This window comes from Salarias fasciatus, unplaced genomic scaffold (assembly GCF_902148845.1).
Source record: "Salarias fasciatus unplaced genomic scaffold, fSalaFa1.1, whole genome shotgun sequence".
NCBI classification, from domain to species: domain Eukaryota; kingdom Metazoa; phylum Chordata; class Actinopteri; order Blenniiformes; family Blenniidae; genus Salarias; species Salarias fasciatus.
In genome coordinates, this window is record NW_021941402.1 from 267,714 (window position 1) to 331,898 (window position 64,185).

The following is a 64,185-nucleotide window of genomic DNA, read 5'->3' on the forward strand; positions in this document are numbered from 1 at the left end:
TTGCTGTCAAAAGGGGCGATACGTCCTCTGGTTCCGCAGGAGGTGCAGGGTGGGTTTTACTCTCCCTACTTCCTTGTCCCGAAGCGCACCGGGGGCTTCCGGCCCATTCTGGATCTGAGGCGATTGAACAAGTATCTGAAGGTGCTTCCCTTCAAAATGCTAAAACTGCGAACCCTGTTTCAGGTCGCTCGCCGGGGAGATTGGTTCACTCCCGTGGATCTTCGAGATGCTTATTTCCACGTGCCCATTCATCCCGATCATCGGCGATACCTGCGGTTCGCATTCCAAGGTGTGGCCTACGAGTACAATGTGCTGCCGTTTGGCCTGTCCCTGTCGCCTCGGACTTTCACAAAGTGCGTCGACGCTGCACTTTCGCCACTCAGGACACAGGGAATACGCATCCTCAACTATCTGGACGATTGGTTGGTGTGTGCTCCTTCCCTAGGGCTCGCTCACAGGCACACTTCTGTCGTTCTGGCCCATATGGCCTCCCTGGGTCTCCAGCTCAATGTGGACAAGAGCAACCTGGTGCCCGGCAGGTCCGTGGTGTATCTGGGGCTGGTCCTGGACTCTGTCTCAATGACGGCGTCTCTGACGCCCAAGCGGGTGTCTGCCATCAGGGACTGCGCAAAGAGCTGTCTGGCCCGCCGTGCTGTTCCTGCTCGGCTGTGTCAGAGGCTGCTGGGCCTCATGGCAGCTGGTGCTCCAGCGGTGCCTTTAGGGCTGTTGCACACGCGGCCACTTCAGCGTTGGTTTGTGAGCCGGAACCTGTCCATGCCGAGAGACCGATTCAAAATGCTAATCTTGCCCATGAAAGGTCGGCGGGTTCTTGCCTGGTGGATGACCTCTCCAGCTGTCATGGCGGGGGTCCCCTTGGGCCTCAGGCCACTCAGGGTGACTGTGACCACGGACGCCTCCCTGACAGGATGGGGCGCTGTGTGGGAAGGACGGTATGCCAGGGGGACCTGGGATCCTGTGTGTTCGACTTGGCATATCAATCTGCTGGAGATGGAGGCAGTCCGTTTGGCCTTGCAGCATTTCCTGCCAGTTGTGAGAGGCAGGGAGGTGATGGTGAGAACGGACAATACGGCAGTGGTGTCCTACATCAATCGCCAGGGCGGCCTGAGATCTCCGTCGATGCATGCCAGGGCACGTCATCTTCTTTTGTGGGCCCAGTCGGAGGGGATGTCCTTGAGGGCTTTCTACCTTCCGGGAACTCTAAATGTCGCCGCAGATCTTCTGTCGCGGGGTGCCCCTCATCCCGGAGAGTGGCGCCTGCATCCGCAGGTGGTCGACCAGATCTGGCGCCGCTTTGGTCAGGCCGACGTGGATCTCTTTGCCACAGCGGACAACACTCATTGTCCCCTCTGGTTTTCGATGATCGGCCCACCGGGGACGTTGGGGGCGGATGCACTGAGCAGTCTCTGGCCGCGGGTGCTTCTTTATGCGTTCCCTCCCTTGCCTCTTCTCCCTGCTCTGCTCAGCAGAGTGAGGTTGTTGCAGGCCCAGGTGCTCTTGGTGGCCCCGAACTGGCCTCAGAGACCGTGGCTGTCCGAGGTTTACGAGATGTTGGAGGGGGACCCCTGGCAGATTCCAACCAGACCAGATCTGCTGTCTCAGGGGCAGGGCAGGATTTGGCATCCGAGACCCGAGGTGCTCAGCCTTCATGTGTGGCCCCTGAAAGGCAACGCTGGAGCTCTCTTGGTCTGAGTGGGCCTGTCATTGACACTTTGGAGGCCTCGCGGGCTCCCTCCACCAGACGCCTTTATGCGTGCCGGTGGACGGTGTTTCGTGAGTGGTGCCGCGGTTCTGCTGTAGACCCTGTGACCTGTGACATGACAGTGGTGCTGTCCTTTCTTCAGCACCTCTTGGACAAAGGTCGGTCTGAATCTACACTGAGAGGTTATCTCGCTGCCATTTCTGCCGCTCATGTGCATCATGAGGGGTGGTCGCCCGGGGCTCATCCTCTTGCAACTAGGTTTTTGAAGGGAGTTAGGCGGCAGCGTCCCCCCAAGAGTCGCTTGCTTCCGTCATGGGATCTGCAAGTGGTACTCTGTGCTCTGTGTCTTCCCCCGTTCGAGCCTCTGTCTGTTTTGGACCTGCGGCTCCTCACAATGAAGATGGTTTTTCTGCTTGCCATCTCGTCTGCCAAACGAGTGGGTGAGCTTGCAGCTCTCTCTGTTGGAGCGGGTTGCCTTCGTTTTGGCAACGAGGACAGGGTGGTCCATCTCCTGCCGAACCCTGCTTTTCTGCCAAAGGTCTTGCCTAGAGGCTTTGTGGCCAGGCCATTGGTGATTGAGGCCTTCTTTCCCCCACCTCATTCTTCGGAGGAGGAGACGAGGCTTCACTGTTTGTGTCCTGTGAGGGCCCTGAGGACTTATGTGACCCGAACTAGCGCATTTCGCTCAGTGGACAATTTTTTTTTGTGTTACGGTGTGACTGCTCAGGGCAGGCCTGTTTCAAAACAGCGCCTGGCGCATTGGCTTGTCGACCTTATTGCGCTGGCATATGAACATTCGGGACATGCCCCCCCACATGGGGTTGTCGCTCACTCCACGCGGGGCATGGCGGCCTCCTGGGCACTATTCAGAGGTGCCCCATTGGAGGACGTGTGTAGTGCCGCTGGATGGGCATCTTCCTCAACATTTGCCAGATTCCACAGGTTGGATGTGCCTGCTTCCACCATCCCCTCCTCGGTGTTGGGGGCTGCGATGGATGGATGACACTTTGTGTTACGTTGCTTCTCATTGATTGATGCCCACTTTCTGTTACCGTTAAGCAATAAAGACTGTTTGACCATTGTCAACTGTGCTTTTGTGATCTGTTTTTGTCTCTGGTGTCCCTGTGGGGTTTATGCACGCCTTTTCTCGTGACTTCTTTGGCATACTGTTGTCACGTGGTTACAGGTTCACTGAAATGAAATAGAACGATGGTTTACGTATGTAAACTCGGTTCTATGAATGAAAGTGAACCTGTAACCTTAGTAGTCACTCGTTCGGCGTTGCCTGGTTACGTCCAGTCGTTCGAAAGAGGGTGAGTGTGTGCACGCGCGTCATTATATACTGTGTAGCGCGCACCCACAGGTGTTGTTAATTTGGCATAATGCTCCTGACCCGAGGGGATGTAAGTCACGTGGTTACAGGTTCACTTTCATTCATAGAACCGAGTTTACATACGTAAACCATCGATTTACGTTGGCTTACCCCGCCGTTCTCCGTTTCACGTGGGATGGTGAGAAGAAAAGCTTCGTGGATCCGAGTAAAGCTATGGCTCTGATTACTGGAAGGAGGCCAGAATAATGATTATTTGATCATCAGTGGGAACATGACTGATATGTTTGTGTTCTGCATTTGTGGAACCATGATCTAGCTATGAACTGTATGGAGTTTAGACCTGGAGTGACATTATTCAATAAAGAGAACAGATGGATCAACGGAGGACTTGAACTGGAACAGTGAGTGATATGCAGACTTAATTTACCCAAAAATTGATGGGACTGATGCCTAAATAATAGCCCTTTTTTTTCTCTCTCTCTCTCTTTCTATATATTTATCTCGGTTAAGTCATTTTTGCTACAAATTACAAGGTGGCGTTTATTAGTGCTGTCATTACCTTTGCTTAATTTTGTTGGATGAGGGTCAAGATTTAACTATACTGGAAGAAAGTTTAATTTCAAGAATGGGGATTTTGGGGAGGTCTGTGGAGGTTATCTTTGGTTGCGCCCCACGGACCATTAGAGAGGGGGAATGGATGAGATGGTTGGGTGTTCTTATTTTTTGGGGTGTGGGAGGGGGGTTGCCCATCTCAGATTATCTATGTTGTTTTATTTTCATTTTTGTTTATTCTTAGAGAGTTTATGTGGTATTATTTTGTTGTTTAGCACAGGCTTTTGTTGGATTACAGCCTACTATTATTGCTCCTTTTCTGACTTGTCACATTGTGACACTTGTCACCTCAATAGATTTACCCATGTATAATGGCCAATGTTAGGATAATTACGTGGAATGTAAACGGATTATCAAACCCAGTTAAAAGAAGGAAATGTCTCGGTTACCTCAATTCTCAAAAGGCAGATATAGCATACCTCCAGGAAGTGCATCTGATTGATAAAGAAGTGTCAAAACTCAAATGCATGTGGGTAGGACATGTGTTTCACAGCTGTTACAATAGCCAAAAACGGGGTGTAGTAATTTTAATACATAAGAAATTAAATTTACAATTACTTAGCCAACAAAAGGATGAAGAAGGGAGACTTATCTGTCTTGAAGCTAAGATAAACGGGAGCAAAATAAATTTATGCAATATATATGCACCTAATATTGAAGACGTGAAATTTTTTCATAACATCAATGATATTTTAGGTACATGGAGAGGGGGTAATACAGTATTAGGAGGGGACTTTAATCAAGTTCAAGATAGCGTTTTGGATAAATCTATTTATTATAAACGAGTTCCCAAGGATAGACAAGCCATCCATCAGCTAATGGAAGATCTTGGCTTGGTGAATATATGGAGGCTCATTAATCCGAGAGAAAGGGAATATACTTTCTTTTCCCACAAACATAAATCAGCATCTAGAATTGATTACTTTTTAATTTCCAACTCTATGAGCGGCTCCTGTGTTGATTGTAAAATAGGAGCCATTGCACTAACAGACCATGCAATGGTGTATCTAGATGCAATAATTGGAGAAGAGACAGCCAAAAGTTATAGATGGCGACTTAATATATCTTTATTTCAAAATCAAGAATTTACAGACATGTTAAACAAAAGCATTAAATCATTTTTTGATATTAACACTGGATCCACTGAAAAATTTAGTACTGTTTGGGATGCATCTAAGGCATTCATTCGGGGGAAAATAATTGCATATTCAAGCAAAAAGAAAAAGACCGACAGAGCGAAAATGGTACTTTTGGAATCTCAGTTGAAAGATAAAGAAACACAATTATCTGTTAAGTATACTGAAACACTACTACGGGAGGTCTGTAACCTAAAATTGGATTTAAATGAAATTTATTATAAAAAGGCAGAGTATGCCCTCTTTAGAACAAGAGCAAACTTTTTTGAAAATGGGGAGAAGGCAAATAAGCTTTTGGCTAGACAGCTGAGGCAGCAGGAGGCATCTTTTATAATTTCAGGGATCAGAAATGAAAAAGGACAAGTTGTAACCAAAACGCAAGAAATCAATCGTATATTTCAAAAGTTTTACTCAAATCTTTATTCTTCAGATACACAAGTTGAACATAAGAAGGTGGAAGACTTTTTGTCTCAGATTGACCTGCCCCAGCTCTCTTTACAACAAGCTGAAGCTATAGATGCACCTATAACAGAGGTTGAAGTAAGGTCTGCAGTGAGAGCCATGAAAACGGGAAAATCTCCAGGAATCGATGGATTCCCTATAGAATATTATAACCATAATTTGGAGCTTCTGGCACCTATCCTAACAAAGCTTTATAATGAGGCTGCAACTATCCGATGTCTGCCTGAAACTTTTCATGAAGCACTGATATCATTGATTCCTAAGAAGGATAAGGACCCATTGGATCCCGGCAGTTTTCGCCCTGTCAGCTTGGTGAATGTGGATTGTAAAATTCTTACAAAAATATTATCAATGCGATTGGAAAAAGTATTACCATGTCTAATTCATTCTGACCAGGTAGGTTTTGTTAAAGGGAGGTGTTCTTCTGATAATCTTCGAAGGTTACTTCATTTGATATGGCAAAATCATGATAAAGATGTCCCAGTGGCTGCCTTTTCGCTTGACGCAGAGAAGGCATTTGATTGAGTAGAGTGGAAGTTTTTATTGTATGTGTTGGAAAAATTTGGTTTTGGGAAGTAATTTTTGAGTTGGATAAAATGATTTATGCAAAACCAAGTGCAGCGGTGATTACAAATGGGCAAATCTCACAGTTTTTTAGGCTGTTTAGGGGTACAAAGCAGGGGGATCCAATGTCTCCTATCCTGTTTACTTTAGTTATAGAATCTTTAGCTGCTGCGATACGGAAAGAGACGAGTATTAAAGGGGTTCTCGCTGGAGGAAGAGAACATAAGCTTTTTTTGTATGCTGATGACATTTTGTGTTTGGTTTCAGATCCTGTATCCTCTACCCAGGCTCTTCTGGATAAGGTTGATTTATTTTCTCAAATTTCCGGATATAAGATCAATTGGCATAAATCAGAAGCTATGGCTGTGTCTAAAACCTGTCATCCAGCAATGGTGGCTGCGGGTAATTTTAAGTGGCTCTCCTCTGGCATGAAGTACTTGGGTGTAAAATTATGTGCAAACCTATCAGCTATCATGCATATTAATATGAGCCCGCTTCTTAATAAGATCAAGAATAGCCTGGAAAAGTGGAAAAGTCTGAATTTAACATTGTGGGGTAAGGTTACTACTATAAAAATGGTTATTGCACCCCAATTTAATTATTTGTCAATGATGCTTCCGATCTCAATTCCTCCAGAATACTTTAAACAGTATAATGAAATCGTGAAAGACTATCTGTGGAATGGGAAAAAGTCAAGGATTAAATTGCAGAAGCTTTATGTAACAAGAGGAGACGGCGGACTGTCACTCCCAAATGTTGAACTTTATAATATAGCCTTTGAGATGAGTAAACTTATAAAATACTGTAAAAACAAAGATATCAACTCAGGGTGGATGAGTATTGAAGAAGAGTATACTGCCCCCTTCAGTCCGTTGGATGTTTTATCACAAAAAATCTCACATGGAAGCCAGGAGACCAATCCAGTGCTACAACACTCTAAAAATATCTGGACGAAATTTCACAAATTCTTAAAAATCTCACCTTATAAACAGCTCTATTCTTCACTTTGGAATAATCCGACCATTAAGGTTGGGGGTAAAGTCATTGTTTGGGATTCATGGCTGTCTAAGGGCATTACTAAAATAACAGATTTAGTTGATGATACAATACTCAAATCGTATCAGGATCTTCAAAAACAGTTCAGCCTAAAAAAACCTGACTTCTGGAGATTTTTACAAATGCAAAGTAGCCTGAGAAATGTCCTTAAGCAACTGCCTAAGCAGGACAATGTTGTGCAGACTTATTTCAAATTACCTCAAAAGTGTCAGTCAGCTTCTATGTTTTATAAAATGGCATCTAGAGCTATGTCTGATAAAAGTGAGAGTTTGAGGCTTATTTGGCAAAAAGATCTAGAAGTGAACATAGAACAGGATTCTTGGGGGGGGCGCTCGAGAGCAGCAACATGTAAAGACGTGTATTCCCTGAGCTCCGCATGAAAACGACAATTTCAGTAAATTATATCCTCTAAAACAATACTAGACCTACTTTAAACAAACGATAAACTTCTTCGGATAATATAGCTGCATTTTTTTTTCTCTCCGAGCGGGTTTTTTTTTCTACTTAATGCCAAGCAACGTCCGTCGTCATGTCTCACAAGGCCAAGTCCAAACAAGCTACAGCAAAAGCCCCGGGCTCCCCTGAGACGGGTCCCCCGAAAGACACGCCGGATCTGGCCGTCGCTACCATCATGGAAGCCATCAAAGCCTCTGAGCAATCGGTCCTGACTAAGATCGAAGGCTCAGTTTCTGCACTGTCGTCGGACCTGCATGCTAAGATAGAAAACCTTTCCAAAGAGCTGCGCGGGGAAATAGCCAAAGTTAGCTCCGAGCTACATGATGCGCTGGATAATGCGAACCAGGAGCTAAAGCTACATGCTACATCGATACGGAGTCTGGAGGACGGGGCCAACCATTACTCCGACCGGGTTGTTGAGCTAGAAACACAGCTCACCTCATTAAGCTCCCAAGTCAAGCAACTGACAGCCAAGGCGGAAGACTTGGAGTCCAGGCAACGCAGAGATAACTGCCGTATTATCGGCGTGGATGAAAGCTTTGGAGATGTTCGTATGGAGCAGCCGGTGGCTAAACTGCTGCAGGACTCACTGGGTCTGGATTACACCCCGACACTCGACCGTGCCCACAGAAGCCTACAGCCGAAGCCGAAACAGGGGGATTCCCCACGGCCGATTGTCATTAAGTTTCACTACTTCCAGGAAAAGATGGATATCCTGAGGAAAGCGTCAAACCAGCGCCCCATCCAGCATAATAACAAACAGATCTTCATTTATCCGGACTACACTGCTGCCGTGAGAAAGCGTCGGGCTGCCTTCAGAGAAGCAAGAGAGCTGCTGAGCCGCTGCCCCAACACCAGGTTTGGCCTCCTGTTTCCTGCGACGTTGAAAATCACTGCTCCAAACGGTGAACAGAGATCATTCGATAACCCGGCCGAAGCAAAGGAGTACATTATCAATCACCTGCAGACCGGAGACTCAGGTAACTGAGAGGATGTAACTCTCACACCTACAGGAAAAGCTGCGATGCTGTCACAGACTTTATTTGCCTATGTAACTCAGACAATTGTGTGAAACTACAGCAGCGCGGAAAGCTGACATTAAAGATGTGAGAATAGTTCCTTTGTCACAGGTCTGTTTATGCCAATCAGTTCGTAAATAATTAATATATTGTCAATCAGCTTTCTCAATCACCATGCTACTCCATTACTCTTTTTCTTCCCCCCTTTTTTTTTTCTTTTTTGGGAACCTCTCAGTTATTTTAATTATCATGTCCTACTATATTCATTATGTTCAACAGTATATCGGACTCATTCAGAGTGGATTTGCAACTTGATCAGCATTTTATCCACCCTTGGCTTATTTGCAGCTCTCTGTATTTTTGTAATGTTTCTAAATTTCCACTGTTCAACCCCCTTGTTCCCCCCCCCTTTTTTTCCCCCTCTTTTTTTTCCCCCTCTATTTTTTTCTTTTCTTTCCTCCCTCCTGTTTTTGCTTAAATATTTATTTTCGATTTATGGCAGCTTTTAAAGCAATCACTTTTGGGAATTCTAGTTTTGAGGACAGTTACTTTTTTGCATTGTTCAGTTCATGCATAGCTCTCTTAGGGATTAGTTTAGTACGAAGTGTTCGTGTTGATGGTTTGCTCACCTGGAGATGGAGCAACCTACTTTGATGGGCTGATAGCCTGCTGGGATGGGTACCAAAAGTTTGTATTTATTTGCTATTGTTTTGTAGTTTTCTGTATTTGGTTTTTAAGTTGGCTTGAATTGTGCATTTGTATTGCTAGACCCAACTATCTTCTGCAAGGACTTGATGGCATAGCATATCTCTGTAAGCTTAAAAGGATATGACATCACAAAGACAGGTGAACAGAGCTCCGGGCTCTATCTCCTTCATTTCATGGAACATCAGAGGCATGGGCAATGCAATTAAACGGAATAACATTTTTAGTCATTTGAGATCATTTTACCCAGACGTTATTTTTCTACAGGAGACACATTTAAAGGTCAACCATCATTCAAGGCTGAGAAATAGCTGGATCGGTCAGGTTTACCATTCCAACTTTAACCATAACTCCAGGGGTGTTGCAATCCTCTTTAAGAAGGGAGCTCAATTTAACCATACCAAAACGATTACTGACTCCAATGGTAGATTCATTATATTAATAGGTAAACTCTGTAATTCCCCAACCATTCTTGTAAATGTCTATGGCCCCAACTGGGATGATCCGCAGTTCTTTACTAAGCTAATTGCCTCTTTACCTGATGTCAACACCCATCTGCTTATAATAGCTGGAGATCTAAATTGCGTACTACATCCACAACTAGATAGATCCAATCCGAAACCAAACAGTCAGTTATCTAAGTCTGGTGGCGTCCTTGAGTCTTTCATGCACTCTTACTGCCTCACAGACCCCTGGAGGAAACTAAACCCGGATAAGAAACAATTCTCATTCTACTCATCTGTCCACAAAAGTTATTCAAGAATAGACTATTTTTTAATTAACAGTAATCTTTATCCACATGTCACTAATTCACAGTATCACAGTATTGTGGTATCAGATCACTGTCCCGTACAACTGGATATTCATTTCCCAGAAAATGTTGAGCCCCAACGAACATGGCAACTTGACCCCTCTCTGTTATTATGCACTGAATTTAAGAAATTTGTTGCAGAGCAAATTGATTTTTTTTTTGAAACAAATGACTGTTCAGGCATCTCAAGACGTGTTCTATGGGAAACACATAAAGCCTACATTAGAGGCCAGATAATTTCATATACCGCCCATCAAAATAAACAACGCAATAAACGTCTTTCAGAAATTGAGCAGTCCATTTTGGACATTGACAAGAAACACTCAGTATCTGCCACATCAGAGTTACAAAAAGAACGTGCTTTGCTTCAGATGGAGTTCAATAACCTATGCACTGATCAAGCAGTAAGAAACTTACTCAAAACTAAGCAAAAATGTTACGAGCATGGCGAGAAAGCAGGTCGACTACTCTCTCATCAACTCCGTCAAACAAACGGTAATTTCCAAATTACAGAAATAAACGTTGGCCCAGATGTAACTACATGTGACCCAAAACTTATTAACAGTCAATTCAGAAAATATTACTCAGACCTATATGCTTCAAACACAGATGCAAGCATATGTTCAATACAATCGTTCTTAGATTCCTTAAATATTCCTACTCTTAATTCAGATGCTCAATTCTCACTTGATCAACCTCTCACCGCTAATGAGATACAAGTTGCAATTAATTCCATGCAGAGTGGACGAGCCCCGGGACCTGATGGGTTTCCCAGCGAATACTACAAGATATTTGCACCCAAATTAGTACCTATTCTGAAAGCAATGTACGAGGAGACTTTAGAAAATGGCTGCCTACCACCAACTCTCACTCAAGCAACTATATCTCTGATATTGAAAAAAGATAAAAATCCGCTTGACTGTTCATCTTACAGACCTATCAGTCTCCTTTGCTGCGATTACAAAATCCTGACTAAAACACTGGCAAATCGACTGAATGATGTGATACCAACACTAATTCATCAAGACCAAACTGGCTTCATTCCAGGTCGACAACCATTTTTTAATATGAGACGACTCTTTAACGTCATGTACTCCACTCACACATTACAGCTGCCTGAGGTAATCCTATCACTTGATGCCGAAAAGGCCTTTGATAGAATAGAGTGGGTATACCTACACGCAGTCATGAAGAGGTTTGGATTTGGTGAAACATTTTGTAATTGGATCAAAATTCTTTATAGCAACCCAACCTCGGCTGTTAAAACAAATGGTTTAATATCTTCATATTTTCCTATTCTTAAAGGGACACGTCAGGGCTGTTGCTTGTCACCTTTTTTGTTTGACTTAGCCATAGAACCTCTTGCAATAGCGATGAGAGGTGATGAGGGAATTAAGGGCATTCAGAGAGGAGACGTAATTCACAAAGTTGCGCTCTATGCGGATGATTTGCTTCTTTTTATCACCGATCCGTTTCAGTCTATTCCCCACCTTTTAGTTTTATTACAGAAATTTGGGAGTTTTTCAGGCTATAAATTAAATTTAACAAAAAGTTTATTATTCCCTATTAATGACATAAGTAAAACATTAAATTATAGTTTGTTCCCATTTAAAACTGAACGTCAGTCATTTAAATACCTAGGTGTGAATGTAACCAGCTCATTTAAAACACTTAGAGCAGTAAACTTTGACAGTTTATTAGAACATACAAAAAAAGAACTAGAAAGGTGGTCACGCCTTCCAATCTCACTAGCTGGCCGTATCAATGCCCTCAAGATGACAGTATTACCAAAATTCCTGTATTTTTTTATGACAATTCCTGTCTGGCTCCCAAAATGTTTCTTTGGTAAATTAGATAAATGTATTTCAGCTTTCATATGGAACCACTCAATACCCCGAATTAAGAAAACTTATCTTGAAAGACCCAAACCTGAAGGAGGGCTCGGTCTCCCAAATTTTCTTTACTATTACTGGGCATCGAATATTTCCAAATTGTCATACTGGATATCAACATTTTCTGACAATAATGGGCCCGCTTGGGCATCAATGGAACTTTCATCACATGCATCAATATCACCAATCTCTTTTGTGACGGCTCCACTCTCATTGTGCACCAATAATAGGATTTTTTCCAATCCTGTTGTTTCAAGTTCCATTAAAATCTGGATACAATTTTGCAAGCACTTTAACCTTGATCAGATGAGTGGCCTTTTTCCTATATCCCATAACCACCTCTTCGCTCCCTCACATACTGACTCAAATTTTGCTGGCTGGCGCAGACATGGTTTGGTCTTTTTTGATGATCTATTTGATGAAAATTCCTTCCTCTCCTTTGAATTCCTTGTAAAAGATCACAATATCCAAAAATCTAATTTCTTCAGATACCTCCAAGTCCGCAGTTTCGCTTCTAAATCTTTTCACTCTTACCCAAAGCCCCCGGACAAAAATGTCTCTTATAATTTGCTAAACCTAAATCCATGGAATAGGGGTCTAATTTCTAGGAGCTATAAAATAATACAAAGCATTGACCCTCCATTGCAAACTAAAACACGAGAAGCTTGGGAACGGGATCTCGGTACCGCAGTTACAGATGATGTTTGGGCTCAATGCATTACTAACATACACTCCTCTTCTATATGTGTTAGGCATGGGTTACTACAATTTAAGGTCCTTAATAGAATTCATTACTCTAACGACAGACTAGCAAAAATATATCCATCCATTCAGCCCATCTGTCCCAGGTGTGCCAACTTAGTATCACTAGGTCATATGTTTTGGTCCTGCCCCCGCCTCACAAATTTCTGGTGCTCTGTATTCCATTGTCTATCAGCTCTATGCAATACATCTCTCAATCCTAACCCATTAACGGCTATCTTTGGAGTCGTACCTATGGTAACACATACTACAAACTCTCAAAAGAGAGCAATAGCGTTTGGTAGCCTTATAGCACGCAGGTTGATCTTAATTAATTGGAAGTCCGACAAATGTCCACCCTTTAGGAGATGGATTCAGGAGGTGCTGTCTTTACTCCAACTAGAAAAAATCAGGCATACATTAAATGGGTCAGATGACAAATTTGTGAGAGTGTGGTCTCCATTTATTGAGTTTGTGAAGAAGTCACATTTTTCCTAGATTATGTCATCCGAACGACAGGCTTAGCTGACCTGTTTGAATAGTCCACCGAGATTATAGTTCGACACTGACAGCTTTAACAGTGATGCTAGTCACCCCTTCTCTTAAATTATGCCATGCTCTGCCCATGCCTTATTGATCGTCATTATCACTCTTCCAAGATCATTATGGCCTTGCACGTCTGAAATTTCACCAGATATCAATGGGTCTCTTCTTTTTTTCTTTTTTTTTCTCTTCTCTCTCTCTTCCTTTAGTGTACTTTTGGTCCCACGGGAGGGTATATGGGGAGGGTTATGGGATTATGTTCTTCTTTGCCATTTTGTATGTCTGTTTGCTTACTTGTTTATATAACTGAAAACCTGTTTAAATAAAGTTATTAAAAAAAAAAAAGAACAGGATTCTTGGTTTAAAATAATTTCCACTATGGGATGGTTTACTAGAGAAGCACGAGGAAAGCTCACACATTATAAAATACTTCATCGATTTTATTATACACCTTCACGTCTTTATAAAATGGGCATTCTTCAGAATAATCTTTGTTGGAAATGCAGTAGTCATGAAGGTACATTTCTTCATGCCATGTGGGCTTGTCCTGTAATTAAACCATTTTGGAAAAAAATAAAACAATGGAACAATGGCTGGGAACCAGGGGCGGACTGGGGGGTAAAAGTGGCCCGGGAGACATGGACAGACTGGCCCATTTCATGCGTAGTGTGGCAACCAACCAGCCAGCAACACAAGTTTCATGTTCCTGAGTTCCTCGCTGAAAAAAGAACCAATTTGGACCACAATCGTATAATAATAATTAACCTTAAGCTTTAAGTAGCTTACTGTAAAATAATTGCAGGTATATTATGATTTTATAGCATGTTGGTACAATAGAATTTAGCCTACCTATTTGCCAGTCTGTTAGTGACAGCACCTGTCTATACCATGAGTAAACCACTAGAGGGCAACTTAATTACAACAATAAGTTCATTTCACAAAGTTTGTTTTATTTAAAAATAGATGAACAATATAGATGTAAATATTATTTCTATATATATTATAGATAAATAAACTACACAGCAAGCAACTATACAAACAGCTATATACAATCATGTGATAACTTATCCTTTATATAAAATAAAAACTGTGCAGCTACTATACAAACAACTATACACAATAATACAATATAAAAACTTATAGTTAGTTATACCTTAACCTTTGTCAGTCAATTGTGTTAAAATGTTCACGACCATCCACAATGTGGATTACAGTCCTCTCCGGGTCCCCTCTGGAACACATGCTGGCCTATATGGGTGAGAGACAAAACATGACATTAGCTATAATAACACATCATCCCGTCCTGAAACCTGGGTTAAAACTAATAGGTCACATTGTAAATGTTAGTTCAAGAGTCTGTAACAATAAGTCATTCACTAATTTAAAGATTGGTAAGTAGCTAAGTCACACGCAATGTGAATAGAAATATTCCTGGATTTTGGTGGCGGTGGTGACCTTCATATAGTATTGGATAGCGGTGATGATGTAGTTGATGGTTGTTTGATAGGAAAGTGACAAGGGAACCTCTACCTCCTCTTGATCCAGAGTCAGACTGATGGATTTGTTTGGTTTTTTTTTCTATATTGAGAGTGAGGTGTTCCTTGAGACAGACATCATATTTTCCAAGTGAATGATCTCTAAAAAACAGCCATGATCAATAGTCTCATCATCTAATGTGTGTGCTGCTTCTGCCTGCTTTCCTCTGTGGCTCAAACCCCTTTTGCCGATGAGCTTGATCACATCCATGATGCGCTCCAAAACTTGTCGCTTCCTGTGGACTTTCTGTCTGTGAAGTGACATCTGAGGTCCCATGACAAGGTCCTTCATGGTCTTTTTAGGAGGACCTGAGAAAATATGCCTCGGCACAATTTCTGTGACTGTCACTTCTCTCATGCTCATCGACTCTCAGGTGTATGTGGGTGAAGGTGGTCACGTCAGTGATAAAGGAGCTGCTATCTCAACGTTAGCATAAGCCATGCAAAGAAAGCAGAAGAGTGTTTTGGTTTGTTCATTATATGTCCGCCATTTCCGGTTTGTTCCATCAAACAAAATGGCCTTTGCACTACAGAGCTGTCTGCCTTCTGCTTGTGGTGAAAATGGAGGGAGAGGTCTAAGTCTGGCTTTGGCCTTGTGAAATAATAAACTGATGGGGGGAACCTGACTTCTTGTCCTTGGCCTTCTGTGTCAGCAGCAGGGACATCAGACTACAAAAATGATTGGCAATGTGAATTGTTAGTGCAGTTTTAGTGGTTTACTATCAACAGCATTTGATATTAGTGCATGTGGGTTATGGTTGGGCAAACAAGCATTATTGTCATCAGCCTTACCTTAGCAAGTCTGGGATTCACTTCTCTGTCCACATGTGGGTTATATTTAATCTACATAAGAGATTAATATTATTAATTATGCTAGTTTACCAATCATCATCATCACGCATCATCATCGGTAGGTATTTTACAGAAAAAAGAAAAAAAAAATTCTGGGATGGTATCATGGAATTATTCTGATAGCGAACTTGTACAGACAAGTAAACAATTCATTAATTTATGGTCATTAATAAGTATTAGAGTCAATTAATTGATAAGAACAGGTTAATTTCAACCAGATGACAACGTGGCTACAAAGGTGAAAGACCCCATCCCATCATAATTAGCAACAGCACAGCCAGGTTCACATCTACAGGAAATGTCGCTGTGCTGAATTATCTCACTTTAACCAAATTGACATTTTCATCAAAGCATCAACAAGTACCAAACATAACTTACGTCATGAAGGGATTTTCTCTTTTTGTCCCTGAGCTTCTCAGCGCCACCTTTTCGTTTTGTTTTGCTCCATATTTTGCGCATTCCTGCATCCATCCAAAGTTGCCGTCAGATGTCCGTCTTGGCTGTGTGTGATTGACAGGTGACAGCAGCTGCAGAGTGAGGGAGTGGGTGGGCCTTAACCGCCGCAGAGATGAAATGTGATTGGCTATCAGCAGCAATCCCAGGTAAACCAGCCTATGGCATCAGGAGCTGTCCAGCTGACAGCCCAGCCTCCCTGTGGAGCGGACCATAGCGCTGTTGACGGTGTCGCGTCAGACTTTTTTTTTTCTTCTCGTGGTCCGACCGGCCCACTGAGGCAGCGGCCCACCGGGAAACCTCCCGGTGCTCCCGATGGCCAGTCCGCCCTTGCTGGGAACATCTGTGCCAGAATCTGCACAGCTTTGTCTTTTAGGAGATAGATCATGTTTACACAATGTTTCAAAGGGTGCAGTGGCTTTGGCTTTAACGGGTTTCACCTTGGCTGCTCGAGTTATTCTTCGTGGCTGGAGGAGTCAAGATGGACCGGAGTACCAAGAATGGGTAAAGTGCATGACTGATGAGACTTCATATGAGCTATTGGTGGCAAAACTACAAAACCGGAGAGAGCAATATCTGGAGGTCTGGGATTTGTTTCGGTGTTATTTAAGGGGTCAAATGCATTAAGTCTTGCCTTGTATTCTAATTTTTTTTTTTTTTTTTTTTTTTGTGACTGTCAGTGACTGCTACAATCTATAGTCGGTGGTTTGTTTGACCTGTGCTTTTCTTTTTCACTTTTTTTTTGTTTTTTTTTTTGTTTGTTTTTTTTTTGGGACAGGCACTTTCATGTAGTTTAGTTTAGTTTTGTGAAAAATCAAATAAAAATTTGAATAACAAAAAAAAAAAAAAGCTGCAACATCTTATTTTGACTCAAGCTTTGACCAGATTGTGAAGTTGATCACAGGAAATCAGTATTTAGCTTCTGCTTCTGTCCTTCCTTCTTCAGGTCATTTACATGCTGTTCAATGGAGACACGATCCTTTTCATCCTTCCTAATTGTGGGTGTGTGAAGGTAATATATCCCTCTCACTGTCAACTTTGACTTTCACACAACTGCACACACTTTCTCCGTGCATGTACGTGCACTTTCCATCATTAATTAAACATCTCTCACCTCGAGAGAGTGCATGAACTAACATTGTGTGCAGATAGTGTGGCACCCACTACTCCATGGGTCATTTACACCCTACATGCGATCAGGATTTAGGTAAAACTCCAGCAAAAACTCACCACACACACACACACACACACACACACACACACTTCCTCCTTCTGCACAGGTCCGGCTGGCTCCTCTGCAGGAGCCAGCAGGAGCAGTATTTCACATGCCCGACAGCAGAGGGCGCTCCACTACAGTGAGGGGGGCACTGGTTGTATTGCTCCGAATATATATTTTTGGCAAACTTTTTTTGGGTGAATGTATATATATGAAACAATGCTATCAGTTTTGTCATATTCTGTTGACATATAATGAAAATTAATGTATGGTATTTCAAACACCCCTTTGAAGAGAAAGAGAGAGAGAGAGAAAGAGAGAGAGAGATTTTTTGATTTTTAAAATACACTTTTATTCAATTTTCAGTATTACAGTGCATGTCAGACATTGAAAAAAAACAATCATCTCTTCAGATGAAAAATTGTGCAGAGTGAAGTTCGTCATTTTCCATACAGCACAGAATTTCCTCATCTTATGAAAATAGCTAAAGTTATCCCAGTCTATAAAAATGGAGACAGTCATCAGTTCACCAATTCCCGACCGATATCAATTATTTCTCAATTATCGAAAATTTTGGAGAAGTTATTTGTTACACGCCTCAGAGGCTTCATAAATAAGCATAATATACTCAGTGACAGCCAGTATGGCTTTAGAAACAACAGGTCAACAGCTGTTGCGCTGATTGATCTCATGGAAGAGGTAACGGATAAAATTGACAGCAAGATGTATTCTGTGGGTATTTTCATAGATTTAAAAAAAGCCTTTGACACAATAGACCATAACATACTTTTGAACAAACTACATCTAAATGGAGTTAGAGGAACTGCATATAATTGGTTGAAATCTTACTTAACAAACAGGCAGCAGTATGTGCAGATAGGTGAGCATAGTTCAAGTTGGAGAAGCATAACCTGTGGTGTCCCTCAGGGGTCAGTGTTAGGACCTTTACTGTTCTTGCTATATATAAATGACCTGTGTGATGTATCACCAAAACTAAAATTTATATTATTTGCAGATGATACTACAATAGTAGGCTCAGGCAAAAATCTGCAGCTCCTTGTGACTGTGATTACAGCAGAACTTTGCAAAATTAAAGAGTGGTTCAATAAAAATAAATTATCGTTAAATGTACTCAAAACAAAATTCATGTTATTTGGTAAATTCAAAGAAGACTCTAAAATCCAAGTTAAAATAGATAATGTTGAAATAGAAAGAGTGAAAGAATACAAGTTTCTGGGAGTGATTCTGAGTCACAACATGAGCTGGAAGCCGCAAATCAACAGTATTCGAACTAAGATGGCTAAAAACATTGCAATTATGAGCAGATGCAGACACCTTCTTGACCAAAAAGCTCTCCAAATCTTGTATTGCTCACTTGTTCTTCCTTACATCACATACTTTGTAGAGGTTTGGGGAAATACCTACAGAAGCCACTTGGAGATTTTGTTCAGACTTCAAAAAAAATCTATCAGGATCATACACAATGTGGGCTTCAAGGACCATACAAACTCATTGTTCCTCAGATCTAGCCTTCTAAAGCTTGAGGATTTAGTAAATTTGAAATCTTTGTTAATACTTTACAAGGCAAGAAACAATTTACTTCCTGGTAACATAAATTGTCTGTTTGCTAACAGAGAGGGCAATTATTCTTCCAGGCAAATGCTAAATTTAAAAGTTCAACGGGTTCGTACGACCCTCAAAAGCCAATGTATCACCCGGAGAGACATAAATCTATGGAACAGTTTAGATGGGAATCTATAAAGTGCCATAACTATACATCAATTCAAAAAACTGTATATGCGCCGTATTTTTGATAACTATGCCAGACAAACATAATACTGGACGTGAATAGTGTGCGACATATCACACACATGCTCATAAACGGACACATGCACGTGTTAGGGTGCATGGGCCTCGGTATGGATAATGAACACACAAAATATAATAATACTGTCAGACATAGTATGATTATGAGTATACTGTAATAAAATCAAAAATATTGTTTGCTTGGTTTGAATAATGATTATGTATGGAAAATGATGCAGCTCATGTCCAGGCATGCACACACACTTGTGTGGCATGCCAGGATATGAATCTTGCATGACATAACACACACATTCATAGGCAGGCACATGCACATGTTACTGTGTAATGGCCTGGGTATGGATGATAAAACATTTACAAATACAACGACATTGCCATGTGACCCCCAGTGATATAATTATGAGATATGGGAAGAGGTCGGCACTGATAAGCTTCTGCCTCAGCCTACTCCTTTTGGGCTTTCATTGAATGGTTGCATATTCTTGTTGATATGTTTATTATGTGATATGCCCAAATAAACGAAACGAAAAAAAAAAAAAGTTCTTAAAACACCACACCTCTTTAAAAGCATTTAAATAATTGTTCTGTTTAAAAGAAACGGCATTCAAGCCAGAGTCTGGATTTGACATTGACCTGCCACACTTCTCTGACGTCCTGTCCTTCTCTGCTCTCCACCTTGTTCCTCCTGCTGATGTAAATTGCCATCTTGGCTTCCCCAGAGATAAAATTTAGGAGCTGCCACTTGTTTTTTTTGTTTTTGTTTGTAGCCAGCTCCCATGATAAAAGTTCCCTCAGTAAAAGCAACACTAAAAAGACAAAAAAAAAAAACACTGTTAAAAGAGTGAAGAAGCCTGTGAGCCTCCTGCACTCAGTAAAAACGTGTCTTTTAGCCTCTGTGGTGGCAGAAGGGGCATGTGTTTAAAACAGCAGGGTTGAGGACAGAGATAAACATTGCTGCGGGAAGTAGGGGTGCGGAGGGTGCTGCAGCACCCCCTCGCGAATGTAGCAAAAACTTCCATAATTGAAAACTACATCGCTTACTTTTATTTTAAATAATAATTAATTTAGCTGTGTTTCCAAGGCAACCTAAATTCAGTCACGCCGCATGGTGCCTCATACTTACCTTTATTAAGCCAGATTGTGTGTTGAAGGAAAATGTACTTTATTTTGCGTGTTTTCAGCGCCTGAAAAACGCCCAGTTGGCCGAAACGTTGCACCGACAAAACACGCAAGTTTCACTTTCATTTTCTTCATATTTGCGCTCGTTATTTCAGTTTGTGCCTTATACCAGCCTTTTCCTCGTGATTTTTCTGATAATTCGTCCGAGTTCAATATGGCAAATAATGAGGAATGGACCGTGTTTCAGCGCTAAAAGCGCGCGTGTGTTTTTTTTTTTTACGCTCAGCTGGAGCGCGGTGTGACTCTCGGGGTGCAGGATAGGTTCGGCTTGTTCACGCCCCCCACAGCGTTTTTTCAGCCAGCTGGGTCAGGCAGACATCCACACTAAAATATATCAAAGTGAATTTTGCATGTGTAGACCCAGCTCCCAGACCCAACTTTGAAATGCATATCTCGCGCAAAAACACTCTCACGATAACGCAGCACGTTATCGCCGTTAATGGCCCAGCTATAGTTGCTGGCAGTGTTGTCACTAACGCGTTACTAATTAACGCATTATTTTAATCTGATTACTTTCTTTCAGTAACGAGCAATCTAACGCGTTCATTTTTCCAAACCAGTAATCTGATAGATAGATAGATAGATAGATAGATAAAACTTTATTAATCTCCCAAGGGAGAAATTCCGGTGTCCAGCAGCGCACAAATCATTCACACGCAAATGACAACAATAAATAAAAGTGCTCGTAGTGTACTTAGTTTGGCTCAGGCACATCTGTTATACAGCCTGATTGCTGAGGGGATGAACGACCTCTTGAAGCGCTCAGTTCTGCAGCGCAATGACAGGAGCCTGTTACTCCGCTCACTTTTTTGAGCTGCAACTGTGTCGTGCAGTGGATGTTTGGAGTTCCTCAAGATACTCTGCATTAGGGCCCTCATCCTCCTCTCCAAGACTGCTCCAACAGAGTCCACCTTCCTCCCCATCACAGACACACACCTCCTGATCAGTCTGTCCAGCCGATTGCTCTCTTTTTGTCATACTGCCGCCCCAACAGACAACCCCAAAGAAAACAGCACTTGCAACAACAGACTGGTCGAAAATGTACAGCATGTCACCACACACGTCAAAGGATTTAAGTCTCCTCAGGAAAAACAGCCTGCTCTGTCCTTTCTTATACAGGGCCCGAGCCTGCTCCGACCAGTCCAGTTTGTGGTCAAGGTGCACACCCAAGTATTTATAGGTGTGAACAACCTCAATACTCTCTCCGTCGATGATGACAGGTTGATGAGAGGGCTTCCTGCCAAAGTCAATGATCATCTCCTTCGTCTTAGAGGTGTTCAGAATGAGACCATTGTCCCTGCTCCAGGTGGTGAATCCCGCGATGAGCTCCCTGTACTCCTTTTCATCCCTACCCTTCACACATGCCACAATTGCAGTGTCATCTGAATACTTCTGCACATGACACGCAGCAGATCTGTGAGCAAAGTCAGCAGTGTACAGTGTGAAGAGAAAGGGGGATAGTACAGTCCCCTGCGGTGCACCAGTGTTGCTCAACAGGGTCCCAGATACACCCCCCCCGAGCCGGACGTATTGTGACCTCAGAGTCAGGTAGATGTGGATCCAGCGAACAAAGAGAGGATCCACTCCCATCCTCTCAAGCTTCCCCTTCAGTAACTGAGGCTGGATGGTATCAAAGGCGCTTGTAAAGTCGAAAAACATCAACCTCACATAGCCTCCAGCTCCCTCCAGAAAGGAGAGCGCCTGATGGACCATAAACAAGACTGCATCGTCCACTCCCATGCTGTCTTGATAGGCGAACTGAAGGGGGTCCAGCGCCCCCTCCACTTGAGGTTTGAGCAGCCGGAGCAGCAGCCTCTCAAAAGTCTTCATCACCACGGATGTTAGGGCCACTGGTCTGTAGTCCTTCATCCCTGCAGGCCTTGCCACCTTGGGCACTGGGACAAGGCATGAGGTCTTCCACAACGCAGGGACACGTCTAGTCTGAAGACTCCGATTGAAGATGGTTCGGAGAGGCACAGCCAGCTCTGACGCACACTCCTTCAGCAGCCGTGATTAAAGTTAGTTTCCTAAGTGACTGTGCGTTACTATTTTTTTATTGCCTCATAATACCGTATTGGCTCGAATATAAGATGATGTTTTTTTCCAGAAATTGCATCCTCAAAAGTGGGGTCGCGGACTTACGGTAGATGGTCAATACCCATCCGCGCCGCTAGATGGAGCCAAAGTATCACTGACCAGAGAGCGAGTGGAGCGATGAAATGAGATCAAATGATCTGATGAAAAATGGCGGATCATCTGGAACAAAGGGGGTCGAACGCTGGACAACTGAGCAACAACAGAGGCGAAGTTATGATACCAACTTTAAACTGATGGTGATCAACGCAGCAGAGTCATCAAACAACTGACAAGCCGCCAGGAGATCTGGTGTAGCAGAGTGCCTCGTTCTTATTGGAGAGCACAGAAAATACGCCTGCAGATGCTAACGCTATGAGAAAAGCTTTCCGTGGTCCAAGGGGCGGACGCTTCAGAGAGACTGATAGAAGGGTGAGTGAATATGTCTCTGGAAAACGGAAAGACGGAATGTCCACCACCAGAGCTGTGATTCAGCTGAAGGCACTGGAAAGTTATCTACATCATTTATGCAGTTTTGACCCCTTGAAGCTTCTTATTTGTTGCTTATTGTTTCTTATTTTGAGAATGAGAATACATTTTTTCATTTTATATCTCGTGAAATGTTATCTCAGTTGTGATTTTTTGAGTTAATAATAATTGTGTAATAAAAAGTTGTTTTATGAGCTACCTCACTGTCTTCAGCATTTTTTTTTTTTCACAAAATGATCTTTGAAAAATAGGGGTCTTGTTATAATCGGAGTCATCTTATATTCGGGCCAATACGGTATATCAGGGTTTGCGCCAGACCTTTTCAGTCCGGGTGTCCCACCCGCGCAAAATTCTGCAGCACCCGGATAACGGACAGGAAAAAAAAAAAAATAGCACCCGTTTGCGGCTAATTAGCAGTAGCGCTCAATCGATTGAGCTGGACGCTCCGCTACGAGTGAGCACCGCGGAGCAGCAGCGGCGCTACGAGCGAGCCCCCCCCCCAAAAAAAACCACTCGCTCCCCCCTGGCCAAACTTTTGTCCTGCAGGAAACACTGTATATTTTAACATTCTGCAATCCACGAAGCACCAGACGTCCCCAGGTCGTTACAAATGGCTTTTTTTATTTTATTTTACTTACCCCTCATGCACACTGGATGCGGTCCGACTCCGGAACGGCTCCGGTCGTTTTTTGTGCTTGATGATGCAAGTGTTTTGAATTGTGAATATTTAATTGGCTTCAATACAGCTGATTTTGCACAAGTCATCCAAGTTGACATTATAGACAGCAAATCTTTGATGCGCCGATTAGGAAAGTAAAAGGTGTATTTTTTGATGAATGGGGTATTTTGGCACAGTGTCAGCATAGAGTTGATGATTCACCCAACATTCATGCATGCTGCCAGTCAGCAAGAACGTTTTCATGCTGCGACTGTCAACTTTTGAAAGATCAAGCTTTCTGTGATATGTGTGTGAATTTCACTTTTCACCATCTTTTGATGACTGTGCCAACATGTGAGACATGAAAGGTGTTTAAACTTTAGTCAAATGTCCGTTTGAAAAGTCTGTGACACTGTGCTACAGTTCAACTTTTGAAGAATAGATTGGAATTACATTGTTGTGTAGCTCAACACTGGCATGCATGTTTTTTGTGAAATTTCCATGAGTGGGTGAGTTCAGTTGGCCAAGGGTCAAAAGAGGTGGGCTGAAGTTCATCAATGAGGGGGGCGATGGAGATCAGGGGAACAATACTGTAAGACTTTCCCTTGTTCTTTGGTTTCAAGATGAAAAAAGGGATATTAGATTTTCTTTTTCTTTTTTTTCCAGCGACTACATTGTGATAATTACATTGCCATTGCTTATATGAATTATTATGAGGATATTTAACAGAAACAGAGGGAATCACAGGGTTGGCAGAAGACTTTCAAAGCTACTTAAACATCAATAACTGCGTTATTGTTAGTATCTTGTACTTCAGTCATACTTGATCATTTAAGTGATGGGGAGACATGCAGTGCCCAGCAAAGCCCCTGTAGGATAGGGGTGGCCACGCAGATACAAACTATACAGCAGAGTGTTGAGGTATAGCTTTAAGGAACAATAAGGAACAATAGCTATTGTTTAAGGAACAATAGCTATTGTTTAAGGAACAATAGCCGGGTCCATCCCTACATTGTTTGACTATTCCGTATATCCTCAAATCTGCTCCTTAATGGGTCGCTGGCATTGACAGGCAGGAAAAAACAGAGCCTGTCGTGAAAGGAGTTGAGAGTACTGAGGGGAACGTGGGACTTCCTTAACGGAACCTTTGCTGTGAAATACTGTGTTTTAATTGGCTGGATGCAGGAGGCAGGAACTTCCTGCGGGGCTGTTGTTGGAAGTGACTACTCCCTGTGAAAAGTCAAACACTTGTTGAATTTGTGCATGAGGGTACGTTAGTTTGTAGCAGAAATATTGGCTCCTAAAGCCTTGGATCATAATGTAGTGTACAGAGGTTTTTTTTTTTTTGGTTTTCAGAGCAAAACCTGGAAGACAAGTCAGGCAAACCACCAGAGATGTGAGTCACAGTGAGCTGATTATTCTGCTCCTCGCTGAATCAGCTGTTCAGATCTTTTATTTGGACATTTAAGGTATACTTAGGCCATCCTTCATTTTATGAAACAGATCTCTCACTATAATAAATTAAACTCCCACACAGACATTTTATATTTGGGTTTTTAAAAAAGCTAACTAAAGATAGCCTGGTGTGTCCACCTTTTTTTGTTTTTGTTTTTGTTTTTTTGCCATTTTTTTTAACTCCTGAAATTTTTTTCTCAAAGGATTGATGACTCCTTTCTGATCCCTGGTTTGTCAAAAGCCAAACTGCCACTTTCACAAAAAGAAAAGCACAAGCCTACAAAATGAGAGCAGTGGGTAATTTACTTGGTCTGGTAAGTCCTAGGTGAGTGACTTAGTTCCCAGATTCCTTGTTTTCCTTCATTGATTCTTTCTCTAAAAATCCTCAACACGCTACATTCCTTCAATCACCTTCACTCAGTAATCCATTTCTGTTTTGCTTCCTATTTTTGTTTTGTGCAGTGCCATCTTATTGGCCTTGCTTTAGGGGAATGATTCTGCAGCACAGATTTTGAACTGCTTTTTTCGCGAAGTCATGTTTATGCCACCTCTTTCAAACTCTGATTCAGAAACAGATTGAAGTAAAACTCAATGCTTACGGCTTGCCGTGCATTGTGGGTAGTGACTTTTCCAGTCAGGCCGTTATTTCCCCGGGCCACATGATAGAAAGGCCTCATTCGACTGCACAGTTTCACGGTATTACTGTCTGCCTCAGCTACTGGTGCTTTTTGTCCTTTTTGGATAACAACTTTACAGAAACATAGACTGTATGTTCCAGAGACTCTGTGAAATTACGTGATATTATCCTCCATTTGTAAAATTTCATGAAATACATTTTGGTTGATGACAGCAGGCTCATGCAGCCCGACCTTTGACTGCTGGGTTTTGATAAACAAGTATAAGGGGTTGCTTGTAAATGTATCAGAACAACACTTTTTATCTCTTAAGAATACCCCCTCACCTTTTCAATATCTCACCCATCCTAGTTCGATCCCATTGGCAGCCTGCAGGCTCTGATTTTATAGTTTTCCTATGATGTAAATTTAATGTGGTCACCTCATAGGAAGAGAGCAGAGCACTGCACATCCAAAAGTCTGATCCACTCGAGCCTGATGACACTGTTGAACATAAAACAGAAACTTGACTTCTGTCTGCCTTCAGGTGTTCTGCTCCTGCAGACAGCATGACAGACAAGGAAATCTTGAGGGTAAACCACAGCTACATGACAGCATATAGTGGATGACAGATGCTAACAGCTCCATGTTAGTGGATGGGACATGCTAATAGCTCCATGTTAGTGAATAACAGATGCTAACAGCTCCATGTAGGTGGAAGACAGATGCTAACAGCTCCATGTTAGTGGATGGGACATGCTGACAACTCCATTATTACAGATGCTAACAGCTACATGTTAGTGGATGGGAGAAGCTAACAGCTGCATGTTCATGGATTGGGCATGCTAACAACTCCATGTTAGTGGATGACAGATGGATCACAGATGCTAACGGCTCCATGTTAGTGGATGAGACATGCTAACAACTCCATGTTAAAGGACGAAAGATGCTAACAACTCCATGTCAATCAAACTCGGACACTCAGTGCCTTCATTCAGTGACTGTCAAAAGCAGATCGGAGAAGCTAACAGCTCCGCGTTAGTGGATGACAAATGCTAACAGCTCCATGTTAGTGGATGGGACATGCTAATAGCTCCATGTTAGTGAATGACTGATGCTAACAGCTCCATGTTAGTTTCGTTTCGTTTTGTTTCATTTGGTTTATTTTGTTCTTATTTTTCATGGTAAGCATTAAAAGTAAATACATTTATCTTTTACAAATTATGAAAGAAAAAAAAAAAAAGCAAGTACATACCATGAAGTAAAGAACAGGAGTAGGTTGAAGAACAGTGTCTTATTTAAACCCTACCCCATTCTCATAACATAAATACAATATTGTAAAAACAATATCATATCATAGAATACATAGATGACCTTATGTGACTTAAATCATACACTGTGAAGAGAACACAAATATACATCTTAATTTTCACACTCTTTTTAGTATAATCGCATAATTGACTGTTTAAACTTAAAATTCAATTGATCAATATTTAAACATTTTTTCATTTCGTTGTCAGTTCTATTCCATGTTTTAACGCCAGCCACAGAAATACACATTTGTTTAAGTGTTGTTCTTGCATATGGTTGTTCAAAATCATACATCCTTCTGCTGGCAAAACTTTTTGTTGTAAAAAGGGTTTGGTACACTCCCCCCAACAGTACGACAGGCCATTATTACTTTAATTTTAAAAAAGGACAAAGATCCTCTCCAATGCAGCAACTATCGCCCCATTTCTCTGCTCGGTGCAGATATAAAGTTATTAGCTGAGGTACTAGCAAAGCGCTTAGAGAAGGTCCTAACCAAAATAATTTCCACAGATCAAACAGGGTTTATTAAGGATAGACACTCTTTCAACAATATCAGAAGGCTTTTTGACATATTATATTCATCCTCATCTTCTAACATGCCTGAGATGGTTATCTCAATGGATGCCGAAAAGGCCTTTGACCGAGTTGAGTGGTCCTATTTATTTTATACATTGAAGAAGTTTGGGTTTGGTAACCACTTTATATCATGGATTAAGCTGTTATATTCATCTCCTCTTGCTTGTGTACGTACAAAAAATGATTTTTCTAGCTACTTCCCCCCTAATCGTGGCACCCGGCAGGGTTGTCCTCTTTCTCCGCTTCTATTTGCAATTGCAATTGAACCTCTGGCGATAGCACTTAGAACCAGTCAAATATATGGGATTTCAAGAGGGGGTATTGAACATAGGCTGGCCCTGTATGCTGATGATCTTTTATTATTTATCTCTGACCCTGAGAATTCTATCCCCTTGCTGTTAGTTTTACTGAAGAGATTCGGAAAGATTTCAGGGTATAAATTAAATTTCCATAAAAGCGAACTTTTACCTGTTAATGATTTGGCTTTATCCTATCCCATTTCAAAACTACCATTTAAGGTGTCTCCAGAAAAAATTAAATACCTTGGTATCTGTGTTACAAAGAACTTCTCAGATATGTTTAAATGTAACTTTTCTCCTTTGCTGACTCAAGTCAATCAAGATCTCCAACGTTGGTCTCTTCTTCCTCTCTCTCTTGCTGGCAGGATAAACTGTGTCAAGATGAATGTTCTCCCCAAATTTCTATATCTCTTCCAGTGTATACCAGTTTTCATTCCAAAAACTTTCTTCCAATCACTAGATAGCCTGATTTCTCAGTTTATATGGAATAAACAAACCCCCAGAATTAAAAAGCATATTCTACAACAAAATAAAGATTCTGGAGGTTTAGCCCTGCCAAATTTCTTATTGTATTACTGGGCTACGAACATCCGAACATTATTATTCTGGGCTAATGGAAAGAACCGGCCCCCACCATGGTTTCAGATTGAACGATCTTCGTGTGATTCATCATCCCTGTTGTCACTCTTGTGTCTTCCCCTCTCAGCTCAGCCAATAGCCTACACCAACAATATGGTAGTAAAAAACAGTCTCAAGATCTGGACCCAGGCTAGGCGTCACCTTGGACTTCAAGCATTGCCCCTCCTAACCCCCCTACATGCCAACCCCTTGTTTTCTCCTTCCGTTTTGGATCAATCTTTCGCATCCTGGGTGGACCATGGGATCGTCTCTATTAAGCATCTCTACATTAATGGAACCTTTGCCTCATTTGACCAGTTAGCTTGCACATTTAACCTACCAAGAACTGACTTTTTTAAATATCTGCAAGCCCGAAACTTTGTCCGTAGTAATTTTCCTGGTTTTCCTGCTGCCCCTACAAATACTCTGATTGACATTCTTTTTGATATTAATCCTGTTCACAAGGGTACAATTTCCAAGTTGTATAATACTCTCTTTGAATACAAACCTTCAGCTTATGATAAACTACGCTCTCAGTGGTCCGAAGATCTGAGTATAGAAATAAGCATTGAAGTCTGGCAATTAGCGCTGAAACGTGTTCATACTTCCTCCATTTGTGCCCGTCACAGAGTCTTACAATGCAAAGTAGTTCATAGAGCCCACTGGTCTAAAAGTAAACTAGCTCATATATATCCCGGTACTGATCCTAACTGTAATAGATGCCATACAGGACCAGCTAGTCTTGCACATATGTTTTGGACCTGCCCAGCTTTACTCCATTATTGGGAATCTATATTTGCTTCACTCTCAGCCATCACATCTGTTATAATTCTTCCCTCTCCACTGGTTGGCCTGTTTGGGGTCTTACCTTTTGATCAGTTACTGCCCCCTCATTTTGCTGACTTCATAGCTTTTTTAACTTTGATTGCAAGACGTGCAATTTTGATGTGTTGGAAGAGCTCCCACCCGCCCTCCCACACCAAATGGATCAAGGATGTCTTAACCTTTCTGAAACTGGAAAAAATTAGATACTCCTTGCATCGTCCCACCACAAACTTTAATAAAATTTGGCTACCATTTATAGAGCATGTTAGATCCCTTCAACTGGATACTGACCCTGTAGACTGAGCAACCCTCTATATCTCATTCAGACATAATCACGTATTGACCGAGTTTTACTATTTGTTTTGATAGCACGTGGAACACATGGAATGATATCTTTTTTTTTTTTTTCTTCTTTGTGTAATTTACTGTATATGTTTTATTTTTTTTTGTTTTGTTTATTTTACTTCTTTTTTTCACCTTTTCTTTTTTTTATTATTACTATTTTTGTATTTTTTCTTTTATATATGTATGTATGTGTATATGTGTGTGCATGTGTATTGGCATATGTACATATGTGTGTATGTGTATGTATGTATGCGTGTATATGTGTGTATATGTATATATTTGTATTTTTTTTTTCTTCTTCTTCTTTTTCTCTCTTTTTTGGGTTCTTGTATTTTTGTACCTTTCTTGGGACTGATGCATTACAATCTGCTCTCAGATTAGGCGCTGCGTAGTTGAAGCTCGCATCATGATCATGGTGTTTGTTTGTGTTTGTATGTGTTATTACTTGAAAATTTGTAAATAAATCATATATAAAAAAAAGGGTTTGGAGCCCGCTCTGCAACAAATTCTGCCTGGCTTTAAACATAACCAACAATGTTTGCAACGTAATTAAATCTTTCAATTTTAATAATCCCGACTTCAGAAACAGTTCATGTGTGTGCTCCTTTGGAGTAACTCCGTGAAGAAGTCTGATTGCCCTCTTTTGTAAAGAAACTAATGACAAGAAATTTGATTTATAGGTATTTCCCCAAACATCTGAACAATACATAAAATATAGTAAAATTAATGAACAATGAAGAATCCTTCTTGTTTTATAATTCAGAATATACTTGACCTTGCTTGAAACAGCAGTTTTGCCAAACAGGAATGGAACAAGGAGCAGTTGTTTCCCAAAAAAAAACTTATTTTCTCCTCTCTCCACTCTAACTGACATCACCATGTATGGGCGTTCAGTGCAGTTACACAGCTGACAGCAGCTGTCAATCAAACTCTGACACTCAGTGCCTTCATTCAGTGACTCTCAAAAGCAGATGGTAGAAGCTAACAACTCCATATTAGTGGATGGGAGATGCTAACTACTCCATGTTAGTGGATGGGAGATGCTAACAACTCCATGTTAGTGGATGGGAGATGCTAACAACTCCCATGTTAGTGGGTGGATGTCTCAGTCGTGGGCCGGCAAGGAGGATCGGTCCCGACCAATGCCGCTTGCGGCTTTAATTATTCTACTGACCCGGTGTTTAAAGCCAAATTTGACCCCCTAAACATGCACGAAAACTCACCAAATTTCGCGTGCACATCATGACCGGCAAAAAATTTCATAAAATGTAAAAAATAACCTCATCTGCTCTCTAGCGCCACCTAGAAACAGTAAAATAGGTGCCACGCCCCGTCGGAATGTCGCAGAGAGATCAAATCAACGTTCGCCTCATCAAGATCTACACTACTACTATTTAGCAGTGCGCACATATTTTACGCATTACGGTAAAAGGGAAACCGAGAGGATTGTAAAACAAACATTGATCGCAACCTTATTCATAATAAATAGAAGATGCATGAATAATGTTGACAAAAAACTAAGCTGAATAACAAAGTAAATTAAGGAAAGCTTGACCTAATGCTGCTTTTCAGTCAATAGGTCAAATAAACTGGGAGATATTGATCTGAAATACTGCATTTCTCTTACAACCATTAATATATATATATATATATATATATATATATATATATATATATATATATATATATATATATATATATATATATATATATATATACATTAGGTTTGTAACGATAACCGATTTTGGATCGGTTATCTTTTTGCAACATAAAAGATCCGAGTGGATCGGACCACGGAGCCGAGATCGGTCCAGATGCATTAAGAACCGTCCGATGGCCCGGACTTATGCCCGCGCATCGGTTTTTTAAATTCAAGTACATGTTGTGCCCAGTATGTATACATAAACGCTGCCTCCGGCGCAAAACGGCGTCTCACGTCGCCGCCATGTTACTGCTTTATCTCTGATCTGAAAAGAGCCTGATTGTGACTTTGGAACCTGAACGCCTCACAACTGAGCGACCGTCACCTGCTGCATCCAAGAGCAACACGATGATCACTGAGCAACAAGATGTAGATAAAACAACAAGCAGAAAAGTAAACAGCCACGCTAAACCCAAAAATTAAACCTACCAGAACAGTGTTTCCCTCGTTCTTTCCGAGCCGCTGCTACTCACATACTTACTCTCAGAACCGAACTGTCCATCAACAACACCTTTACCGATCTGTCTCGAGTTTAAATCTTCTTTCCACCCAGAAATTGAGATGCGTCCCGTCGACTGATGTTGAAGCATGAAAGAATCATTCAAGTCCAGCTCATTCGTCGGTGGCTAACAGCTAAGCTAACCTCTGACTGCGACTTCTCACAGCAGGGCGCTTTTACGAAGTGTCCCTGAACGCAGCACAGTGGCAGGTTGTTCACTGAATCAGAGGGTTTCAGGTGTTTCATAGGTAATGAAGGCGGTTTAGGAGGAGCTGATACTGACAGGTTAATTGATGGCGTTACTGCCTCTGTGAAGCAGGTGTCTCAGATTCTTAAAATCATCTGGTTGGCCAGATATGATTGTTCGCGGGCCATTTTTTATTTATATTTATCATCATTTAATTTATTTATATTAACATATTATATTTATTTATTTATAGACATTATATTTATGTATTTTATTTTGTAATAATTTATTTTTTTTAATCTGTTTTTTTATACCTTAGTTTTTTCATTGGGATTGTATTTTAAGTACAGGCAGAGTTTGAAGTTGTTGAAATTACTGTAGTTGTTGAAGTCTGTTTTGGTTTACTCTGAATGAAAAAATAAATAAACAAAAGCTGTTTTGAAGTTTAATTTCTGTTTTTCTCTCTTAGTTACAGAGTGCCTGAGAGTTACATTAAATTGTCAATTTGTATCGAACCGAATCGGATCGGATTGGATCGAATTGAATCGCTAAATATTTTTTATGAATCGCCCTTGAATCGAATCGTAGCCTGTGAATCGAGATCGAATCGAACCGTTTTGTGGGTCAAAGATTCACACCCCTAATATATATGTATATATATATATATATATATATATATATATATATATACATATATATATATATATATATATATATATATATATATATATATATATATATATATATATATAGACAAAGAGGTGTGTCTGAAATAGACACTACAGTAATGTGATTCACAAGTGATTTGGAGTCAATGAGTCAAATAACCTGGGAGCTATTGAGAAAAACAATCACATTTTTATAAAAATAATAAAAAATATTGAAAATGTTAAAAGCTAAAAGAAAGAGGTGTGTCTGAACCAAACAGTGTAGTACATTTACGTACATTGCACATTACATTATCTGCGGCATTTTTTTTTTAATTATGTTTTAATGGGGATGTTTCGGCCACAAGGGCCCATAGTGAATTGCTTCGCACCCCCTGGGCTGGGACCCCTGCTCTGCCGCTGGATACTGATATTTAATTCTAGAACTCCAGCAGGTAATTTTTTTGGCTAAAGTGCTTGTGCGAAATCTCCAGTGGCACATGTTAAATATACAAACTCCATGAAGAAAGGCTCTTGGCGAATTTGCTGTGAAGTGACAGAGCTCATCAATGCTCACTGTTAGACAACGTACAAATCTTAAAATGAATTACAACTTCACACTTTATTTCTCTAAATATTTGATAAATATACTTTATATGTAGTAGTGCACTGGTTTTATATAGCACCTTTTTTTCAGTGAACTCTATGAGTTCACATACACACACGAACCTAAACATGAAGTAGGTATTGGCTGTTCCAACAGTTGCTAGAAGTCACTAGATGACGTCATCACCAATTTGCATAATTGGCAATTTGCATGTAATTGTAATGGACGCTATAGGACAGCGGAATAATGTCGTGGGAGAGGCAAAAAGTGATTCAAAAAGCACTCTAAATATGTTTAGAACTACAAATAAACTTTTTTCTGTTGATTCTTGTTTTTTTTTTTTTTGTGTGTGTGTGTGACAGTGAAGAAACATTTACATCCTGCTCTGTGACCCAGGGGGCGCAGCGGCGGATTTGCGCACACGCGATTCATTAGAAGTGTGGAGGCGGAGTGGTTTGGGTCTCCTCTCTGCTCTGACTGCAGCAGGGAGTCCTGAGTGTGACCGCTTGCGAGTGCTTTGGGACGGGGGAGGGGCTCACGCAGCACCCGCACTTCTCATTGAGGACAGCCACTGCAGAACAAGACGTCCGTCTAAAAAGTTGCTAGGTTTGTCGCGAGTCGCCAAGAAGCTTTGGAAAGTCGCCAGATTTAGTGAGAAAGTCGCCAAGTTGGCAACACTGCTTTCAGCAAGAGAAGTGGAGGGTGGCGGTCTCCAGCAGCGAAGCAGCGCTGACTCCGCCCACAACCCAGAGGGGAACTGATAATGAGCTCCTGGAGCTCTGCAGATACAGAGGCCCGGAAAATAGCACAGCTTTTGTGATTTCAGCTAAAACCTTCGTTATCACAATTTAAATACTCCTGACGCCACTTTAAAATCACTACAATAGAGTATTGGAGCGGGACTTTGAAGCCCAATTCTGACCCACTATGTAGGAGTTAATGTGATTCTGCAACAACTTTTTTTTTTTCAAACTGAATCAAATATAAGTTTTCTGCTGAAGGATCATTTTTAAGACAGGAAATAAGACAGCAAACTGAATGTACAGACATGTTAAAAAGATTCATCTTAATATTTTTTGATGAAGTAAAACAAGATTCTGAGAGAAAATGTTAAAAAAAAGTAAGGTTGACTGGGGTGGGTACGCAGCCACAGCTGAATATAACGTGTTGCCATTATGACAGAAAAAGTCTCCACTTTCTCATCAGTCACAGTCAGCAGAAATGGTAACTTGGCTCAGCAAACAGTTTAATCTTGCACTCCTCATTTCCAAATCAGATTTTGGTCTCACGTCCACAGAGAAAAAGATATTTTCAATGAACTCCTGAGAGCAGATGTCAGGAGAGAAGCACATGCGATGATATTAACATTTAATGGTCCAGCACATCATTTTTTGACCTCACTACTTGTGTAAAACCCACACTGGCACATGGAAAATATTTAAATTCCACAAAGGCAGGCTCTGGGAATACTTCCTGTAAGTTGAAAGTGCTTATCAATGCTCATTATCAGAGAAGAAATATACAAATCTGAATATGAATTACAATTTAATACTTTTTTCTTTAAATTTTGGATAATCTTCTTTCACATGTAAGTGTATATATGGAAAGTGCGACACAGTTGATAAGGTCACTTTGACTCTTAAAGCCTCAAAAGTACATGACACAGAGTGCTGGTTTGTTGTTACAAAGGAAAATTGTCTAATCAGTGCCAAGAAAGCAACCATTTTTCCTGTTATTGTAAGTACTGTTATCTTGGCTCAAGTCATTTTTGTGCTGCTCTAAATAGGAAAGTGAAAGTATTTAGCAAGCAGAGGAAAAACAACTGACAGGATGGGTGTGGGACATGATTTAAAAGTTTCTCCATCAACTGCAATCCTCATTCACATCAACTCCTGGCAGACAAGAAGGAGCTACTTTACCATGGACAATTCAAGCTCATAGGTTACAGTTTTATTACTTAAAAAAAAAAACAAAAAACAAAACATTAAACGACAGATTTTCTTCCACTCTTGACGTTCTACTTATTCAATCTTGACTTCAGTTGCCATGTGGATGTGTGCTTTGTCACACTGAATGTGTTTTATTTTTTCCTGTGACTTTCAGTCAGCGGTAGTTTGATCCAGCCCAAGTGTGAGAGGACTGAGAGTGAAGCCAGGATGGAAAGCTCAGAGGAAGAGGTAAGCAAACTACTGCCGAACATAACTGTATCAGGAATAATTTAATGCCATATCAAATTCAGATTTAAAGTAATGATTCACTTTTTCTCATTTAATAAGGAGCTCTCTGAAGCACCGGGGGCTTCAACTGGTCCTGAGATGAGGGAAAAAGACTCTTCTGAAAACTGTAAGATTTCACAGTGCTCAATAATTAAACAATCAAACTTGAAAATGTGAATTTCATAATGTTGGCCTTTAGTAAATTTCCTGTGTGAAGCTGAGTTGCTTTGTGTAATGTATCTGTCTCTTAAGCCATTGTACCTGGCACTACTGTGATCTTCATTAAAAGTGACAGATTTTTAGGATTTTATTCTGTTTCTCAGAGTGGCTGGACTTGAAGCATTATCTATGTATGCTTCTCATCTGATCACTCTCTATGTGACGATGTTTGACTCTCTCACTTCAGTGAGACTTTCTCAAGTCATGGGATGGACACTTCTTCACACTGAATGTCTTTTTTTCTGTTACTTCAGTCAGAGGCAGTTTGATCCAGCCCGAGTGTGAGAGGACTGAGAGTGAAGCCAGGATGGAAAGTTCAGAGGACAAGGTAAGAAAAGTAGAAGGAAACAGAATCCTATCAGACCTTAACTGCTGTGGTGAAAGAATAGTTCAAGTAGTGATGTTTTTTGTTTGTTTGTCTTGAACAAGGATTCCTCTGATGCACCTTGTAGTGCATTTGGTCCTGAGAAGAATAAAAAAGACTCTTCTCGATATGACAGTAAGTTACAGGAGTACAGAACAAACAGCCACATCACCCCACATTGCAATTTCATTATTTTAAAATTTGGATGGGTAAAAACATGACACTGTTTTATTTTTAATCTGTGAAATATTTCTCTGTTATTGTCTCAGAGCGGATCCGTCCAGTCAAGATAACAGTCTCTAACATCAGCAGTGAGTCACTGTCTCTGCAGTGGGACACTCCTGCTGATGAAGTGGAGAGTTTTACTGTGACCTGTTCCACCGAGGGAGAGACTGATCAACAAGTGACCACAGACACCATCAGTGTAACACTCAGCAACCTGAAGCCAGCAGTGTGTTACTCCCTCCATGTTTCTGCACAGCTGAGAGATGGAAGACAAAGCAGGCCGGCCACGACAACAGCTGAAACAAGTAAGTCAAGTATGTTGGATGACAGCAGGGGTGTCCAAAGTGTTTTCAACAGAGGTCTGTTCGACTTCTGTTTCTCATGCCTGAATTCCTTCGTGGTCTCCAAAATAGTCAGCCTGCCAGCTACAGCTCAAGTCTCTTCTCCTAAATCACACCCTCATATATTCTTTTACAGTAAAATCAAAGCAGAATGTCAAAAAAAAAAAGACCCAGAGGAAGTATCTTCATTGAGCCTTATCTCACAATCACAACCCCCTCTGCTTGCAAACCTGAATACGAGAGATGTCTAATACGTTGGGCTTTGACTGAATGTCGACTTGTTGAATGAGAGGTTTGGATATAATGTCATGGTTGGTCTCGTTTGAACCCCAGAGCTGACACACAGAGACAGGTTCGATGAGCAAAAAGGGAGTCATAGCAACACTGGAGTGGACAGACGAGGAGCCAAACGCCAACCTCCGCTCATAAAACATGAAGATAATGCGGAAGTGCAAAAAAGCTGTAATTCCAGGGAAATTCCAGCAGGGGGCGATGATGCTAGTTTCACAGGCCTCAACCCCTAGTTAATTTTGAGTTAGTCTGCTGCTTTTAACTTTTAGGATTTAATAAAGAGTGTTTTAATTTGGAATCACGTCCTTGGTTCCAGTGGATTATTGGAACCTGCAGGTCTTTGGTTTCTTTTTGGGGAATTTTTTTTTCTTTTCTTTTTTTTTGAGATCCTGGTGCAAGTCCCCAGGTGGCGTTGTCTTTGGTTTGCTTTCTGTCCATCCCACCACTCGTTCTGCCACAAGGGGAGTAAGATCATGTCAGTCTGGAAGTTTGAAAGTGCTCCTGCAAAAAGATATTAAGTTTTGAACTCGGACTTTGGTGTCTCTTTTCAAGCTTCTATTTTGACAATGAGAGATTCTAGAACCATGAGAGCAACTGATGAACAAAGCTCTTGACCTCTACTTTAATACAATCTGTGACTTGACATTCTCACCAGAAGGGGCATCACAATATGTGGTCAACACTAAAATTCACCTGTCTGTCAATTTAATTTGTAATGTCAACCCAAATAAGCCTGATCCTGATTTCAACCCTAAATGTATTGAAGGTTTTATGGATCACTCTTCTTTTTTGGGAAAATTGCTGCTTTGAAGAAAAAAGTACAACTCCAATAGTAACATCATATAATGTGATTGAACATGCTCTGAAATATATAGTTCTTTTTTTGGTGTAAAAACTAGGATTGTGTTTATGAATGAATAAAGTAAAATAAACCAAATAAACATCTCAAAATGAGCTACTGTTAAAGTATGACACATGTTGTATGAAATAAGTGTTAAAGAGTCCATCGTATTGTGGTAATTGGTGTGTTTATTCATTTGTAAGTGTTGGCAGTGGGGGTTCGTGCTCACTGTCACAGAAACTATGTTCTGCGTCCGTAGACCAGGAAGTGTATGTTTTGATGGATTCATCCTATCTTCATTCTCCTTCACGTTCAGTTTTTCACTATACGGAATATTTTTCAGTCGGTCCATTTGATGTAATTTTGCTCTTCGGTTTGATCGTCTTTTCGTTCACTGTAGCAGGTAGTGCTGTCTGGCAAGCAAAGACTAACCGCTTAGGCCATCATTTTGACAGTTCCCATAATGCTTTGTGCTTTGGTCACATGATCAAGCAATCTCGGATTTGTGCATAGTTACCTCTGCCAGGAGGTTATGGAATCATGTCGGTTTGTTGGTTGGTTGGTCGGTTAGCAACATTATGGAAAAAGTAATGGACGGATTGCAATTAAACTTTGTGGAAAGGTGGGTCTTGGGCTAACTTAGAATCGATTAAATTTTGGTGATGATCCGGATCACTGTCTGGAACCAGGAATTTTTTAAAGGATTCTTTATCATTGAGAGATAGGGCAGTCTTTCAGATAGTTGGGCAGTCCCGCCGACAGGGGACGTGCGGCATGCGGCGTGGCTTGGTGACTGATTTGACCTGTGGCGGAGGTCTGCGCTCACTGAGTGCCAAATTCTAGTTAGGGACCGAGCCCGAGGGCGAGGTGGCCTCAACTGAGGCCACCTTGCCTGAGGGCAAGGCCTCTATTGTTCTTCGTTCGTTTCTTATTATTAGGGACCGAGCCCGAGGGCGAGGTGGCCTCAACTGAGGCCACCTTGCCTGAGGGCAAGGCCTCTATTGTTCTTCGTTCGTTTCTTATTATTATTATACTGACACCGTCTTTAAACGCAGTTTTGACCCCCTAAACATGCTCAAAAACTCACCAAATTTGGCAGACACCTCTGGACCGGCGAAACATTTTATCCAATTGAAAAATATCCGCTCTCTAGCGCCACCTAGAAACGTGAAAAAAGCCCACCGTAACTCGCAGGAATGTCGCAGAGAAATCAAACCAACTCTCATGCGTTCGTCTCCTTGAGATCTACAAAAAAAGATCTGATATTTTTATGCTAAATCCAACAGGAAGTCCGCTATTTCAAGTTATATGTCAAATTTGATGAAAATCAGCCGAAAATGACTCCTCATTTAAAAATTATCTCCGCCGAGACCGCTTGTCGTGGAGATGTCAGAGTGGTGCCAAATAAAAGAGGATAAGTGTCTCTCACAAAGTTGTTCAAAACTTTTTCAAAAGTCTCAGGGTGTGGATTTTATTAACCCTTAAATTTTGAAGTCTGAAAACGCACTTGCAACACTACAATGGACAGTGCAACCCGCACGAATGTCGCAGAGAAATAAAATCAACATGGATGAGTTCGTCTCATCGAGCTCTACAATTTACCAAGAGACATACCTATACCTAAATCCAACAGGAAGTCCGCTATTTCCTGTCAAATCAAATGTGCCTCAAAACACTTTTCACTCAAAACCACTAATATGGACTGTTTCACCCTTCACAGTGTCGTACAGAGAAAAAAAAACATATGCACGCGTTCGTCTCATCGAGATCTACAACTTACTTACTCGTACCCATGACCTAAATCAAACAGGAAGTCCATCATTCACACTTTTATTGTACATTTTTGCTCAAAAATCTCGCCTTCTTCATCAATTAAGGCTTCCATGGTCAAAATTATAAGTCTGAATGCTCTGAAAACTTGACAGATGTAAAGACAACTAAAATGCCTATCAAAGTTGAGGGTGTTTTTTTCATTTTGGGCAACGGGAATGCCAAGACCAGCTGTTTTTACCAAAGAGAAACTGGTTGTCTGCCGAGTCACACTCTAACATCATGTGACCTACTTAAGCCATATATGGGCATAGAGCCTCTGGGCTGATCTGAGAGCTGCTGTAAAACATTCTGCATGTTGTACCTGCTTTACACAGTAGATGGCGCTCCGTGACCACAAATCACACATGACTGAAGCAGCAGTGCCCCTGCAGCAGCAAGCCACTGAGGAAGCAACACTTGAAACACATTGGAATGATCTAAACAGCTGTCACCCTGCAGAAATATCACCTGATACACACCATACACCTGAAATCAGTCTTTAATAGGTGTATGGATGATGGATGAGGATGAATGCATGGATAGATTGATGCACAGACACACAATGGTATGGAAAGACACTATTCTGACACTCAAATTGATATATTGGTGGAGCACACATGACTATCAAAATAAAAGCCTCAGACCCCCACAAACTAAAAGTCACATTTTTGCAGAAAATGACATTTTTAACAAAACAGCTTCATAATTTCGGGGTAAACAGTATTAGTGGAAGCATGTACTACGTTTCCAAAATACAAGGTCAAAATTCCTTCAAAATAAAAGCCCATTTACAACAGAAAATTAGGTCAAGTCTTGAAAATGGATGTTTGTTGAGGAGCAAGATGGATATATTGGTGTTTGTTAAAGTGGAGCACACATGACTATCAAAATAAAAGCCTCACACCCCTTCAAAATAAAAGTCACTTTTTTTAAAAAATGACATTTTTAACAAAGCAGCTTCCTAATTTCAGGTTAAACAGTATTAGTGGAAGCATGTACTACATTTCCAAAATATAAGGTCAAAATTCCTTCAAAATAAAAACCCATTTACAACAAAATGAGATCAAGTCATGAAAATCGATGTTATTGAGGAGCAAGATGGATACATTGGTGTTTGCTAAAGTGGAGCACACATGACTATCAAAATAAAAGCCTCACACCCCTTCAAAATAAAAGTCACATTTTTGCTAAAAATGACATATTTTTACAAAGCAGCTTCATAATTTCGTGTTAAACTGTGTTAGTGGAAGCCTGTACTATGTTTCTAAAATAGAAGGTCATAATTCCTTCAAAATAAAAGCCCATTTACAACATAATGAGGTCAAGTCATGTAAATGGATGTTTGTGACGGAGCAAGATGGATATATTGGTGTTTGCTAAACTGGAGCACACATGACTATCAAAATAAAAGCCTCACACCCCTTCAAAATAAAAGTCACATTTTTGCAAAAAATGACATTTTTAACAAAGCAGCTTCATAATTTCGGTTTACACATTGTTAGTGGAAGCATGTACTACGTTTCCAAAATGAAAGCCCAAAATCCCTTCAAAATAAAAGGCCATTTACAACAGGAAATGAGGTCAAGTCATGAAAATGGTTGTTTATGGAGGAGCAAGGTTCCCAGTGACCTGGACTTCAGTCATCAAGGTACAAGGACGACCTCAGTCAGGCCACCTTGCCAGAGGGCGAGGTCCCGTCCAATGCCGCTTGCGGCTTTAATTAATGATGAGCTTGTTAAAAGAGCCAGCAGTAAGAAAATAAGTGAAAGAAATGAGCGTGAGACCCAGTGCAAGAGTTGTAGGGCATATATTTGGTCACAAATGAACAAAAGCTGTGAAGGACAGTGTTGGGATTGTTTTCACATTGATCTCAGAACAGCGTCTCTGTGTTTCCATGGTGAGGAAAGACGTGCAGTGGTACAACTATTTGGAGAAGCTGTTGCAGTTTTCTGTCTTTTCTTCTTTTTCAAATCGTCTATGAACGTTTATGTACTCTAAGACAAAATAGTGCATATGGCTGAAATGATAATGAAATTTGTTCCCAGAGAAGTTCAAAATCCCAGTTTATCCAAGGTTGCAGACCGTGGTTAGAGCTGCTCTTTTCAGATGAGAATGTAACCACATAGATTTTTGTGATTTGTGTTTTTCTCAGTTTCTCAGAGTGGCTGGACTTCAAGCACATCTTAACATTCTATATTTGAGGATGTTTCACTCTCTCTCACTTCAGAGAAGTGATTTGCTGATGACATGTGGATGGACACTCTTTCACACTCATGTATTTTTTTATCCGTCTCCTTCAGCCAGAGAAGGTTTGAACCAGACCGAGTGTGAGACGACTGAGGGTGAAGCCAGACTGAAACGTTCAGAGAAAAAGGTAAACAAATTACTGGACATTTAAGACCATGGTAAATTAATAGAGTAATGATAACTCTTTATCATTTAATAAGGAACTCGCTGATGCACCCGAGGATTCACCTACTTCTGAGATGAGGGGAGAAGACTCTTCTGAAAATGACAGTAAGTTCTAAGATTGTCAGAATGACATGAACCAAAAATTCACACCTGTTGCAATAGTATGAGGAAACACTGAAAGTTGTTTTTCTTTTCAACTTAAAGATGTTTCTTCACCAGACCAAAAAAGCCCTGAAGACAGTCAGGAGCTGAACTCTGACCCCAACAGTTGTGTTCACCCACCAGAAAGTGGAACCCAAAGCAAAGCAGCCTCCATGTCAGAGTCAGCAGGTCAGTAAAAAAAAAAAAAAGATACCATGATCCCTTAAACCTGCACTAAGGAACTTTTCAACCTTAATAAAATATTTTAATATCTTTTGTGATGATACTTCGACTTATAACTAGTTAAATGACCCCTCTGTCACGGGCTGAGGGCGTCAGTATTGCTTTCATTTGGACTAAGCAGCTGTGAGGAGGGTGGTAGGAACCCTGCACTCTAAAAAGCTCCAAATGTGCGAACTGCTTTACGGCATGCATCACATCACGATATAACATTGTTTAGCCACCATTAGATTCATTTAGATTCATTACCTTGTCGCTATCCATCCTTCACACAGCCACTGGAAACAAATGAAGGCGAGTTCAGTCCGACAGCATGCCACCGGGAGCAGCAATTTGCGACGCCACGCACTATTCCTCATGGGAACTGTAGTATTCGGTCAGGGAAAACACTAATGCTTTAGTCCACTGGCGCCGCCAAAATCAACGAAAACTGAAAGTTCCTTAGTGTAGCTTTCACGTACAGCCAAATGCTCTTTTTTAAATGTTCACAAAGAGAATACGGGTAATACAAATGAAATATTTAGTTTGTTGTGTAAAGTTTATGGATCACCGAAAATGTTGAACATGTTTTACATTAAGAAATAGTTCAGAAAAGGGACAAACAGCAGCTCTGCAAGTGAATAATTGTTCCCTTAACATTCCCCTTAACTGCTGAATCGGAAGCTAAAAATCTAATATTAATTTCAGCTTTTTGTTTTGTTTGTTTTTTTTTTCTCAGTTTCTCAGAGTGGCTGGACTTCAAGCACATCTTAACATTCTATATTTGAGGATGTTTCACTCTCTCTCACTTCAGAGAGACTTGCTCATAACATGTGGATGGACACTCTTTCACACTCATGTATTTTTTTATCCGTCTCCTTCAGCCAGAGAAGGTTTGAACCAGACCGAGTGTGAGACGACTGAGGGTGAAGCCAGACTGAAACGTTCAGAGAAAAAGGTAAACAAATTACTGGACATTTAAGACCATGGTAAATTAATAGAGTAATGATAACTCTTTATCATTTAATAAGGAACTCGCTGATGCACCCGAGGCTTCACTTGTTTCTGAGAAGAGGGGAGAAGACTCTTCTGAAAATGACAGTAAGTTCTACGATTGTCAGAATGACATGAACCAAAAATTCGCACCTGTTGCAATAGTGTGAGGAAATACTGAAAGTTGTTTTTCTTTTCAACTTAAAGATGTTTCTTCACCAGACCAAAAAAGCCCTGAAGACAGTCAGGGTCTGAACTCTGACCCCAACAGTTGTGTTCACCCACCAGAAAGTGGAACCCAAAGCAAAGCAGCCTCCATGTCAGAGTCAGCAGGTCAGTAAAAAAAAAAAAAAAAAAAAATGAAATAAAACAAATAAAAATACGATGATCTTTTTGCAATGAAATCTGCATTATTTTACAATATCAAGTAATTAAAATATTAGCCTTTCATTTTTAATCAGTGATATATTTCCGGATGATTGCCTCATAGTGTATTCCTCCAGTGACTGTCATGAGTGTTAAGCGTGTGTTTTCGCTCGACGATCGGCACTCTAAGCCCGCCGCTTCATCACTCCACGCTTGTCGCTCGAGTTGAAATAATTGAACTTTTCAAGCGAATTCGCGCCAGGACAGCCTATCAGCGTGGAGGTCTTCGGATGTGCTGACGTAGGGCAGCAGGGCTCCGACCACGCAGAACAGTTGGCATGATGCCAAGGTGAGCGGCTTGCGGTGAGCACAATCTCATTTGTTCACCGCTTCTGGTGGAAACACAGCGTCAGTCTGAAGTAGCGCTGGAACCTGCCGTCCAGGCGCAGCTCCTGCAGAAGACAGTGGAACTCACCGAGCTCAGACCGCCTCCGTAGGGCAGCGTGCATCCAGAAGCGATGCCGGCACCTCGGCCGCAGCCGGAGCTGACTCCTCTATGACAAATACAGCAGCGATTGTGGCAGTCGGAGCCATCTCAATCTCAATCTTTATTTGTAAAAGCACTTCTCATATTCATAAAAACCACGCAAAGTGCTGAACAGTAAAAACAGTCATAAAAACAAAAAAGAACAAAAACCGCACCAGAGGTCAGTATACGCGCGCACGCACACAGACAGACAGACAGCGGGGTGCACACAGGACTGTGGGACAAACAGAAGAATCCTGCCCACTGCTGCTGTGCAGGAGACGGCGATGAGGAGGGCTGTGATGTTTCTGCAGGATGTTCTGTGTTGCATATTTGAATTCACACACCAGCGACAAAACTTGTGCGTCTAGCGTGGCGCGGTGTCATTTGTTGCGCGAATGCAGTCGTGTTAAACACGTCCGGTGGAAACACACTGTTAAGCTGGGATGCTGTGGGGATCTGCGTCATGTAACTGTCTCTCCACACATTGTATTCTGAGAGAGATGCACCTGGCACTGATCTGGTCTTAATTGGAACTGTCAGATTTTGAGGGTTTTTTCACAAAGCTGACGTTGACTTCTGATGCGGCAGTTTAGGGGGAAACAATCGCATGCAGAGCCGCTGTTTGTCCATTTTCTGTACATAAAAAAGGAGCCATATTTGACTGTATTTTTCCTCAGTTAGACCATGTTGGACCGGGTCCAGATCTAAATCCACAACACCTAGACTTCTTTAATCTCACCTCGGTCATCCTATAGGCGCTAAGCATTCATAAAAACACTAAGTTTTGTGAAACCTTTCTTGGATTTGTGAAAATGAAAAGAGGGGATATTTGACTGTATTTGTCATAGCTACAGCTAAAGCCATAACTTTGTTCAAAATGAATCATAGGACCTAACATGATACATCAATGGAAAGGACTTGATCAGGGGAGTAAGATCATGTCAGTCTGGAAGTTTGAAAGTGCTCCTGCAAAAAGTTATTAAGTTTTGAACGCGGACATTGGCGTCTCTTTTCAAGCCTCTATTTTGACAATGAGAGATTCTAGAACCATGAGAGCAACTGATGAACAAAGCTCTTGACGTCTACTTTCATGCAGTCTGTGGCTTGACATTCTCACCAGAAGGGGCATCACAATATGTGGTCAACACTAAAATTCACCTGTCTGTCAATTTCATTTGTAAAGTCAACCCAAATTTAAAGTTTTATAGATCACTCTTCTTTTTTGGGAAAATGGCTGATTTGAAGAAAAAAGTACAACTCCAATAGCATCATAATATAATGTGATTGAACATGCTCTGAAATATATAGTTCTTTTATTGGTGTAAAAACTAGGATTGCGTTTTTGAATGAATAAAGTAAAATAAACCAAATGAACATCTGAAAATGTGCTACTGTTAAAGTATGACACATGCTGTATGAAATAAGTGTGAAAGAGTCCATGCGTAATTTGTGTGTTTATTCATTTGTAAGTGTTGGCAGTGGGGGTTTCTGCTCACTGTTACAGAAACTATGTTCTGCGTCCGTAGACCAGGAAGTGTATGTTTTCATGTTTTCATTGTATCTTCTTTCTCCTTCACGTTCAGTTTTTCACTACACGTACGGTAATGACTGAATATTTTTCAGCCAGTCCATTTGATGTAATTTTGCTCTTCAGTTTGATCGTCTTTTCGTTCACCGCAGCAGGTAGTGTTGTCTGGCAGGTGAAGACGAACTGGTTAGGCCATTGTTTTGACAGTTCCCATGATGCTTTGCGTCTTGGTCACATGATCAAGCAATCTCAGCTTTGTGCTAGTTAATGGTGAGCTTGTTAAAAGAGCAGGTCCTAACAAAATAAACAAAAGTAACAATGAGCATGTGGCCCACTGTCAGAGTAGCAGCGCATATATTTGATCACAAATAAACAACAGCTGTGAAGGACAGTGTTGGGATTTTTTTCACATTGATCTCAGAACAGCGTCTCTGTGTTTCCATGTTGAGGAAAGATGTGCAGTGGTACAACTGTGTGGAGAAGCTGTGGCAGTTTTTTGTCTTTTCTTCTTTTTCAAATTGTCTACAAATGCATACACAGTCTAAGAGTGAATAGTGTGTATGGTTGAAATGATAATGCAGTTTGTTTCCAGTGAAGTACACAATCCCAGCGTATCCAAGGTTGCAGACCGTGGTCAGAGCTGCTCTTTTCAGATGAGAATGGAACCACACAGATTACCAATCCGTGTTCATATCTTACAGCAAAAGACTGGTCCAGTGTGGTCGAGTTATGAAAAATACAGCCAAATGCTCTTTTTTAAATGTTCACAAAGAGAATACGGGTAATACAAATGAAGTATTTTGTTTGTTGGGTAAAGTTTATGGATCACCGAATATGTTTAACATATTTTACATGAAGACATAGTTCAGAAAAGGGACAAACAGCAGCTCTGCAAGTGAATAATTCTTCCCTTAACTTTCCCCTTAACTGCTGAAACTAAAAATCTAATGTTAAGTTCAGCTTTTTGTTTTGTTTGTTTTTTCCTCAGTTTCTCAGAGTGGACTTGAAGCACATCTTAAAGTTTTTTCTTTGAGGATGTTTCACTCTCTCTCACTTCAGAGAGACTTGCTCATGCCATTGGGATGGACACTCTTTCACACCAATGTCTTATTTTTCTGTCACTTTCAGTCACAGATAGTTTGAAGCAGACCGAGTGTGAGAGGACTGAGAGTGAAGCCAGAATAGAAAGTTCCAAGGAAAAGGTAAAGAAATTACTGGACATGTATTACCTTGGTGAATGAGTAAAGTAATGATAACTCTTTATCATTTAATAAGGAACTCGCTGATGCACCCGAGGCTTCACTTGTTTCTGAGAAGAGGGGAGAAGACTCTTCTGAAAATGACAGTAAGTTCTACGATTGTCAGAATGACATGAACCAAAAACTCACACCTGTTGCAATAGTGTGAGGAAATACTGAAATTGTTTTTCTTTTCTGCTTAAAGGCGTTTCTTCACCAGACCAAAAAAGCCCTGAAGACAGTCAGGGGCTGAACTCTGACCCCAACAGTTGTGTTGACCCACCAGAAAGCGGAACCAAAAGCAAAGCAGCCTCCATGTCAGAGTCAGCAGGTAAACAAAACAAAACAAAACAAAACAAAAATAAATACGATGATCCCTTTGCAAAGACATCTGCATTATTTTACAATATCAAGTAATTAAAATATTAGCCTTTCATTTTTAGTCTGTGATATATGTCTGGATGATTGCCTCATAGTGTATTCCTCCAGTGACTGTCATGAGTGTTAAGCTGGGATGCTGTGGGGATCTGCGTGATGTAACTGTCAGTCCACACATTGTATCTTGAGAGAGACGTACCTGGCACTCATCTGCTCTTAATTCCATTCATCCATCCATCCATTTTCTACCGCTTATCCGGGTCGGGTCGCGGGGGCAGCAGTCTCAGCAGGGATGCCCAAACTTCCCTGTCCCCAGACACTTCCTCCAGCTATTCTAGGAGAGTCCCAAGGTGTTCCCAGGCCAGACGCGAGACATAGTCTCTCCAGCGTGTCCTGGGTCTTCCCCGGGGTCTCCTCCTGGTGGGACATGCCCAGAACACCTCCATAGGGAGGCGTCCAGGAGGCATCCTAACCAGACGTCCGAGCCACCTCAGCTGGCTCCTCTCGATGTGGAGGAGTAGCGGCTCTACTCCGAGCTCCTCCCTGGTGACTGAGATCCTCACCCTATCTCTAAGGGAGCGCCCAGCGACCCTACAGGGGAAGCTCATTCCAGCCGCTTGTATCCGGGATCTTGTCCTTTCGGTCATGACCCAAAGCTCATGACCATAGGTGAGGGTGGGAACATAGATTGACTGGTAAATTGAGAGCTTCGCCTTTCGGCTCAGCTCCTTCTTCACCACAACGAACCGATACAACGACCGCATCACTACAGCCGCTGCACCGATCCGCCTGTCAGTCTCACGCTCCATCCGTCCACCACTCGTGAACAAGACCCCAAGATACTTAAACTACTCCACTTGGGCCAGAGTCTCTCCACTGACCTGGAGGGGGCAAGCCACCTTCTTCGGGTCGAGGACCATGGCCTCGGATTTGGGGGTGCTGATCCTCATCCCTATCGCTTCACACTCGGCTGTGAACCGCCCCAGTGCATGCTGTAGGTCCGGGTTCGATGAAGCCAACAGGACAATATCATCTGCAAAAAGCTGAGATGAAATCCTGTGGTTCCCGAACCGGACCCCCTCCGGCCCCTGGCTGCACCTAGAAATTCTGTCCATAAAAATGATGAACAGAACCGGTGACAAAGGGCAGCCCTGCTGGAGTCCAACATGCATGAACGGGTCCGACTTACTGCTGGCAATGCAGACCAGACTCCTACTCCGGTCATACAAAGACCGGACGGCCCTTAACAAGGGGCCCCGGATTCCGTATTTCCGGAGCACCCCCCACAAGACACCACGAGGGACGCGGTCGAGCGCCTTCTCCAAGTCCACAAAACACATGTGGACTGGTTGGCCAACTCCCACGAACCCTCGAGCACCCTATGGAGGGTATAGAGCTGGTCCACTGCTCTCAGTTAGAACTGTCATATTTTGAGGGTTTTTCCGCAAAGCTGACGTTGACTTGTGATGCAGCAGTTTAGGGGGAAACAATCGCATGCAGAGCTGCTGTTTGTCCATTTTCTGTACGTAAAAAAGGAACCATATTTGACTGTATTTTTCTCAGTTAGACCACGTCCACGTTGGACCGGGTCCAGACCTAAATCCACGACACATAGACTTCTTTAATCTCACCTAGGTCATCCTATAGGCGCTAAGCATTCATAAAAACACTGTTTAAGTTTTGTGAAACCTTTATTGGGATTTGTGAAAATGAAAAGAGGGGATATTTGACTGTATTTGTCATAGCTACAGCTAAAGCCATAACTTTGTTCAAACTGAATCATAGGACCGAACATGATACATCAGTGGAAAGGACTTGATCAGGGGAGTAAGATTATGTCAGTCTGGAAGTGTGAAAGTGCTCCTGCAAAAAGATATTAACCTTTGAACTCGGACTTTGGTGTCTCTTTTCATGCTTCTATTTTGACAATGAGAGATTCCAGAACCATGAGAGCAACTGATGAACAAAGCTCTTGACCTCTACTTTCATGCAATCTGTGGCTTGATATTCTCACCAGAAGGGGCATCACAATATGTGGTCAACACTAAAGTCCACCTATCTGTCTATTTCATTTGTAAAGTCAACCCAAATAAGCCTGATCCTGATTTAAATCCCTAAATGTATTTAAAGTTTTATAGATCACTCTTCTTTTTTGGGAAAATGGCTGCTTTGAAGAATAAAGTACAACTCCAATAGCATCATAATATAATGTGATTGAACATGCTCTGAAATATATAGTTCTTTTTTTGGTGTAAAAACTAGGGTTGCGTTTTTGAATTAATAAAGTGAAATAAACTAGATGGACATCTGAAAATGTGCTACTGTTAAAGTATGACACATGCTGTATGAAATAAGTGTGAAAGAGTCCATCTTATTGTGGTAATTTTTGTGTTTATTCATTTGTAACTGTTGGCAGTGGGGGTTTCTGCTCACTGTTACAGAAACTATGTTCTGCGTCCGTAGACCAGGAAGTGTATATTTTTATGTTTTCATTGTATCTTCTTTCTCCTTCACGTTCAGTTTTTCACTACATGGAATGACTGAATACTTTTTAGCCGGTCCATTTGATGTAATTTTGCTCTTCAGTTTGATCGTCTTTTCGTTCACCGCAGCAGGTAGTGTTGTCTGGCAGGTGAAGACTAACTGGTTAGGCTATTGTTTTTACAGTTCCCATGATGCTTTGCGTCTTGGTCACACGATCAAGCAATCCTCAGCTTTGTGCTAGTTAATGGTGAGCTTGTTAAAAGAGCAGGTCCTAACAAAATAAACAAAAGTAACAATGAGCATGTGGCCCACTGTCAGAGTAGCAGCACATATATTTGATCACAAATAAACAACAGCTGTGAAGGACAGTGTTGGGATTGTTTTCACATTGATCTCAGAACAGCGTCTCTGTGTTTCCATGTTGAGGAAAGATGTGCAGTGGTACAACTGTGTGGAGAAGCTGTGGCAGTTTTCTGTCTTTTCTTCTTTTTCAAATTGTCTACAAATGCATAAATAGTCTAAGAGTGAATAGTGTGTATGGTTGAAATGATAATGCAGTTTGTTTCCAGTGAAGTACACAATCCCAGTGTATCCAAGGTTGCAGACCGTGGTCAGAGCTGCTCTTTTCAGATGAGAATGTAACCACATAGATTACCGATCCGTGTTCAGATCTTACAGCAAAAGACTGATCCAGTGTGGTCTAGTTATGAAGAGTACAGCCAAATGCTCTTTTTTAAATGTTCACAAAGAGAATACGGGTAATACAAATGAAATATTTTGTTTGTTGTGTAAAGTTTATGGATCACCGAATATGTGTAACATATTTTACATTAAGACAGTTCAGAAAATGGACAAACAGCAGCTCTGCAGGTCAATTATTTTTAACACTGGATCTCCTGTCGCCAGTTAACTCCTTCAGCAGGTGGTCTATCAAACAGTTAGCCTCCCAGCTACATTTCCAGTCTCTTCTCCTAAATCACATCCTCATAGATTTCTTTACAGTAACATCGAAGCAAAATGTCAAACAGAAGACCCGAGAAAGCATCTTCATTGAGTCTTATCTCACACTCACCACCCGCTCTGTTAGCCAGCAAGATTCTCACATTCAAAAGAAGTCTACAGGTCTGCATCCATTGAAAACTATGTGTATGAAACACGGCGCTTCACCTTTAATCAAACATAAAAAGACCACATGCAGTAAACTACTGTATTTTCCGCACTATAAGGCATTCCTAAAAGTCTCTAATTTGCTCAAAACCCAACAGTGCGCCTTCTAATCCGATGCGCCTTTTTTGCGGAAAATACGGTAATAAAGACCACCCGGTTGTCAGTCCGTTGTCTTGACTACGGTTCCCATAAAGCTTTGCAGCCTGATCACATGAGCAAACAACCAACCCCTGTTCACTTGTGGCTAAGCTAGCCAGTTCAAACAGAACGGAAACAAGAAGCTTCAGGTACATTCTCCACCTCTAACCTGTCGGTCACCAGAATCACAGTTTGACCTCCAGTCTCCCAACCGGGGAGCAGGTGATCTGTTTCACACAGAGATCCAGTGACAGATGTTAAACAGCCTGCATGAAATCAAGTGAGGTGAACTGATGATCTGGCACTGAGTGAAGGAAGAGCTGGAGTCTTTATACTGGTATTTATGAAAATGGATCTCAGGTGTGAAGCTCAGAGGAGTTGGTCCTGCAGACTCAGCCTTCCACAAAAAAAAGCACAAGGAAGAAAAAACATGGGAGAGGGAGAAACACCAAAATCATGACAAAAGCTGTGACCAACAGTGTTTTTAAAAAGATCAATTGGTATAATCTTGAATAAATATAATATCTATGGAAGAAAGATCATCCTTATTGTGTCTGATCTTCCAGGGAGGGAGAAAGTTTTTGTTTTCCAGTTTTAAATCGTTGCTTTGAGTTTTGAAAATGTGGGGATGGTTTTAAGAAACAAACTCTAAAATATAACATTTGTCAGTGCCCGTTTTAAAGGAAACTTTTGATGCCAGGGAGTATTTTGTTTATTGGATGAATATACTATTCAATGAATTTCACTTTTGTTTCATTGCACACTGCACATTTTTATGAGTAATCGATTACATTCACACAACACTGCAGTGGCGGCTGGTGACAATTTTTTTTTTTTTTTTTGAGGGGGGGGGGGGGGGCAAATTACCTTGGAGGCAAGTTGATGCTGCAAACCTAGCCACTTTAATGTCCATGCAGTTACAGAGTTAGGAAGAAAGAAAAACTGTATATAATCAAACATTGTCATCTGTTTTATTTTGAAGAAATGGTGTGTCTGCCACATCCACAGGTCCACTGTTCACTGTATTGGTCTGTGCAACAATTGGTAACCAGCTTACTTACACATCCAGTAATATCAACATTTTCTGTGCAGTCAATTGTCTCAGAAATTATTGCAATAAGTGATAATATTGCACTACACAACAATGTTATTTTGAGATCATTTTCAACAAATATAACATGCCATAATAACGCAAGAACATCCTATCAAAATCAATAAACTTTCACTTCTAAAGAACATTTTATCCAGGAACTAGAAGAAAATTTAAACCACTAAACGAAAATAATTAACAATGGATTCTCAGTCTCATTAACAATGAATGAAAACCAAACACAACCAATGAATTTGACAGATAAACATGGAGCTCTGACTGAAAAATCAGGAAAACTACAATTTAGTACCGTTGTAAATGAAAATAAATAAATAAAAAAAAAATCTAGCAACAAAAATATCCTATAAAGCAGATGCCTCAACAGATCATATGAAATATATGTTCCTTCAGTCTGGGAGAACGAACAAATGAAACTTATTGCAGCCGTCACTTATTGCACTCATTTATTCTTACCGTGCACTTGTAGAGACTTTACAGAATTAACTTTCATTATTCCAGTTCCACTTTAACAAACCATCCTTCTCAACAGTGTGGCTCAAACTACTCTGCCACTGTGGACTTTCGTTAGAGCCGAAAATGCACGAGTGCAGATGAGTGACAACAGCAGTGTCCAAACACAACCAAACAACAGAAATAAAAAGATTCTGATTGTTGATAATAAAAAGTGGGAGTGTGTGTGGCACAGAGCTGCGCCACAAACCCGATTTGTAAGGCACCAATTAAAATGCAGCCTCAAGTCACGTTTTAGTCAAAAGTTTGAGAATCCATTTGTCCTGCGCCCCAGTTCCTCTCCTTCTTTGGAATAATGGCGGGTGGCGACCAACAACTTAGGTGCATACCGCCACCTACTGTATCTCTTGGTAAATGTATCCCGGTGCCCCCAAAACCAGGAAGTGTTATTCATACAGAAATACTGTGAAAAATTATGAAAAAGAAACAATGTAATGCCTTTTATATGCACATCAAGGCTGAAAATATAACATTTTACACGTATATTTTACATAGAAATTATACACTCAAAGTTTTATATTTTCTTAAAATTGTGTAGACTGACTGGCCACAGACTGATGAGGGCGGCGCCCGAGCGCCCCCTATTGACCATCCGCCACTGCAACACTGGAAACAAGAGTTCACTCTTCAAGACCTTGTCAGGTTAAAATTATAACTTCTGCTCCACCGATACAGTTGTTCTATAATTTGAGTTACTTTTTATCTCTAACAAAAACTTTATTGACTGAAATAACAAACAAAATCAAGCCTGTTGAGCTAAAATGAACAAGGTTTGACTTCATGAAAAAAAGTTTAAAATGACAATTATCTTCATTCCCATCTTGAAGCCATTGTGAAACCTCCACATAAAATAACAGGCAGCACTGCTTCAAAAGCAGATAAGTGGTTAAAGTCAATGCACTAACCTCAAAACATTTCAGTGTGAACACAGTTGCAACATCGAAAACAGTGAACTGAAAGATCAACTCTGCAGCATTTATAAACAGGATGCATCGATGTCTGTGTCTGTACTTTTCAAACGGGGTTTAATGATCAAACTGATTCAATTTCAGTATCCACTTTCAACATGTTATCATTGGATCTTATTTCTTTGCCATTTGATTGATATTTTTGGCAACAATCTCATTTAAAAATAGTCATTGGTTATAAATAAAATACGGTTAATGTTTGGTGAGTAGAACATACTGGTGAAGCAATTTACTTTGTTAAATTAATTCATGACTGGCAGTCCTGTGCTTCAATACTCTTGCTGGGAGACATGTCAGTCTTCAAATGGAAAACTACTTGTACATTTGCAGAAATTTTGACCTTTTAATTTATGTCCACAGAGACCCACCTGGAGAGCTTTCTGGAGGATCTGGGATTGGAGCAGTTCTACACACAGAAACTATCACTCAGTAAGATACTTCAGATTGATAAGAAGACCACTGATGATCAACCTGCCAAGTGCAAATCAGACCTCCCATGGTATTTTTTAAAGAAACTGATGATGGTGAATGTAACAGCCAGAAATGTGAAATATACATCAGACAGTAAAAGTGGTGTATCAGGGAAAACTGGGTTAAATCTAAAAAATCTGGTTTCCAGGTTGAAGTCAGCCAATATGTTGAACCCCCTCGACATAATCACTGCTCTCTTTCTGTGCTCTGATGGTTTTGTGCAGCAGGAATTGGCTCTCAAAATGTCCATGTGTCAGTTTTCTGTGCCTCTGCTGCTTCCTGATTGTGATAAAAATCAGAGCACATTGATGGTGCGGGCTTTGAGAGACATTGTGAAAAAGTACAGACCCAAATCACTCTCTGAATCCAAAGGTTTCATTGAAGACAGAATCGTTGTGTCTGAACTACCAATGATCTCTTTTGTGAGACTGGGTGAGTGCTCTTTGTCCAAGTCAGAGATCCTCAACAAGCTCCTGAGCAGCTCTCAGCAGTACCATGACACCTTTGTTCACCACAACATGGACTGTGGAGACAGTCCACGAAGAATATCCAATGGACTGACTGAGATAACTTGGTACCTTCCTTGTGGCAATGAAAACATTGATATTTTCAGCCACCCAGTGGCTTTAGCTAACCTCAGAGGAGACATGGCCTCTTTCCAAACACAGTTCTCCTTTTTGTGTCAAACATCTGCAGCAGTCTTTGTTTTCTTTGATAATCTCGACCCTGAGTGTGAACTACTGACCAACCTGAACAGCAAGTCAGAGATATTCTTAGTGGGAAACCACCAGAGCAGGAACTTCAGTCTAGATGCTCTTGAACAAGTAGCAACTGAAATGTCCTTGACAGATGAAAACATCATTTTGAAGACAACAGACATCAATGAAGCAGACTTTGTCAAACGTCTGAGAGAAGCAGTTACTCATGTAGTTGAGAAAACAAAGAAGAAGATGCGAATTGAGCAGATGGCTGAGGTTGCCCTTAAACTGGGAATCTTGGTGGATGAAGACTCTCCAGAGTATCAGTCTGGAAAGAAAAAAGCAGATGCCATCACTGCTGAAATTCGGGACATCCTGAAGTACAAAGAAGATCAGCTGCCATTGCAAGGCCAGATATGGAAAGACTTGACTTCCTTAGAGAAGGAAGAAGTTCGACTTCGAAAAGTTGGATCTGAAAACATTGAGAAGTACAAAAGTGACCTTCAGTTAAAGAAAAAAAAGCTGCGACAGAAACAAAACACTTCTGGCATTTCCAAAGCAATGACATCCTTTATCAGTGCAATATCAAGCAACACTTTAGAGAGAGGCTTTTTCCTGAAGTGGATGCGAATTAACCTTGATGACATGTCTCGTGTAAAACTGTCTGAACTGAGGGAGCAGTACAAAGACAAGTGCAAGAACTCTGAGAACAATGAAGAGATCAAAGAAATTGACCAACAGATTTCTAACAGTTCACTGGGCACTGAACACTTCTTCCGTGAAATGGGTCAAATCTACGAAGCTTCACTGGCTCTTGAGAAACCACATCCATCACATCAGCAGTTAAACCATCTGCCCAAACTCGGTGCACAGCTGCTACTTGATGGATTTCCACTGGAGCTTGTAGATGGAGATGCTTCCAACATCCCTCTGAGCTGGGTCAGTGATGTTCTCTCTCAGCTCAGTGACTTGGTGGGTTCTAAGAACAGGATACTGGTTGTTACAGTTCTGGGAGTTCAGAGCACAGGAAAGTCCACTCTCCTCAACACCATGTTTGGAGTGCAGTTTGCAGTCAGCAGTGGTCGATGCACTCGTGGTGCCTTCATGCTGCTCATCAGAATTGATGAAGAGCTCCAAAAAGAGCTCAAGTGTGACTTCATGATGATCATTGACACTGAAGGCTTGAAGTCACCAGAACTCACCCAGCTGGACAACAGCTATGAACATGACAATGAACTGGCAACACTTGTTGTGGGGCTGAGCGACATCACCATTATCAATATTGCAATGGAGAATTCAACAGAAATGAAGGACATCCTCCAGATAGTCGTGCATGCTTTCCTCCGGATGAAGGAAGTGGGCAAAAAGCCACAATGTTACTTTGTTCACCAGAACGTGTCTGATGTTTCAGCCCACGACAAGAACTTACGAGATCGGAAGCTGCTTTTTCAACAGTTGAATGAGATGACCCAGGCAGCAGCCAAAATGGAAAAGAAAGAGCAGAACAAGAGCTTCACTGATGTGATGGCGTATGATCCTGACACTGGGAACTGCTACATTCCTGGTCTCTGGACTGGAAATCCTCCAATGGCACCAGTCAACACAGGCTACAGCGAGGCTGTTTATGAGCTCAAGAAAAACATCATCCAGCTCCTGAGAAACAGAGATTCACCTGTTAACAAAGTGTTGGAGTTTAAAGAGTGGATGACAAGTCTGTGGAATGCAGTGAAGCATGAAAACTTTCTCTTCAGCTTCAGAAACAGCCTCGTAGCTGACGCCTACATGAGACTCTGCACAGAATTCAACAAATGGGAATGGGAGTTCAAAAAAGAAATGTACAACTGGGTCACAAATGCAGAAACCAAAATTTCTAATATTGGGACCCTTGCTGCACAATCAAAAATATCTGACTTGACACAATTTCACAGTCAGTTAAAAACTGAAGCTGTCACAGTGATGTCTGTCTGGGAGACAAAACTACTTGACAACGTAACTCAGTACTTCAAGCAAACAGATGGTCATGTCTATCTGGTTGTTGGACACAAAGAAGAGTTTGAAAACAGTGCAAGAAGCCTTCGAAACCAAACTGAGAGGTCTGTACTTGATCAGCTTCAAGCAGCAGTGGACATCAAACAGGGGATGGCAGAGATTGACAGAATTAAAGAAAATCACACAAAAGAAATTGAAAAAGCAGCAAGTGAGCTGATTGAGAAATGTCGAAAGAGAAACGTTCAGATGAATGATGAAGAGCTGGATGAGGAATTCAACAAGATGTGGAATGAAACAGTGAGCAAACTGACTTTTAAACAACAACATGTTACAAATGTGTTTGAAAATGTTTCTTGCCATTTGCGAGTAAATCTTGCTCACAGGGGAAGTTATGCACATGAAATACTAAACAAAACAAGGCTGGAAGATTGTGGGAAGAAGAATTTTAAATATAAAGCTGCGCAATTTTTCAACAAAATGACAGATACAATTTTGAATGTGATCCCGGTTCAAACTCACACCAAAGCTGCACAAGAAAATGCTGATTGTATCATCAAAACTTGTGAAAAACTTGTGAATAATAAACAAAGTCAAAAAAGCAATTACCACAACAATTACATCGAAGAGGTACTCAAGACCATCGACCAGCATCTGGAACAGAATCAAGATCTTAAGGAAGACACACACTTTGAAGTTTCTCTGAAACTGCACATCTGTGGATTTACAGCCAGAAAGTTTCAGAAAATGCACGAAGATTTCCTAGAAGAAAACGATCCTTACAGGTGTCTAAATAAATACAAGGCCAAGTTTTGTTCTGATTTCAAAGATGTGTTTCATAAACGGGATCAGTGCCAGAAGAAAGCTGAAGAGTTTGTCAACAAATGCTTGAAACCTGCTGTTGAAGACTTCATCAATCGTTACCTGGGTCTTTCTATTGTGGATGAAATGTTAAAGAAGCAGGAATTCAGCACACGAGTTTCTTTCCAGTACTACATTTTACTGGATTTGCTTTCAAGGCAAGCCTTTGATGACTATTTGAGCTTCACTTCCTCCTATCAGAGCTTTGTAAAGAAGTGGATCCTTAAAAAAATAAAGGAACATTTTTCAAGTTCCTCCAAAACATCTGAGTTTGAGAAGCAACCTTCAAGTCCTTCAAGTTCCAAAATATCTGAGTTGGAGAATCAACATCTTGAGACAAATGTCAGTCGCATCAATGAAGCCATTGAAAAGGCCAAAACACAAAACAGAGGGAATGTGCAAACCTTTGTGGAGGACATCTGCAAAGACCTTGGTGATAAACTGACCATTTCCCAGGAGGCACTTGGAGCATTTATGATCCTGAACAATGCTGACCAGGACAAGTTTGCTCACTACCTCACAATTTCTGTGAAGGAGTTGAAAAAGACCCTGACAGAGAGGTTCCACAAAACCTCCTTTGAAGACAAACTACAGTATCTCCACATTCAGCCTGGTGGTGAGCTTTTCAAGAGAGTGATCGGATGTGGCAAACAGTGTCCATTCTGTGCTGTTCCCTGTGAGGCTGGAGGAGAAGCTCATGCACAACACAGGGCCTCATTACACCGACCAGACGGTCTGCGTAGATACAGGTGGCGTAAGACAGATAAACTTTCCACTGACATCTGCTCATCTTCTGTTGAAAGTGAAAATCGTTTCCGCTGCAGTCAAACAAAGAATGAATGGCATCCATACAAAAACTACAGGGACATATTCCCTGACTGGGATATTTTTTCAGATGGAAGTCTTGAGGCTTCAGACTACTGGAAATACATCATGACCAAGTACAATGATGACTTTGCCAAAGAATATAATGCAGAGCCTGCTGACATTCCTGAAACTTGGAGAGAGATCACATCTCAGCAGGCAGAAGAAAGCCTGAAAAAGTCATTTAATGTCAATGTCAAGTGAGACTTTTCAGCAACAGCTTCATATTTTGTAAACTATCTTTATCTTTTAACTCACATGACATAAAATTAATTTCATTTACTCCTCAGATATTTAATCACCATCACTTACACTTGAGGAAAAAAATACACACACACACACACAGACACACACATATATATATATATATATATATATATATATATATATATATATATATATATATATATATATATATATATATATATATATGTGTGTGTGTGTATCTACGGCCACTGCTGCACACGAAAGCAGTAATGCGTGCCCAGCTTTAATGGGTTAAATGAGATGTATTTAGATTTTCTTGCTACAAAAAGATGTAATAACAGAGCGACGGCAATATGTGCAACATACTTCTGTGTTCTTTTGAATTGACGTTAAGAAAATAAAAAAGGAGAACTTTTCATAAGTTTTTTGGTTTTTTTTTTTTTTATAGATAATGTATATATTTTACTATATTCAAAAAGAATCGGATAGGGACTCGGAATTGGCAGATACTCAAATTGATAGGGATCGAACTCGGACTCGGTGGCAAAAAAACCTGATCAGGACACATACATATAAACATGTTACTTGAATTCACACCAAACTGGAGTCATGTTTCTGTCCAGCACATTGTCAAAATCCAAAATATGATCAGGTGGAACTCTAATGTACTCCACCTGCTGAAGTAATCATGACTGTGTTCTGAAAATGAAGTGTGATGTGGAGAAATTTGAGCATTCAGTAGAAATGATCAAAAGTACATTCGTTCATGTATCATTGCTCCATGAACATTTATCTCAAAGAACTCTCTAAACATCATGATACTGTATATCAAGTAAGAGAGGTAAAACCATCAGAGCACAGAGGTATTTTACTTTATCAGTTTGTCCTGATCCAATCGCTGTAAATACTGTTATGATCACAATAATCATGAATGTTTCATGATTATTTTGATGAGAAAACATTAAAGTTGTCCTTGTGTCACATTTGCAATTTTCTGTTGCATCTATGGTTTTAATTGAGAGACAAACATTACACTGGAAGAAATCAATTTTAACCAGGTTAAGCTAGTGACATGTGATCTGTTTTGTTTTTTCTTTTTTTTTTTTTGTTGAAAGTCTTATAAATGTTTTTTTGGTTGACTGAGCATGTTAAATTTCCTTTGGTAGAGTTGTGCGATCGTCATGTTTAAGGTCATGTTGACTTTCCATGCTGAGAATTTTAAAGCTGAATATTTGTTGGTGTTCACTCTGATACGACATGCTTTAGAAATTTATATTCAAGGTTCAAAATAAAAAAATGTTGAAATTTGCATCTATAACAAAGTTTGAGTCAATGAAATCATGTCATGTTTGATGAAAACGTTAAATAAATCTGAAAGTTTTTATAGATTTTGAATGTTTTGATCTTAATTCTACATGATGAAATTTTTCAAAGATGTACAGGATCATGTTAAACTGTCAGAATGAATAAAGAGACAAGACGAGCAGACTGGCTATGAATGTCTTTAATGTTTCCCAGATCAGAATCAGAGCATACAGCATACAACTTTTAAATAGGGCTGTCAATTGATTAAAGTATTTATTCGCAATTATTTGAATGATTGTCCATAGTTAAGTCTCGATTAATCACAAATTGATTGCACATTTATTAATCTACTCTGTTTTCAAGTTCTTAATACTAAATACTGTAGCAACCGCGGGGGTCGCTAGGGGCGCTAGGGGCCGCTGCCCCAGTGACTGTGGACCAGGCCGCTAGGCCTTATGGGAAATGGGATTGCTTCGGGCCATTTCAGGGCCTTTTTGTGTGTGTTTTCGTGTTTATTTGCGTTCTGTTTCATTATGGTTGTGTTGTGTTTATTGTTGCCGAGCCGTGGCCGTGTTTTAATTTGTTTTTATTTTCATTTTCTGTCGGACCGTGGGCCAGGGGGGGTGCTGGGGACCTGAGGCCTATGGGCTGGTACTGGTTGTCTTGGTGTGGTGTGTTAAATGTTCCCTTGCTTTAGTTGTTGTTACAATAAAAGCTTGGTTGAGCAATAGAGCAATCTCCACCTCGTCTTCTTGCCTCAAGTCGCCGCTCGACGCTACAATACTCTCATCATCATCGGAGTGAAAGAATATGCTTGCTATATGTAAATGCATGTGCATTGTTATTGTCATAGTCCAGAACAATATCAAATACTGTCCAGAATAATTTCCACAGAACCTCAAACATTCTGCATGTTGAAAAAAAATAGCCTGTAAAGGCAATTTCACCTGAATGTAATGTCATTTAGTAATAATCTGACCATGTAGTATGGGGATAATTTTGTATCTTTATTATTCAATCAATCAAAAAAGGGGGGGGGGGGGACGTGCCCCCCCCCCCCCCCCCCCCCCCCCCCCACACACACTTTTTTGCCAGAGATCATTTTGTCTGCACCACATTGAAATACTTCACGTGTAAGCCAGTGTAACCGCAGTTACTTTCAATAGTTTAGAAAATTCCAGCGCTCCTGAACGCACCACCCGCATTCGAGAGTTGCAGAGTGATACTGCAGACTCTCACGAGGATACTCGCAGCTGCTGTAAATTTGGTCTGTTCCAAGGTGAAGCTCCAACCCAGCGTGCGCTTTTTCTTCTGATCATACCTGTGGTGAGTTAAAAAAAAACGTTTTAATTCATGTAATAATTATGTTTTGAATAAAATTCACACCATGTTATCTACTCCGCTACTGTTAAAATTAAAAGTCACCACTGAGTACTGATGCAATTTCAATATGTTAAAACCTTTTCATCTGCCTCTTTGCAGCCAATTAAACCATCCGATAACGACCGAGTTTATTAACCCTTGATGTACGGAAGCATAGCTTTCTGGAGCTTTAGCTGTCGTCAGTCAGCCGTTAGCTTAGCTTTAAGCCATTATAGTAACTAGAAAAAAATTGCAGTTCCTGAAGAAACTGCAAGTGTGAATGCTGAGCTGAAAATGTTAAACTGTAATGCAGAAAAACTGAATAAGAAAAGGTGAAAAACCCTGAAATAAAGTTGAAAAACGTTGAAAAATTTTGAAAACACTGCAAAAAGTCGAAAAAGGTTGAAAACACTGCAAAAAGTTGAAAAGTTTGGAAAAGGTTGAAAACACTGCAAAAAGTTGAAAACACTGCAAAAAGTTGAAAAGGGTTAAAAAAGGTTGAAAACACTGTAAAAATTGAAAAAGATTTTCACACAGTCAGATTCAGAAGCCTTTCATGAATTTAATGGTGCAGGAATCATGTCTGTAGGATCATCCATTCAGCCACGGCGATTGTGCGAACACGAGTGAAGTTTTGGATTCAGGCGTCTCCAAAATGCATTGGAGCGGATGGGAGAAAATTCTGCACTCTCCTCAAACAAATGCCTCTGGAGAGAGAACCGTTTGAGATAGAGACAAAGTGACTCAATTGTACGGGTCACAAGAAAAATTCCTACGTTTTGAGGTGTTATTGTGCAGATTGAGCCAGAAATGTGGCCGTACGGATGAGAAAATAATTTTTTTTTGGGTTAAAATTCAGAGCCTCCCGCACTCTAAATTCCTTTCTCCCACTCTAGCTTTTCCAATACATACCCATTGTAAACTCCAAAAGCGACTGAAATTCTCTATGTACTTTAAGGCCCACAGTTTAAATTTGGTAGAAGATCTTGAAATGATATTACATACATGAATAAAGGACAAAAATGCCTACGTTTTAAAAGTAAAATGACTTGTCTATGTGAAAGTATGACAAAGTTATAATGGTTCAAAGTTGAAGGAGTTGAAAGGTCAGTTGAAGGGTTTTCCCATTGACTTTAATGTTAAAAATAATTTTAAAAAGTTGAAACATTTCAAAAAGTTGAACAAAGTTGAAAAAGTTTGAAAAGGTTGAAGAAAGAGTTTAAAAAGTTGAACATTTTAAAAGTTGAATGGTAAAAATCGGTTAAGATTTGAGGAAGTTATAAGGTTCCAAAGTTTGACAAAATCTCCATCCGTTAACATGGGGCAAAAAGTTGCACAAAAGTTGAAATATTTCAAAAAGTTTAAAAGATATTAAAAAGCTAGAACATAGCACCCATGTCCTTAAAAAGCTGCACATTTTGATATATGAATGGTTCAAATCGGACAAAAGTTGTAGGAGGAGAAGCGTGCCAAAAAACGGCGGAAGAAGTCAGAAGAGGAATGTAATTGTGTGAATGCCTCAGCATTCACACAACTAGAAAAAATTTGCTGTTCCTGAAGAAACTGCAAGTGTGAATGCTGAGCTGAAAATGTTAAACTGTAATGCAGAAAAACTAAATAAGAAATGGTGAAAAACCCTGAAATAAAGTTGAAAAAGGTCGAAAAAGGTAGAAAAACACTGCAAAAAGTTGAAAAAGGTAGAAATCACTGCAAAAAGTTGAAAATGTTGAAAAAGGTTCAAAACACTGCAAAAAGTTGAAAAAGGTTGAAAACACTGCAAAAAAGTTGAAAAAGTTTGAGAACACTGCAAAAAGTTGAAAAACGTTGAAAAAGGTTAAAAAGTTTGAAAACACTGCAAAAAGTTGAAAAAGGTTAAAAAAGGTTGAAAACACTGCAAAAAATTGAAAAAGGTTGAAGAAGGTTGAAAACACTGTAAAAAAGTTGAAAAAGTTTCAAAAAGTGTGAAAACACTGCAAAAAGTTGAAATTGGTTGAAAAAGTTTGAAAACACTGTAAAAAAGTTGAAAAAGGTTGAAAAAGTTTGAAAACACTGTAAAAAAGTTGAAAAAGGTTGAAAACGTTTGAAAACACTGTAAAAAGTTAAAAAGGGTTGAAAAAGGTTGAAAACACTGCAAAAAGTTGAAAAAGGTTGAAAAAGGTTAAAAATACTGCAAAAAGTTAAAAAAGGTTGAAAAGTTTGAAAACACTGCAAAAAGTTGAAAAAAGTTGAAAAAGGTCGAAAAAGGTAGAAGAAGCAGTGGAGTCAGTGTCAGAGTAACAGAGGATCAATAGAGCTCCAGTCTTAATGGAAAAATCCAGACTAATCAAGCTACAGCAGCACAACAGGTGTGTCTGTTGCAATGGAGACCAGCTGCACAGCAGCCATGACAGTGAATCAGCACTTTTTAATGGAGTGCGCATGGTTGAAGAAATGGCATTTCTCGGGGACCGAAAGGAGAAATTGAAAAAATTTTTCACACAGTCAGATTCAGAAGCCTTTGATGAATTTAATGGTGCAGGAATCATGTCTGTAGGATGTTCCATTCAGCCACGGCGATTGTGCGAACACGAGTGAAGTTTTGGATTCAGGCGTCTCGAAATGCATTGGAGCGGATGGGAGAAAATTTTGCACTCTCCTCAAACAAATGCCTCTGTAGAGAGAACCGTTTGAGATAGAGACAAAGTGACTCAATTTTACGGGTCACAAGAAAAATTCCTACGTTTTGAGGGGTTATTGTGCAGATTGAGCCAGAAATGTGGCCGTACGGACGAGAAAATCATTTTTTTTTTGGTTAAAATTCAGAGCCTCCCGCACTCTAACTGCCACTCTCCCACTCTAGCTTTTCCAATACACACCCATTGTAAACTCCAAAAACGGCTGAAATTCTCTCTGTACTTTAAGGCCCACAGTTTAAATTTGGTAGAAG

At 40.8% G+C, this 64,185-nt stretch overlaps 1 protein-coding gene across 11 annotated transcripts; it reads left to right on the top strand.

The window, feature by feature from the left end:
- Positions 1-34,909: 34,909 nt before the first annotated feature.
- On the top strand, positions 34,910-60,638 carry LOC115385751 (interferon-induced very large GTPase 1-like). Of its 11 annotated transcripts, none has more exons than XM_030087816.1 (16): positions 34,910-34,955; positions 35,118-35,191; positions 35,291-35,357; positions 35,704-35,777; positions 35,879-35,948; positions 36,083-36,343; positions 41,624-41,697; positions 41,771-41,840; positions 41,940-42,065; positions 42,980-43,053; positions 43,127-43,196; positions 43,296-43,421; positions 46,640-46,713; positions 46,787-46,856; positions 46,955-47,080; positions 53,866-60,638. In XM_030087816.1, the coding sequence occupies exons 2-16, from the start codon at positions 35,171-35,173 to the stop codon at positions 58,587-58,589; spliced, it is 6,027 nt and encodes a 2,008-aa protein (XP_029943676.1). In that variant the 5' UTR covers positions 34,910-34,955; positions 35,118-35,170; the 3' UTR covers positions 58,590-60,638. The 11 variants fall into 11 exon arrangements, with proteins under 11 accessions (XP_029943676.1, XP_029943678.1, XP_029943677.1 ...); XM_030087818.1 differs by having other exon boundaries at positions 46,970-47,080; XM_030087817.1 differs by having other exon boundaries at positions 43,311-43,421.
- The last annotated feature ends 3,547 nt before the right edge of the window (positions 60,639-64,185 follow it).

Bases quoted from the DNA above. Each gene is read 5' to 3' on its own strand.
- LOC115385751 (XM_030087816.1), top strand. From the start codon at position 35,171: ATGGAAAGCTCAGAGGAAGAG. The intron at 36,344-41,623 runs GTAAGTCAAGTA...CGTCTCCTTCAG, and splicing joins CACGACAACAGCTGAAACAA to CCAGAGAAGGTTTGAACCAG. The intron at 41,841-41,939 runs GTAAGTTCTAAG...TTCAACTTAAAG, and splicing joins AGACTCTTCTGAAAATGACA to ATGTTTCTTCACCAGACCAA.